Below are 60204 nucleotides of genomic sequence, written 5' to 3' on the forward strand. Positions count from 1 at the left end.
TTCACCAGCCTCTCCTAATCTTTTTCTCTCAGCCGTTCAACCATCAACCACCACCACCAGCCCTTCTTTTTTTTTTTCATCATCGACTGTGTCTTTTTTACCCATCATAGTGAGATCTAGAGTTCAGCTCCACCAGCCACCGTAAGTTCTGTTTATTTTTTTTTCACCTCCTGCAAAAAGCATCATGATCTGGACTGTAGAGTAATTTATTTGTCAAAATTACCCACATGTCACCTGTGTCATGGGTCTCTCACCGAATCCTAGGCAACTATTAATTTCTAGATCAGCTACTTTCTCTAACAGAAGTGAGTTTTTACAAAGACGAAAGCTTGAACAGAGTAGGAATTAAAATTTAGATGAAAGAAACTTTTGGAAGATTAAAGAACAAGACAGGGAAAGGGAAATGAAAGGAGTATTTTTTTTTTTTTTTTTTTGCTTTCTTTATAGTAGAGACTCCCAGAATATTATCAGCTACTTTCAGAAATTTTTCTTGGAAATTTTTGGAAAATCTCTTGCCTTTTTCAAAATGTGACCAGGAATATAAAGAAAAATCCCCTGATTAGTTGGGATTGGATATGAAAAGGAAGGCGGTGCTTGGATTGCGTATATCTCATTTGCCGACATTCTGCAGCCAGGTGTGACTGTACTCAGTCCACGAGAAAATAGTCTTTACAGATGCAATGCATCTCCCTTGTCTGTTTGGAAGTAGATGCATACTGTATCCTCTTAATTTTTTTTAAATAAAATTATTTTTTATAATTTTATATCATGATTTAATATATCAATATCAAAAATTAATTTTTAAAAAATTAAAAAAAAATTATATATTTTTAAATAAAAAAATATTTTAAATCATCGCTGCTAGATATCATTTAAACACCATTGACTCCCAGATTATTTATCATTTTCAAGAACAATCCCACAAGAGGACAAATTATTGCCTTATTTTTTTATTTGATTTTGAATCTCAGGGTTTATATATATATTAAAGGTGTATATGAAAAAAAATATTTTTTAAATTAATTGTTTTAGTATTTTTAAATTATTTTGATTATATATTAATATTAAAAATAATTCTTAAAAAATAATTATTTGTATGAAAAAAAAATGCTTGATGAAGTGACAATTAACTGCCCACTGACATCGAAATCTTTGCTAATTTCTTTCCCCTGTTTATTTAATTTTGCTTTGCTGGAGAGCCTTTCTAAACCAACTCGATTTAACTAGCAGCAATTTTTGAAAGAGACAAAGTTTTGCCTTTGGTAGCTTTGCCTGTGCTGTGTTTGAATTGATTACAATTTGGTTGGATGTTGATTGTTAGACAATAAAATTCTATGAAATGAATAATTGTATTGAATTTTTAAGTTGGTTGAAGTATATATGAATTTTTATTTCAATTGTGTATTTTAAAATACTTAAATTATATAAAAAAAACTTTCTAATAATTTTATGATTTTATTATTTAAATTTATATTATATTTTATGTGCCGTGTTAAAAATATAATTTCAACAATCTTGGCTATGAATACTCAAGATGTTTTTTAAAAGAATGACGGCATGGTTTATTAAATTTTTCAAATGGTTTTTTAAAAATAAATATATTCATAATGCATCCACCAAACAATCACTTTACAGCGAGTCTAACCCATTTCAACACCCTCCAAAGGATACCCCACATGGGCGGCATGCCGGCATGCATTGTAGCTTTAACAGGGACCCACCCCCCAAAAAGGAAAAAAGGCAAACAAAGAGGCAATATTAGTCCCTAAAGTTACTAATTTTTCTTAGATCCCTTTAGAATTACTTTTTTTTTTCTCTAGTTCTATAAACCATCCCAACAGCCATTGGTCTTCTCTTCCTTGCAAGAGGGCTTTATCGCCTAAATGTCACTCCAATAGGGATCGTCCACGGCATAGAATGATACTCTGACAGTGTTTGACTTTGACTTCTCTTCCTTCTTATCAGGTACTCAGTATTCTACAACTAGAAGCCTTTGCCAAACGTTTCCATGCTAGAAGAATGGTGCGATTTGAAATAATTTAGCTCCGTTTGTTTGCAGGAAAGTGAATTCCTTTTGGAAAGTGAATTCCGGGGAAAGTGAATTCCTGGAAAGTGAATTCCGGAAAAGTATTTTTCGATGTTATGTTGTGGAAAATGAACTGGAAAACACTTTCCAGTGTTTGGTTATGTCATGAAAATGAGCTGGAAAATAACTTATTAATATTTTATTTTCTCAAGTTTAAAAATAATGAAACAAATCTTACAAATTAAAAAGTTGAATGAGAATGAAATTGAAAAAATATATAATTTCATAAATTATCTCAAATAAAACAAATAATATCAAAATAATAGGGATCAAAAAAAAATTAAAAAAAATGAAAAATGAAGAAATTAAAATAATAATAACAACATTTCATAAATTATTTCAAATAAAATAAGTAACATCAAAAGTCAAATTCACACAAAACATAGGTAAATTTTCACAAAGAAAGTGTTTTCCCCTCAAATTTTTCAGTAAAACACTGTTTTCCTTTTACTGGAAAGTGTTTTTCCATTGACCAACTTTCCTATGGCAAACAAACACAAGAAAGTTTGGAAAGTGCTTTCCCGAAACCACTAAAACAAACACAGCTAAAAGGAAAACACTTTCCTAAAAACCAAGTCAATTTTTTTTTTTACTAAAATTGACCGGAAAGTGTTTTCCGCTGACCGGAAATTGTTTTTCGTTGACCGGAAATTGTTTTCCGTTGACCAACTTTCCTAATGACAAACAAACACAGGAAAGTTTTACTTTCCGGGAAACAAACAAGGCCTTTGTTTGTTTATGTTCTGTGATAGAAAAAATAAAAATAATGAAAACAAAATAGAGATAAAATTGTGTTTTTTCATGTACAAAAGGTGATTGTATGTATATTTTATTTAGTTATGATAGACAAAATAAAATAAAAATGAAAATTGTGTTTAATTTATATATTTTTAAAAATAATTAGATTTTTTTATTTTAATTTATATTGAGTGTTTAAATTAATAATATTATAATAATTACAATTACAAAACCAGGATTAACCTAACAGATTGATCCCGGAACCAAGTCGACAAGGGTCTTGGATTAGTCCAAGTTTAAGAAAAAAATAGAGAAATGATATTTAACCTGATCTAGTCAAGAATTCATTGAATTTTTTGAAATGTTTCTCTTTTTCGTTTAAAAATGGTTTCTTTGATTATTTTTTTCAAAAAAAATTGGGTTAATTAAGTTGAGCTTTCCACCTCATGACTTAAACCTTGTTTTAGATCAACTCCAGAGTCAAATTTTAAAATATGATAATAATTACTTTTTATTTTATATATTATCTCAGGTCAACCCATATTGACCTCCTAACCCATGACTCAAGCCTTGTCTTGATCGACCCCTAAATCAAGTTTTTTAAATTATGATAATAATAACTTTTTATCTTTATATTGACTTGAATTAATACATGTTGACTCTCCTAATTCATGATACAGATCTTGCCCCTAGTTGACCTTTATATCAAGTTTTAAAATTATGATAATAACTAATTTTATTTTTATTATAACCCGGGTCAACTCTCCCAACACACGACACGGGTCTTGCTTTGGATCAACCCCTGAATCAAGTTTTAAAATTACGATAATAATTATTTTTATTCTTATACGAGTAAACATAATTTATAACCCGAGTCTCGACCAATTACCCTGGTTTTGCCTAAGGTCGACCCTCAAGTTAAATTTTAAAATTTAGCTAATAATTATTTTTATCCTTGCATATTTTAACTAAATAATTTTAAAATTGAAAGTTTTTTATAATAACATTTTAAAAATAATAAAATAATAAATATTATATCTAGATATCTCTATTTTGAAAATACAAAAATTTACTCTAAAATTCTTATAGAAACATTTATTTTTATGCTTGAATATCTTTAACCAAACATATTTCTATCTTTACTATTTTTATATACTTTTATTTTATATTTTTTATATACTTTTATCCTAGAAAAATAACCAAACGTTATTTAAAAATATATAATTTAGAGTGAAAAATAACCTCCTACATGCATTGAAAAAAAAAAAGATAATCTTTTTTAAAAAATAAACATGTTATCTGACTGCAATTTATCTATGCTTTTGGTTTCTCTACTTACTTTTCTAGGTTATTGACAAATGGCAAGTAAAATGTAACGGAGGGGAGCAGGATAAAAAAAAAACACTTACATATTTAGATGAAAAAAATAGTCAGCTGAAACAAGTACTGAGGATGCCTAAGCAAGAACATTGAAAGTATGAGCATGCACAAAAACAAGCACGTGCAGACTAGCATGTACAACACACGTGCATGGAACGTGGTTTTCAAGGACACTTTTCTACTGCCCATGAAATGAAAGAGAAATCAAATAAAACATCTTGAAATGGTAGTTGATAACAGCAACCACCATTACTATTCAGTTTCAAGCGCCAAAACAACGTAAACACAAGCGTTCCTCACATTCTCAAACTCCAGCAGATGATATAAGCGGTCTGTTAAGGCCGTCAATGTCTGCAGAGTACCGAAGCGGCATTAGAGCTGGGTCCCGATAGGCGGTGACCAATTTATCAAAAAACTCAGACATTGCAGCATCATTTTGATCTTCCATGTCCTTCTTTATCAACACCTGAAAACACTTATCCAGGTCAAATCTTGGCTGGAAGCAGCAGAAATCATAAGCACAGTTGGGAAAGGGGGGTAACAAGATAAAAGCATAAGAATTGATATACCCTTGGGCATGGTGTATTGGAATATCAACATACCTCAGCAGGATAAGCGATAAAAATCGGAAGGAAGCGTTTCCGGCAGTACGCATTAAACAGAAGCGTGAGAACTGGAAGAGGAATAATTAAGGTTGATGCAAGAGGGAGCTTCTTCAGAGTAAAAATTCCCACTGCAATTGCATGCATGAGTACCAGAGAAAATACCATCGAATTGTGAGCGATAGGCCAAAATTTCCCCGCAGTTTCATACTTGGGAGCGTATACATTTATGAACTGCATCATATATTTGCAGTGTCAATTTTTTTCCAACTTGTAAGAATCTAGCACTAACATAAAAATCCTTAGAAATGAGCAATGCAGAAATACAAACTGTGAAAAAGTGTGAAAATCAATAGTCCGGGTAAATAACGTGATGCAAGCACAGAAGAATTAGACCTATCTGTTTTATTTAAATTCTATGATGAAAGGGTATTTTAGTATTCTCCAAGTTCACAGAAAGTTTTATCTCTATCTTAGACTTTATTTATATTTAGTATTTTATTTTATTAAAGTTATTAGGTTTTTCTAATCTATATAGGAATAACTATGTTAGAGATTCAGGAATCTAAGTCATTGTTGGATTTGGACTCTTAAAACACTATAAATAATCCAATCTCATCCTGAATTTACAGCACAAGTTAAAAGGACTTGTATAGAGTTTGTTTTTGCTACCGAAGCAAATGTCTTTTAATAATCAATGCCAAAGGTTTAAGCAAAGCTTTTTGTCACTAGTCTTGCTTTGATCCTCTCAAAATCTCCATCATGTTATTGTTTAACAACAAAGACCTGCTTACATCTTACTTTTTTCTTCCTGGAATGAAAAGTGGGAAGCTCTCATGTGTCATTCTTTGCCAGCACATTCATTTCCTTCACCATAGTTGTTTTTTTTTTAATTTGGATCACTTAAACTTCTTTCCAATCATGTGGAACTAATTTAAAAGACAAAGAAGATACAAAAGTTCTATATAAAAAAGAAAAAGAGTCATACAAATAAAATTAGATATAAGATACCTAATACAATTTCAAACTCTTTTCTTAAGAGCTATTTGAAGACTATTAACATCGGAACTAGAAACAAAAGACTTAGGAATTGGGATGGGAGACATAGTAAAAAGAGAAGATTGTGACATTAAATTGAAAGTTGGCTCTTGGCTTGGTAGAGCATGTAAAATGGTTTTATCTATTGGCTTCCTCCAAGAGCAAGTCAAGATCTTATTCTCCTTATCTTTTGAGTTATTTTCTTTTTTTTCTCCATCCTTACTATAAGTCCTCCCTTCTTTCTCCTCATCTATAACACAATCTTTTTCTTTCTCCCCCTCACTTCCATCTTTTGAATCAAGTTTAGAAATTCATAAAAGAAATAAAAACAAAGTCAAATCTTCATTCATACCACTTATATCACTCCCCCTCTAAAGAAATTACTTAGTGAAATAGGCCTCACTATCATAAAATATCACATCCATGCTAACAAATATTTTTTCTTTATGTTAGGAGGATGATAACATCTATAACATTTTTGAGTGATAGAGTACCTAATAAATATACATTTTGGAGTTCTAGGATCTAATTTTTCAATTGATTGTCAATGATCTCAGATAAAACATACACAACCAAACACTTTAAAAGGGACTATAAAATAGTAAACTCCTTGTAGAAGTTCTACACGAGATTTAAAATCCAGAACTCTCAGGGATATTCAATTGATAAGATATGTTACTGTAAAGACTGCATCACCCTAATAGAATTTGGGAACATCCATTATAATTTGTGAGCATAAGAAAACTTGCAGCTTTTAAAAGATTTTGACTCTTTTGTTTAGCTACACCATTCTAATTTGGTATATCTACACAACTTGCTTGGTGAATAATACCATAATCAATAAAATAACCCTAAAAAATTACATCCATATATTTTGTAACATTATAATTTTTTAGGCTTTTCATTTAATATTAAATTGTGTGAACACTATTTTCTAAAATTTCTGGAAATATAAGTGCACTTTACTTTTATTATGCTTCAAATAAACCCAAGTGGTGTGATTGTAACAATTAACAAAGATGACAAACTATCAAAAACTAGACAAGACAAATCAACTAGGACCTTAAACATCATAATAAATAGTTGCAAAAGGAGTAATGCTTCTCTTATTAATAGGTGAAGATATAGCATGTATGTGATTTGTAAATTCAAATACATCCACATAATAGGTTATTCATATTATACTATTTGGACATAGTTGGAAATAATATATTTAAAGCTATAAAAAAGGATGTCCTAAATGATTATGTCAATGATATAATTGTTGTTGATCAGTCATTAAAGAATCAAGTTTTAAAGCTTGTCTAGTTATATTTATCTCAACCAAATTAACAAATTCATTTTTAGTAGATACAAGTCATTGTTCACTCTATCATGATCAATCGCCTTCCTCCTCTTCAAGTCCTTTTAAACACACAATAATTTAAAAAGAATAAGACTTTACAATTTAAATATTTTATTATTTTACCAATAGACAATAAATTATTAAAAAAACAAGGAACATGAACTGAAGACAAGGACAAAGGAGTGTATTGAACTAAAACTTTACCAGAAACAGAGACTTCATCTTTATCCAAGGAAAAAAATAATATAGAAAATGTTTAGAAAATCCAGTCATGTGATCATTTGCTCTTTAATCTATAATCCATGGATCAAAATCAACTATGGTGTAACTATTTAGAGTTATAACATTTATACCTGTAAGAGAAAAGTTGAGTGAGGAATTGGAGAAAGGTTTAAGCTTAGTCATCATATGTCTAAGGGTTCACAATTCCTTAGAAAGAGTGAAAGAACTTAGTTTCCATCAGAAGCTGCAATTTCAGTCATCTCAGATATGTGAGCTTGTGACCAGGTAGGTCCAACCCTTTTTCCTCCACGTCCTCTGTTAGGACGTCAATGAAGTTTCATACATGTTTCACAATAATCACATTTCAATTGCTCTTTGTTCGCTCCTTGATCACTAAATCGAGTTTGTTCTTTGTTAACCCGTTGAAAAGAGTGAACAACCATGGCTAATATTTGTGGAATTACAGGTTGTAACATAATATTCCTCCTACTGTATTTATTTTGAACATGTGAGTATGTTTACCTTAATGAAGGAAAAGGATCCTAAATCCTAATTTGAGCGTACTCCATATTGAGCATATTGAGACAAGCAAGGAAGTCATAAACTTGTTCTTTGTCCACTAACTTTTGAAATTTTGCTACATCATTTGGACAATAAGCTTGAAAATACTGAAAGAAATACAACTCTTGCCATAAACTGTTGAGTTTTGCAAAATATTGAGCTACAATCATAAATCTATGCATCATTACCAAGTTGAGAATATATCTGATTAGCAGCACAACAAATTTTTGACGCAGGATCAAGGAGCAGATACCCACAAGCAATAGAAGGCCCCATGGAGTTAATGTGCCAAGACATAACTAAGGAGTTTTCTGAATTCCATCGATTAAGCAATAGGTCATTTGTTGCTGGCATTACTTGTTTTTGTGATGTATCATACATTCTTCGGGCTTTCATAAATAATAAGCATGAACATGACCAAGCAAGATAATTGGTTTCATCTAGTTTAATAAGACTGGTATGAGGTGAGGGATTATCACTAATAGCTCCAACTCGACTTCCATTACTCTTATTAGTAGCAGTTTTTGAGTTTTCACCTGAGCGTACTTTTTCATGTCTCAACTCTAAATGAGACCACCTGACTTTTGTTAAACATTAAAATCCATGGCAAACTCATCTAATAATATCTTAAAAAAAAAACCCAAATATCTTGATCAAACAGTCCCTAAAAACTAGAGTACTTAGAAAATCAAAGCTGACCTTTTTGTCAAACCATATATCTACAAATTGGCAAAGTAAAAGACATCAATTTTTGTTTAAACCATGGGGCTTTTGTTGATGGGTAAAAGAGCTACCAAAAGCAGGAAAAAGGATGTCATCTGATGCGCTTATGTCATGCTGACATAAGCATGATATCATTACTGATGTCAGCACAATACTGACTTTTGTTAGTGTTTTAGTTCTTCGATACCACGTTGGTTTTCTTAGATTGAAATAAATGAAAATGGAGAAAGAAGAAAAAAGGATGTCGAGAAGAAAAGAGGAAAGAGATAGGAAAGGGAGAGAAAAGGAAGAGAAATTAAAAAAAAAAATTAAAGTGTTTGTCTCACTCTTTTAGACACATATATAGAGAGAATGTGTAAATAATTACATAAATATCTTAACAAAATGACTTTTGCTAGATGAAGGTTAGGTCATGTAATAGTCCACAGAGTTTAGCAGTGACTCGATTGTCAAAATTAAAAGAATCAGACACTTAAATGAACAAAATTAAAAATTAGACAATCAATTGTAAAACCAGATAAGTTCAAGCACTCAAAATCGTGTTTAATCATTTGCTTTTGATTGCGTGATTCAAACCCTTAAATGCTCATCCATATTAAACAACCTCTCACGCGTATACCTAATCAACCCTACAACAATTACCTATTAAAGATTCAACCTAAAATCTCTTAAAACATTGTTCAAGCCACCTTGCATCAGAATGAAAGAGGAAAATTTACAGACTCATGCTTGCAGCTACCCACACTTCCATTATAATGATTACTTTCCCTATATCTGCTACGAATAGGAATGAGCTAAGACCACAGTGATTCTTGCTGGTCAATACGGCTCCATTCCAAGTTGTAACCTTTGCTGATATATGAAGGAAATACCCCTCCTTCAAATTTTCATATTTAACCGAATTGCATTGAGCATGTAAATATGAATATGCATATTGTATTTTTACTAATTCTAAAAACATTTTAGTGTTTCCAAACTGTGACTGTCTTTTACGATGATAAAATTCTGAAGCTACATAACAACAAAACAACCTACCTAATATGATACATTTTGAAGGCAAAATAATTCATATTATAAAAGGTATGATAAAAAAAAAGTAAGAAAAAAAAACCTGGTTACGGAAGATGATGTATGCGAGACAGAGATACACCAGAAGGAAGGGCAGAATGACTGGAGCTAGGAAGAAGTACGTAATGCCAAGAAGTCCAAAGAAAAGAATCCTCGGAATGTCCTTGTGGTAAGGAATAGATGGAACTTCAATTTCTTCATCCGTACTTTTAGCACAACACTTAGTTGTTAGAAGGCAAATTAGAGGGAATATGCGAGCAAGTTCTGATGTAGTGCTCGTCCATCCAGATGTGACAACATAAGCAATGAAAAATGACGCCTACAAAAAATAAAAATTTTCACGTTCTTGTTATGTTATGTCTCGCAGTAATTTGTCAATCAGACAATAGCTATCATGAATCTCTTAATCGGCTATTTCAGTATTCAAAGAGAGAGGCCACTAAATTTTGTTTAGTTATCAGTCGTTGAAGTTGTATTCACCCCTCCAATAGACAAAATGCCCTCAGATTATCTCATTTCACTTCAAAGAAATTCATTTGTTTTTTGTTTTTTGTTTTTTAGTGTCTTTCCAATATTGAGAAGAGGATTGGAGAGCAATGCGAGATATAATTGATAGAAAGAATGAGTATTCAGCAAACATGTTAGGTTTCTCTGCTTCCAAAAACACACACACTTCTCTCTTGTGACAAATTGAAAATTTTGTAATAAGATTTCAGTAACACACACTCACCTGAGCTGGAACAGCAACAGCCAACTTTGAAGGAATATTCTTGGGGTCAAGAAAGATGGAAAACTGATTAAATATGGACCCAGAAAATGCAGTGGCGAAGAAGATGTTCCATATTGTGAACCAGAGTACTTTCTTACATGCACTCTTTTCTATCATGCTATGAGAAATGTATCCTTGAATGGAGGAAAGGAACACCATGATTGGGGCCACGGCCTTTAGGAACAACTGAAGAATCAGACTAGGAAGATATCCTGTAATTACTTGACTGACAAATGATCTGCGAGTAACATCACAAAATTTAGTATCTTGCATCGTTGTGGAAGAATAAATCCAGCTATAATGGAGTAATTGTTATGAATCACCTCAATGATATGTGTAAAAGAAGGAAAACAACTTTTCTAATCCCAACCGAAACAACAGTAGAAATAATTCGGCGTGCTCTTTCTATCTGTTAGCAATTTTCAGATATGTCCTGTGTCAATTTGGGGAGAGCATGCTTTGAAAAGTAAAAGAGATACAATAGAAACATCTTGAAATACGCTTTGAGAAACATGGCACAACATTGGACTCCGAAAACCCACTGGAAAAAGTTGCTGCAGTTTATCAAGGAAATACTTTTCTTCCAAAATCACGAAAAAAGTGAACTTAATGCACTGATTATTGATAATCTAGTGCAGCACATGACACCAAATGCCATATCAATCAATTGAAGCATCCAATAAGAGGGTTCAACAATGGCAATAGAAGATCCCTAGAGAAATTACATATGAAAAACTCTGAATTATTCCATTGATACTGTTCAGCATAAATCCTTACTGTTCATGATCCTGGCCACCCATTGAAATCTTATCATATAGACATTCATGAAATGGATGCTAAAGGCAAGTGCTCCAGGACATTCTCATGAAATGGATACTAGAGGCAAGTGCTCCAGGACATTCTCCAAAATACCAGTGACCATTCTTTGCTGACAGTACCAATGGACGACTTCAATTCATAGTAGGAAAAAAGTAGATGGCAAGAGAGAGTGAGAGGTTTTCAAGTAGATGAGGGGTGAATTGTCAAGGATGATATGATGGCAACACTGATAGTACAAAGACTTGAGATCATTACTTACATGTCTAGAATGCTTTTCAGGAATGGAAACCAAACTTCCAGCTGACTCAGGTTAGTGAGACCTTGTACAACTACAACAGGAATAAGGAACAAAATTGTAAGAAGAATACATGCAACTACAACCACAAGCTTAGAAATCCATCTTCGCATGAATGATGATGAAAGAAAAGGCCAATAGACATCATCAGGTGCAGGAGCTTCTTCTGTGAGCCAATGTGTGGGGTTGATTGATTGTTGCAGATGGAAAACAGTGGAAGCACCATACCGCGACTTGAAGGACACAAAGGCAGCATGAGTATCCTTTAACAAGAGAAAGAACGTAAATTAATAGCATGCACCACCACAACACCAAAAGGGTACAAAAAGAAAATCTAAAGAAACTAGTCAAAAAGAGTGGATATCAATGGCAAGAATACACATTATGGGTCAGCACAACACCAAAAAAGTATAAAAAGAAAATCTAAAGAAACTGAACAGAAGAAGTGGCACTCAATGGCAAGAATACACGTTATGGGCATCAGCTTGATTTTGGAAAACTAGGTTTTCATAGTCATACTCTACCTGAAGATGATGAGTTAATATGAAACATTCCGGTCAGAGTACAATGGCTGCTACCATGAGACTATAAGTACTTCAGAAAAATCAAAGCACTGCAAAGTTTCAGGTTGATTAGTGCTTTAGAGCTGTGATGAAAATGAATTCCAAAATAAACCATCCAAAATTGGTATAAGCAAGCACACAAGCATGTATTTGAGTGCATCTAGACTCTGGACAGAAAAATTGTGCACTGACACAGAATGTTATCTCCTTTGGGGAAGCGGGTTGAAGGAGAGAGGGTAGGGTTGTTATCTTTCTTTGGGGTTGGGTGGGAGAGGAAAGGCCAGGGTTGTCATTTGTATTTCTCCATGAGCTCTAAAACTGACAGAAACATTCAAGGACTGATTAATTCAAATCTGTGCTTCACAATTTTGACTTGGGTTATTCTTTTGCAATATTACAATTTCACAAAACTTGATCTCCAGCAAATTCTTAACAGGAGAACAAAATTCAACCAACTTTCTTACATGTTTTAATCGAGAGAAAATCATGTTGACCATCAATATCATTCAAGCATGGCTACCTTTTATTTTTTGAGAAAAAAAAAATGGTACTGTAATGTTATAAATATTTTGATTCGTGAATAACACTATTTACCAAGATACATGCAAATGCATTTTACAACTTAAACATTGTTCAATGTTACTAAATTTGATACTGGTGATGCATACCACATTTTAAAGGATTTCAACACCTTCATGCATATTTGATGGTTATTTCAACTGTTGAATAAGGTATAAATTTGACAATTAAAGAATGTCAGTGGAAGTAAAATAATAGTGAAAGGAGCACCACATACTTCTGCCAATAATGCCTCTGATTGCTTCAGTCTCACATTCTGCTCTAAGTCATCTAACCTCTTCCCATAATGATCCAAAAGATCAACCTTATTTCCACACAATCCAACTCGCTTATACTTCTGTTCAGATGGTTCTGATTGCAAGTGAAGAAGCCTCTTGTACAATTGGTTTGCATCTTTCTGAACCCCCAAGGAAAAAACGAGAAATAAATGCAAAGTAATTTAAAGGGAGCTTAGATATATAGAAAAAGGGAAAGAGAAAAACATCGGTGACAATGGTGAGGGAAGAAAAAGACATTACTTACAATGAGGCTCTGAACTTTGCTAGATCGACGAAGAACTGTATGTGAAAGATATGTGGTAGGGTGATACTCTGTAAAGAAGCTCTCAACACTATCACTGATACTGCTTCCAACTGAGACGGGGATATTGCGAACTAAAATGGTGAACTGATGTGGCTGAGGTTTGGCTGAATAAAAATATGCAATCCTTTTTGAAGAAATATAGTTATATTCCTACAGAATCAAATACCCGTCAGCAGTTGTTTATGTATCAAGAAATAACTTATTAATACATTTTATCAGTTCATTACGAGAGAATTATAACCAACACCCTGCTAAATAATTAACAGTCTCCTGTCCATACGAACAATGTGTGTAGATCTACACCAAAATATAAATCTGATTTATCCCCTGATCAATGAAAATGGAAAACTTACATTCACAGTCCTAGGCAAAAGGATTTGAAGGTGGTCAAATTCTGCTAAAATAAGGATTGACAATAAGATATAACCGCATAAAATGGAACTTACATAATACAGTAGATAGCATATGAAAATAGTGACAGCATATACAGCAGAGAAGTGAATCCATAACCTGCAAAAATGGCCAAAATGCGTGAGTTTCTCTACACAGTACACACAAACTTGCATAATAAAGTAGATAGAAGATGAAAAAAATGACAACATATACAGCAGAGAAGCGAATCCATAACCTGCTAAAAAATTGCCAAAATGCGTGACTTCCTCTACACTACACTATCCTTACCATAAGAATATTACACTGCCTAATATCTTGGATGAGTTACAAAGTTAATTCATTTCCAGGCCCTCACCAAAGCATAAATATGTGAATGTTTAATGTGAAATCAAGTTGTCATACTCGGATTTGCTTCAAATTAACTGTGTATATGAGTTATGTAACAAGTGGATTCTTAATTCTAGATGAAAACCATTTTCCATAATGAATGGAAGCCCAAATGAGCAAACACCATTCAGACAAATGAGTAGCATTTTCTAGGCAAAGCGGTCATTTGGATGGAAACCCTTATTCTTTTTGGGTTCGGATTGACACCTCTCCTATACAAAACTATTAATAGACCCATTATGTTACCTTCCATCCAATTCTCCGTTAAAAACTCACTTGGTATTCATGGGTGATGTAATCAACAACACCTAAAACAAATATGCTTCTGAGTTTCATCAATAAAGCAGATAAAAAAAAGATCTAGAGCTAAAAGCAATAGAAAGAGTTTCAAATTAGCATTCTAATCATCAAAGCCATTGTCATATTGCTAAAAAAAATCAACCAAGTCATGCAACTGAATATAAATGCAAGCAACCTTATCTGCATGATGAAGGACAATTTCCAGAATATGGATTCAGACAAAGGTTTTTTTTTTTTTTTTTTTTTGATAAGGGTTCAGACAAAGGTTGCTGCTGCATATGTTCAAAATGAGAAATGAAGTTTATAATTGAGTTTTACATCTCAAGGCTAAAATAAAAGTGGATAATCGAGTGAGAACTGCAGGAATCAAAAGAAGTAGCAGTTAAAGCAAATACAACTTCAGAAGCAATTTAAGCCTCAAGAAATTAAGACTATTCACATAGATACTTTTAGCATGTTAGAACTTCTTAAATAAATTGATTGCACATGTTAAAGCCAGATTTGCACATCATACTTACAACTTTGAGCCACTATTTACATTTGAAATGGTAAATGCATCCAGTGAGCTAGTATACAAATCAGCAAAATCAATTTGGTGAAGCTCAGTCCCCGAACAGTTCACTGGGAGAAGAATAAGTATTCCTATTATCCCAGCGAATGAAAACACTTTCAAACTGCAGTATTCAGATAAAGCAAGAAAAATAAGGCTTTGTTTAATGGCAGATTAAAAAGCTTCCTTGAGTATGACTAGAATTACCAGAAAGTTATCATTCGCATATACACCACAGCATCCAAGCCTGAAGAAGATAACATTTCCTCTTCAGATAGCTTCCATGCCTTTGACAACCAACCAGCAGATGGTAATAGCCTTTCAAGATTGAAACGGCTTCCCTGTTTAGAACTCCCTTCCGCGAGCAAGCGCGGTGCATAAACTTCATAATAACTTGGTTGTTTCTTCAATATAGAATACAGTACCAGGAATATAACACATAGAGCAGAGTTTATCCCCACTGATGTTAGAATAGCCGAAACGAGCATTTCAGCAGACCAGTCTCAAAACCTCGAGAAAGACGAACGAACTTCTACACCGCAGCAAGAACAGGGACAAATATTTAACACCCTAAGAAAATTGCACTCTAATTACAATTAAGACATAATAATCACTTTGTTACTTCAAATTAATCATGGATTAGTATGACTTAATTACACTGCTCCTCTCACTCCCGGTTGAAGCTACCATCGATTAAAAATAAAATAAATCTAATGCAAAGCTAGATTAACTTTGACTACTTTCATAAAGTTGATCGATAAGTAAAAAAAATGATGCCACGGGAAAGAAACCTGCATAAGAAAATCGAAAGCAAAAAAAAAATGCCAACGGAGAAAATCCACACCTCGTGCTGTTTGGATTCTGCTGCGGCAGCTGCTGCTTGTAAGAGAAGCAAAATGTTCTTCTGAGTAAAGAATTCAAAAACAAATCTAACGTGAGGTGCAATCGTAAGTTCGTAACGGTAGAGTAGACACTTGCAGCAGTAGAATCTGGTACTGTTCTGGAGATATTGTTGTGAGCAGCTAAACCGTGTATACTGAGATTGCTTATTTGAGTTTGTTGAGCTTGATTGATTGCCAGTAATACCCTTGCTGGTATCATATTCATTGCTTGTCAAGACGGCCAGTAAAACGCAAATGACGGGTGATCGATGCGTTTGTTTGGTGGTGGGAGACAGGGATGATTTGGGGATTTTACTGAGGGAACGGGAGGAATGGCTGGTAGTCAACTTCGAGTGTCGACACAAACTAGTAAGTAGCAACTACTATTCCCAGTCGACACTCCTTTGAGTGTCGTCATCTAGGGACCACGTGTTTCCTTCGTTCTCTCTTTATAAAGCATGGCTTGGGCGGGGCTTCCATGGAGAAACGAAAAAACAATAAACCTCCGCCTTACTCTGTGAAAGGTAAAAACAGAGGTTTTGCCCTCTGAGCGGCTTTTTAAAAAAAAAAAAAAAATATATATGCCCTCATGTCGTTCGAGACTTGATTTAAATAAAGAAAATAAGTATATAGTTAGCTAAGGTTGCATTCAGTATTCCTTGATTTTTTATGAAAATGTGAAATCGAAATAATGATAATTAAAATAAAAAAGGTATTAAATATAGATGGCATATCATAGAGTTTGTAAAAAAAGTATTTTGAATCTTGAATTTTAAAAATCACAAAAATTATAAAATTCCATTATCTCAATTCAATTTTTAGTATAATTTTTTTTTTGTCTCTAGTTGAAAAAAAAAAAAAAAAAAAAAGAGATCGTTGGATTCTAATGATAAAAAAAAAAATATTGTTGATATCAATTTAAACTACCAAAAATAAATTATATTTGTGTCAAATGGTTATATTTAATGAAAGGAATTCATGGTGAGGTTTTTTTTTACCTTTAAAGTTCATAAAATACAAATATGGGCTTGAGTTGATTTTTTTATTTTTATGTGTTTTTTGAGGTTTATTGATATAATATATAGGTTTATCACGATTATTGCTGCGCTTTATAAGTGTTTTGGGTAAAAAAAAAGTTGAAAAAACTGATATCTTAAGTAAAAAAACTTTAAACTCTAGTTTTCAGGCCACCATAATAGTCAAATTTTGAATAAATCAGATGATGCATCATTTTTTTAAAAAAACAAATCAAGACATATGATATGTTATCCATGCCAATTACAAACAGGAAAAAAAATAATCAATGATCCAATCATGCGGCCCTACTCATACCAGGCCCAACAATGCTTGATCATTGTTTTTTTTTTTTCTAGTTCTTTTTTTTAATTAATGATTATTTTTTATAGTTTTTATCTAGATTTTTAAATTTAAATTTATATTTAAATTAACACCCTTTTTCAGAATTTTATTTTATTTAGAGAATCTCTTTTGAATAGAGATTTTTTTTTTTATTATGCAGTTAAATTGAAGAATTTTTCTAATTTATCTATAATTTTTTTTTTTTATCTTATGCATGGATAAAATTTATTTTTTAAATAAAAATATATTTTAAGATAATATTTATAACACATGCAACCTTGTATGATGTTTTTCTTTCCATCTTATTTTATTTGATTAATTTAATTGTGTTTCTATTTTTATTTTCATTTACTTAAATAAAAAACTATTTCAATAAATAAATATAGCAAACATAATATGATAAATGTTTTATTTTTTGAGATTAATTTTTTTTTTATCTATATCCTTTTCTTGATTTTTAAATTTTTTTTTTTAAGTATCATTCATGATTATTTATTTATTTATTTGTATACAAGTCTTAATTTATTTAATTATATACATGCATGATTTTTTTTAACTCAGATTTTAAAACTATAAAAATGTATTTAAAAAACCAATTTCCTTACAAGAAATAAAAATATCTTACCTATGATGGAGCGCAAATCACATCATGACCTAAACGTGTAATATGCCAGTCCCTAGATGAAGAAGTATTGCAGTGAGAAATATCACAAATCTGGGCTTTCTCTGAAAATTTAATTGCAACCGCGACTCTAATTTTTTTAATTTAGTATTACAATAACTGTTTTTTAAAGTATTTTTATTTAAAAATATATAAAAATAAAATTTTAAAAAATTCATTTGTGATCCTAGCACATAGAAACAATATAAAAATATAAAAAAATAATTTAAAATTTTATAAAACATGATTTTCACCGTAAAAACAAATATGTCCTACCTATAAAGAAAATCTCACTATTATTGACATGATAATTAGCAGTATAATAATAATTATTTTTAAAAATAAATTTTATTTAAAAATATATTAAAATAATATATTTTGATTATTTAAAAATTATTTTTAACACAAACATATTAAAATAAACGAAATTCCAAATAGCGCGAGATATAACATCAATGGAAAAGCGCGGGTCGAAGCCAAGGAGTGGCGCCGTCCATCGCATCGAACGAGAGGGCTAATTTCGTCAATTTCCCAAGAGATTGGTGGGATTCCATTCAAATCCCTTGTCTACCGCGCAAAGCCATTTTCACGCATTTTTTGCGCTTAAAGATCCACGAAAATACTCCCTCATTTTCCTAAACAAGACTCTATCTTAAAAACACATTGTCAAACAACGAACCAATATAAAAATTTAATTTCAATTTTTTAATAATAAAACTTCAAATTGTCGTAGTAAAATTATATAATTCTAATTTACAATGATGTTGGTTAATTTTATAATTGTATGTTCCTACAATTGTTTTATATTTTTTATGAATTTTTTATTTTTGAGTTTTTGAAATTCATTAATGGAAATTTACCATGTAAGATTAATATCTTAGATCAAAGTATATGAATAAATATGGAAGTTATAAAATATTTAAAAAAAATGAAAAGAAAAAAAATCATCAAACTTTCTGCTCGGATATATTCACGTGTTCCTAAATTTACCCCAGTTTTGTCTAAAAAATCAAAGAAAGAAAAAGTTTTTTTTTTTTCTTCTCATTTTTCTATCCAAACAAGTTACGGTTCCGAATTTTAGTTCTCTCTTTTGTCGTGAACATGAAAGCAAATACAACCTTCGAGATTGTTGCAAGAACCTGGGACAAAAACGAAATGAGACCAAAATAAGTTCGAAACCTTGCGAAAATATTGTTGAAAAACGAAGTCGTAAAAGAAGAGCGCAATATACAAATAAAAGAAAAAGAAAAACAGCTGATTACCATAACATAAAAGTGAACAAAGCTGGGTCAAGAAATTGCAACCCGATCCAAATTAGGAGTGGAAAATGGGTTACCTTCCATCCATCATGCAGTTACTGTAACTTTCTTTTGTTGAAAAAAATTAAAAATCTGAAGCACTCTTATTTACACCCGGCCTTGAAACTTCATGGGCTCCAGGCCCAAGTAAGCTAAGGAGTTTGCTCACGCCACAAGTCATCCCAAAAATCAGCCCATGAAGGGCTTCCAAATAAAAAAATCAAAGACTGCTTCATCTCCCCTACGCCTCTCCAACACAGCCAGGAAAAGCAGACGGACACGATCTACTCACGAACAAGCTCGAACTTCCCAGTCACAGGTACGCGCCACTTCTTACACTTCTGTTCCTGCATCTTTTCAATCTCCCTTACTATTTTCTATCTGTATTTTTTTTTTACTTATCCTTGCCGTATCCCTAATTTTAGATTTTTCTTAGCTTTCAATTTTGTTTTTTGCTAAAAAAGGCAGGGATTTTTTAGCCTTTTTTAATCTAAATCTCCCAATTCAAAATTGTTATTATTTTCCGTGTAGGTTGTGGGATTAGTTTCGGTAGTAATTGATGGTTTTTTTTAGACACTGGAAATTTAAGTGTATATGGTATTGTGGGGCATAATGCCTTTTGCTTTGAAAATAATCTTTTCCAGAATTTTTTTTGATATTATAATGTTAAAATCATCAAAAATATTAAAAATATATATCAATTTGATATTTTTTAAGACAAATATACTTTTAAAATGCACTTGAAAACACAATATTAAACATTCACGAAGTGTGTGCGCGCGCCTATAGTTAGTTTATCGCTTCCATTTGTAGCTAATTAGTACCTGGCTTGGCCTTGGTACGATTTGAACGCAAGGCTTTAGTCTTGACCTATTAGGGTTGAGTGCTTGGTTGAGTGCTTTGGTTATTATGAATGGAAATCTTAAGTTAGTTGGTTAATTAAGTTGTTACTTTTCACGTAATTGGGGGAAGTTAGGGTTTGATTAAAGTCTGTGTTTGAGTTTCATTCGTAATGGACACAGTGCACAATTTGAGGTTTCGTTTATGATTGATGGATAAACAGAGTGGAGGGACAAAAAAATGTCAGGAAGTGATTAAGCTCCTCTTTTTGCTTGCTCTATCTCGACAGCCACAGTAAATTACATGTTTAGTGGAAACTATTATTATTTAATCTTTGTGATAGTTATATGCTATCACAAAAAAAGTTTTCTTTTATTATTTCTAACGATAAACTAGAGCATATATATATTATGGTAACATAAATTTGAAATTTTCCAATAACAAGTGTCAATAATTTATTTCCAAGAATATTTTACGAATCAATGTTTATTGAAAATATTTTTCAAACCAGCTCAACTAGCAGCCCTTCGTAAAAGAAAGCCTTAATCGTGCTTAAAATATAAAACAAAAGGCATTGTTTTGTTAAGATTTACTAAGAATTAGAGATAGATATAAAGAGAAAGAAGAGAGGAAATAAAAAGAGGTTGCAGGTTAAGCTATCTCAACCTACACCGCAATTTATATATATGTTTATATGTGAGAGAAAAATAGTTTACATAACTACCTTTAATATCAGATTGTAATTACCAATTACTCCTAAAAACACTCCTCAAGATAGAGCTTGAATATCCCTCATGTCTATCTTGCAAGTGAAAGAGTGAAACAACTTACTCCTCAGTCCCTTAGTAAATACATCAACTGCTTGGTTTTCAGATTCTACAAAGAGAATCGGTCTTATTCAATTCTCTTTAATAAAATGCATATCAATCTCAACATGCTTCATTCTATCATTTTAAATTGGATTATGAACAATGTTAATAGCTGCTTTGTTATCACAAGAAAGTGATATAGGACCATCATTTGTTATTCCTAGCTCTTGCATCAGACTTTTAAACCGAGCTCACACACTTTATGTGCCATCATTCAATACTCTGCATCTGCTCTAGACTCTAGACTGAACCACTACAAATTGCTTCTTACTCCTCCATGATATTTCATTACCACCAATAAAGGCCTAATATCCAGACATAGATCTCCTACCATTTGGTGATCCAATGTAATTGGCATCAATAAAGTCCTCTACCTTTAAATGCCTATTATTTGAGAACAACAATCCCTTCCCAGAGCAAATTTTAGGCATTTAAGGATGTGATGGATTGGTTGACTACACTAAACTAACTTAGCTATAATAGGACAAGTATGTGAAAGGTAGATCAATCGACCAACCAACCTTTGATATCTTCCTTTTTCCACCACTTCACCGTTGTTGTTCTTAAGGAGAGGATTCACTTTGTCTTGAGAATCAATATGTCTAAATCCCAACATCCATGTTTTGTGCAAGTAGATCGAGGATGTACTTCCTTTGAGAAACAGACATACCCTTACTTGACCAGGCAACTTCAATTCCTAGGAAGTAATGCAACCTCCCAAGATCTTTGATCTCAAATTCTTTGGCAAGATACTTCTTTAAAATGGAAACCTCATCATTTCCTGTTACCTCAGTATGATCACCATATACAATGAGAATCATGGTCTTACCTTTGTAATGTTTGATGAACACAATGTGGTCTCTTACTTTGTTTGTATCCATATCTAACAATTGTCTTGCTACATCTATCAAACCATGCTCGTAGAGATTGCCTCTCAGCTTGCATGCTTTGCCCTCTATTTTGTCACATGAGAATCCTAGGGGAATCTACACGTGAACTTCTTATTCTATGTCTCCATGAAGAAACATATTTTTGCATCCAATTTTTGCAAGTCCCGCCCTAAATTTGCTCCAAGAGATAACAAAACTCTGTTTGAATTCATTTTTGCAAACATTTATTGATAATCTAATCCATAAGTCTAATTATATCCCTTCACAACCAGCCTTGCTTTGAACCTCTTAATATTTCCATCTTTGCAACCAGCCTTGCTTTGAACCCTTAATACTTCCATCTGGCTTTTGCTCAATGTTAAAGACCCATTTGCAGCTTTGCTTTGTTTTATATAAAGTCTGCCACATTTAGTGGAATAAGGGACACCAATCAAGTTATCTCATATGAGATTTTGTTTGAAGATTTTGTTGCAATTTTCTTTATGAATCAAATCAAATCATGGTTCTATTTGCAATAGCTGAACTGAATGGCTCTCCTAAGAAAATTGAAAGTAATCCCATTATTAAAGTTTTTAAATGGGTTCTTTTTTATATCATAAGATTGGAGTTATAAATTTCTTTTAATCTGTGTAATGAGTTTTTTTCTGCAGCATATTCCATTCACTCAAAAACTCGACAATTTTGGAATGTGGTTTGTATTTTGGATTAGCTAAATTTGGGTATAGAAAATTGAGGTTTGTAATTGGAAGAGAAGAACAGAAGGAATGTAAGCGGGCTTCAAATTCAGGCAGCTTTATCTGTATTATTAATGCATGTGTAACTTGTGTGGGTTGACCAGGCAACCTGGACCCTTCACTGGGTCTGGCCTTGGGCCGGGTCTGATAATTGCAAGGATAACGATTAACCTATCCACATATGCCCCTAGGTATGTGATAGTAACAGCCTCATTGAACATGATTTTTTGTTTCCCTGGCAATACTACCAACCAGCCTGGTTTTTCAGCTAGTGAGTCTATCTGTTTCTCTATGTTATTTTTGTTATAGCCTAATTGAGAAAAATAAAAACATCCAGTTATAATCTGTGCTCGCTTATGTCCAATGAGTGTTGAAATTGGCTGTAATATATCAATTTCGTGATATTGTTAGTTTTTTCTGTTTTGGGATGTGTTGTAAGCTCTGATGTTATTGACAGTATCAGAGGAATTAAGTAGAACCTGGTGCAGCAAAAGGTTTTGACAGTACTATGTTGTCAAGATATGTAGCAGCTGCTCAGGAATCTTTCCTATGTATTCAATATCTGTGCACTGTCTATGCTCTAGATGAATATGTTGCAAACAATTCTTTCTTTGGTCATATTTCATTGCTTGAGGCAAGGCTGCACATGTCAAATGAATTTTCTTTTTGCAGGACTTTGAGCACCATGTCAACATCACATCTCCCTGCAACTACAGATTCAATTGCTCAGGCTTTAGAAGCAAAAAACCCATCTGAAGCCATTTCTATCTACTACATCATACTAGAGAACCCATCTTCTTCTCCTGAATCCCTCAGGATTAAGGAACAGGCTATTACAAATCTCTCAGATCTTCTTAGACAGGAGAATCGGGCAGAGGAGCTTCGAAGCCTTCTGACCCAGTTGAGGCCCTTTTTTGCATTGATTCCCAAGGCAAAAACTGCTAAAATTGTTCGTGGGATAATTGATACAGTAGCTAAAATACCAGGCACTTCTGATCTTCAGATTTCTCTGTGCAAAGAGATGGTGCTGTGGACCCGTGCTGAGAAGCGAACTTTTCTTCGGCAGCGAGTTGAAGCAAGACTCGCAGCCCTTTTGATGGAAAATAAAGAGTATTCAGAAGCATTAAACCTGCTTTCTGGTCTGATCAAGGAGGTGAGAAGATTGGATGACAAGCTTCTTCTTGTGGACATAGACTTGCTGGAGAGTAAGCTCCACTTTTCTCTTAGAAACCTCCCCAAAGCCAAGGCTGCACTCACGGCAGCAAGAACAGCAGCCAACGCAATTTATGTGCCTCCAGCCCAACAGGGTACTATAGATTTGCAGAGTGGGATCCTTCACGCAGAAGAAAAGGATTACAAAACTGCTTACAGCTACTTCTTTGAAGCATTTGAAGCTTTCAATGCACTTGAAGATCCCCGAGCAGTATTTAGCCTCAAGTATATGTTGTTGTGCAAAATAATGGTGAGCCAAGCTGATGATGTTGCAGGAATAATATCAATCCAAAGCAGGACTTCAGTATGTGGGACCTGAGCTGGATGCAATGAAAGCTGTTGCTGATGCTCATGCAAAACGCTCCTTGAAGCTCTTTGAGACTGCACTGCGGGATTTTAAGGCCCAGCTAGAAGAAGACCCAATTGTTCATAGGCATCTGTCATCCCTGTATGATACTTTATTAGAGCAGAACCTCTGCAGGTTGATTGAGCCATTCTCAAGGGTTGAGATTGCTCACATCGCTGACCTGATTGAACTGCCCATAGATCACGTGGAGAAGAAACTATCCCAGATGATTCTGGATAAGAAATTTGCTGGGACTTTGGACCAAGGTGCTGGATGCCTCGTCATTTTTGAGGATCTTAAAACAGATGCAATCTACCCAGCAACGTTGGAGACCATTTCCAATATTGGCAAGGTAGTTGATAGCCTCTACGTGAGGTCTGCCAAGATTATGGCCTGAGGTTGTAGATGTAGGAGGCGGTTCTGCTTGCTCCCCTACTCCTGAAAAGCGTTCTGTGTTTTGTAGCTGCCATGCATTTATCATTTCTTCAATTGATTTAGCCTCTGGTGTTTTGTGTATCGAGTACATCGATATCCACCAAGTTGGAGAACTGATTATTATTATTATTATTATTATGATGATGATGATGATGTTTTTTTTACCGTGCTATGAACTGAGTAATGTTGTTTGAAGTTGAAATGTAGGAAGGGGAAATTTCTTTACCAGCAGAAAGTTAATTACTGGGGAATTGAGGTATGATCACATCAGTAGTTTAGAGATAAAAGGAGCTTAGGCTCGAACAAGCAAAACCACTTCGTAGCTGTTACAAGTATTTGCTAGTCAACATGGACTCCCATTCCCGACAAGGAGGGAATGGACACGTGTCCATCTCTATGACGAAATTGATTGTTTTGAAGTGTCCGTAAGTGAGGTGAAAGTGAAATGGCTCACCTCACTTCTCTTATTGCGTACACCTGTGTGATAATATGAATAAAGAGATAGGACCCTCTGATATTCAAGTGATATAACAAAAATGGAGAGCTTAAATGTAAATTATAATTCATCAAATCATGTGTAATTTTTTTTAATTACCCGGCACTATCCTTGTTTAGGGTGATGGTAAAGTAATCTATCACTTTTGTACCACGAATTAAATATTTCAAAACTCCACCGTTATTCACAAAATAAATATTGTAATCCAAATATTTATATACTAAAATTAATTTAATATCATTTTGTCAGCTTAACATGTTCAATAATAACTTGAATTATTAATAAAAATATAATTTGATTCAAGATAAATATTTTAAGATAAGATAATTTTTAATAAATATTGTGAAATAATAATATATGTTAAATTGTAATAACTTGTCAATCCGTGTACTAAGTCATGAGATCATAATAATCTTATATAAAGTTAATTAAAATAAATTATGAAGCTTAACTTTCAATAAACTAATATTGAATAATGAAATTGAAAAAAAACTAATTTACAAGTTAACCTGAGTCAACCTGGGTTAACTTCTCAAACTTGTGATTTTGATTATGAGATCAGGATAATCCAATAAAAATAATTAAAACAAATTATGAAATCTAATTCTCAATTAATTTAGTGTTGAAATGTAAAATTGAAAAAAATAATTAATTAAAAAAAAGACATAAAAAAATAATTTTAGTAGAACTAAATTCACAATTCGAGTTATAAAATAGAGATAATTTCATAAAAAGTAAACTAAAACAAGTTATAAAGTCTAATTTATAACAAGTTTACTATTAAATTATAAAATTAAATAAATAAATAATAAAATTAACTTAAGTTGTTAAACTCGTACAGTTAATTTTTTTTTTTTATAAAGTTTAATTATTGAAAGATTAAATTAAAAAGAAAAAAAACCCAAAAGAAAGGAAAAAGAACTGGAACAATGTAAGGCGAGGAGGGTTGCTCTTTTTTAGTTTTTCTTTGTTAATAAAACACAAAACCTCCCTCGCAAACGGCGCGTTTTGGTTTTCTATTTCGTTATTTTTATATAAAAAAATTATTAATCAGCAACCAACCATGGGGCATGGCCCAAGCTGATGGTATCTTATTCTTCACATAAGTCAACAGAGAAGCATTAAATTGGACTGCGCGGCGTCTGTCTTCCATTTGTGGTTAATCCGTCTTGCGGGCAGCTACCTCTGCCCCACCAATTCTCAATTCAGATTATCAGCGAGCAATTAATTACCTGTAAGTAACAGTAAACTTTTCATGATCTACACTTCTTACCTTTTTTTGGTTTTTTATTGTCGATAAGGAAATTGAATTTGACATATTAATCCAGTTAGGTCACTTTTGCGATCCAAATCGGAGCAATTCTTCTGCAAAATCATGAGTGAAGTCTTCGAAGGATACGAGCGTCAGTACTGCGAGCTCTCTGCCAATCTCTCTCGAAAGTGCAACTCCACTTCTCTTCTTCCCGATGGAGGTACCCCCCCCCCCCCAATCTTTTAAATAAACCCCCAATCTTTTTAATTAACTATATAATAATTATCAATTAATTGGAGAACTGCAGTGGAAAAGAACGCAAAGGTCAATGAGATTAAATCTGGACTGGATGATTGTGATGTTCTGGTATGTTCTGCTTTGCGTTTTACTTTCAGTGGATTATTATTATGTGAATTTGAAGTTTTTAATTTTGGGGGTTTGGTTTGGTTTGGGTAGATTCGGAAAATGGACCTCGAGGCGAGGAGTTTGCAGCCGAATGTGAAGGCTATGCTTCTGGCCAAGCTGAGGGAATATAAGTCTGATCTGAATAAGTTGAAGAGGGAATTTAAGAGGATAACTTCTGGCGATGTCAATCAGGCTTCCCGTGTAGAGTTGTTGGAAGCTGGGATGGCTGATGTGCATTCGGTATGCATTTTTTCTGTCAACCACAATATTAACAGAGTTTGCCATTAGATTACTTGTTTATTTCTTGGTCTTCGATTGTATGTTGTAACCATAGATTTTTTAGTCTCTTTTATTGGTTTAGTTTTGTTGAACGGATGCATTGCTTTCTGTTCGGCAAGTGTTTTCTCAGACATGGTTCTCTAGGCTGTGTGTAATGGAATAGATTTCAGCTCTTCCTGTGGTTCTAATTTTTATGTTTGCTAAAGTCCAGGATGTATTGGTTATTGTTTACGCTGTGCGCTGCTGCTGTTTAGACTACAGAGCCAGTATTGTTTGATTGGCTGTGCATGGTATCAGGAGTGCCTTTGCTTAGTGGTCTTCTGAAAGTGAAAATTTGTCCTGTCTTCGTTTAGTGAATCGACTCTAAAACATGTTTGGATATAGATTAAAACACAAATGTAATTTGTGTCGGCCAATTCCTTATTTTCAGCCCAGGTATTTTATAGTTTCACCTGATGTATTTTAAATGATTCCTCTCCCTAGACATCTCTTTGATATCACTAGAAGATGATTGCAGGGTTCCTTTGATATCTTACTACTCGAGCGATTACAAAATGCATCTGAGAAAGAATGTTCTATTAATTGGTCAAATACTGGCACAGGTTTCTGCAGATCAAAGAGAAAGAATGACTATGTCCGTAGAGAGACTAAATCAGTCAGGTGATAGGATTAAGGAGAGCAGAAGAACCATGCTAGAGACAGAAGAGCTTGGTGTCTCAATTCTTGAAGATTTGCATCAACAGCGCCAGACTCTGCTACATGCTCATAACAAGGTATTGCATCTAATCTTTTTCTCCTTGAAATGGACAAATTTTTTGTGATACTGGTTAATGACCCATTGATCCAATGTGTTCTCAAGTACAGCAGAAGTAATGAGTTTGTTTAACGAATTCTGTGTTGTTTTTATTCCTTTCCAGCTCCATGGAGTAGATGATGCTATTGACAAGAGTAAGAAAGTCCTAACTTCTATGTTGAGAAGAATGACCAGAAACAAGTGGATCGTTGGCTCAGTAATTGCTGCTCTTGTCGTGGCCATCATCTTTATAATCTTATTCAAGATTTCTCATCATTAATAAACACTTGAAATTGTTTAGGCATAAATTGTTGCAACTGCTGATCGCCGGTGCCAGTTAAACTCTACTCTTATTCGTGCATGTTGTATACAGATTTATCAGTCATGTACTGAGCATTATGCCATCACTATGTATATGAAAATCCTGTGTTGTCAACCCTTTCTTCTTCTTCTTCTACTGCTATTATTTGTGCATGTTATATACAGATTTATCAGTCGTGTACTGAGCATTATGCCATCACTATGTATATGGAAATAATCCTCCTCTGGTGCGAATTCACAGTGCCAATAAATCTAACAGTTGATGTCGCGAGGAGGTAGTTGCTTTAGTTTTTCTTAACTAATTAATGAATTGATGCCAAACTAAGTAATGCTTTCTGCCTGAACATGCCCATGCAGTTAGGGTTATTGTTTCATGAAAAATGGTTTTTTTTTTTTTTTTTTTTTTTTTTTTTAAAAAAAAAATTGTGTTTATTTGTTATTAGAAAAATTGATAAATGAAATTATTTTTCAGTCATGAAAAATTTAGCTAGATTTCTGAAAAAATATTTTTGTAAAAAAATTAGAAATATCATATTATTTGTTGATTATATCAAATTTGATTTTCAAACTTTTGAATGTTAAATATATTTTTTTAATTTTATTCTTTAAAATTTGATTTAATTTATTTTTATATCAACTTTGATCATTGACCTTTATTTTTATGATTGTTATTTATTTTTATCTTATCATTTTTTTAATTAAAATTTTTTATCTATTAGATTTAGTTTTTTCTTTTGATTGTATTTATTTTATTTGAAAAAATTTTTAAAATTATATTTTTAAAAAATTTCATCATCTTTCAATATTTTTTTCTGTTAGATTTAATCTTTATTATTTTAACTGTTATTTATTTTATTTGAGATAATTTATGAAATTATATTTGTTTTTAATTTTATTCTCATTTAACTTTTTAATTCGTAAAATTTGTTTTTTATTATTTTAATAAATTTTTTAAAAAATATTAATAAATTTTTTTCCTGCTCATTTTTTGTGACATAGCCAAATACTGAAAATTATTTTATAACTTATTTTACATAATACTATTAAATATTAAAAATTAATTTATTTTTTAAGAATCTATTTTCCAGAAAAATTATTTTTTGAAAAGAAACTACTTTCCATCCGGCAAACAAATGAGATTTTAATTTTTTTTTGGTTATCTTAATTTTTTGAGAAATTATATTTTATATTATTATGTTGGTGTATAAAAAGATTAATAAAAAATATTGAATTATTATATTTTATTTAATAACTAAAAACTTTTATTATTAATATTATAACTTTGCCATTTATAACTATCTTCCTTTTCCTTTTCAATCCCGGACAAGCCCTTAAAAAAATAATTAAAACCACTGTTTTTTCTTTTACTTTTTATCATTTTCTCTTTCAATCTCTGGCAAGCCTAAAAAAAATATTTGAAACCATCATTTTTTCTTCATTTTCCTTTTCAGTGGGATGGAAATAGCTGCAATATCATCTTATGGAGAACAATTTTAACTTGTTTAGGTTGGGCTACTGTAATAACTTCAACCCAAATATTCTTGTTTTTTTCAAAACCATAAAAAAATCTCAAATTGATTTTCGTGGGTTATTACTAACCCTAACAAATTGATTTCCACAGGTAAATTGAAAGAAGAATACAACAAAGGTTTTATTAAATCGAGTCGAATGGGTTCTCTTTCACGTTTGAAATTCCTTTCCGCTTCTCTCAAAGTCAAATGGGTTTATGTTACTAGCCATGGGCTCTCGTTACTGGATCCACTGATGGCATCGGCGAAGGATTCGCTTACCAATTGGCTTGAAAGGATCTCAATCTATTGCTGGGGTTTACATGGTTTGAACTTAGTTGCATGGACACGAGATGTGTGGCGGTGAGTGGCTGATCTGTGAGGGAAAATAGGCGTGGTCCGGGGAGCAGTGGAGTGGAACAATGGTGGCTGAAAGGCTGTCCTGCAGTGATTTGGGTGTTGTTTTGGTGGTGGGTGATTACCGAAGAAGGGGAAGATTGCATGGGAAAAATGTGGGTTTCAGGTGAAGCTTTGATTTGTCATGGTCGTGATTTGAGATGGAGATGCCTGGCTGACACTGCTTTTCCCTCCTAAAAGCATCTTCAATGGAAAATAGTATATTAAAAAGTTAAATTGATAAAAAATTTTTTAAATATTAAAAGAATCAATTTTATTTTAAATTAAATTAATTTTAATATAATTATATAATATTGGCCAACAGATATAAAACAACTAAAAAATATTGGTCATAAAAAATACATACTTCTATTTATTTTTATTTTTTTATAAAAAATATAAAAAAACACTTTATGAATAAATATTTTAGCTATTCATTTGGCTAACCAGTTAAAATATTTAAAAACAAATATAAAAATTAAAAATATAATTTTTTATTTTACTTATTTTTTTAGCTGTTTCGGTAGAGATGCTCTTGCATGGATTCTAGTGTTTTTTTTTCTTCCCCCTGTACGGAGTGTTGTTTCTGCTATTTCTTTCTGGTAACATGGCAACCTCTAATCTTTTGGAGCCTGAGTTGAAGATGAAATATCTATTTTTTTTTTCCTTGTTTTAATTTATTTTTATTTTTATTAATATATTAATTTTAAAAATATATTTTTAAATAAAAAATATTTTAAAAAATAATTATTACCACAATATTAAATAAACTTGAAATTAGATTTGGAGTTAAAGAACATTGTTGTTTCACCGAGATTGAAGAAATAAATATTAAAATGTTATTTGTTAATGAGTTTTATATATATTCTATATTTTGATTTTTTAAATTTTAATTTAAAAATTGAATTAATTTAGAAGGTATAATTTTTAAAAGAATAAAAAAGAAACAAAAAGCAGCAAACCGATTAAAATATCATTTATCTCTGTAATTCAACTACGTTTTTTTTTATAGAATCTGATTTTTTTTAAAAAATATTTTTTAATGTTATTTAATTATTTTGATGAGTTGATAAACATATTATTTTAATGTTATTTAAAAATAAAATTTAAAAAATTAATAAAATATTATTTTAATATATTTAGAAAAACAATTTAAAAATGAATCACTAAAATCGCTAGCTAAGTGTAATTAGCCAAGAAAAAAAGAAAGAAAGAAAGGAAAGGCACAAATATGCCGCTTATCGTAGAACGTATCGGTTCAACTACATTAGAACAAATGCACAGTGGGCCATCAGAGTTGTCGGCCGTGTCTCCTACTTCAAATCTTCAAAATGCTCGCGAAGGCTTTAACCACAGAAACAAGGCCCATTGGGCTAACAGAGTTTTCGGCGCAGGTTGGAATAGAAATCGAGTCGCGTCTACAACTATCATAAGATTCAACCACGTGGCCACACGAAATCTTCACACAGACGCAAAGCTTCCTGGACCCACCGCACCGAAAAAATATCACTGGAGAAAGAAAAGAGAGGAAAAATCAGATTCACAAAGCGAACTTTCCTTGTTCCTTGCAAGGCTCACCGATTCAGTTACAGAGCCTGTCACGCCGAGAATTTCTGTTTACTTTTCTCTCTCAATTCACCACGTGTTCGACCGTATAACTGGACTCAAGAATAATCATTGGTCTAAACTCATTTCCCTCTCTTTTCGTGTAACAATAACAGAGAGAGAGAGAGAGAGAGTGATCAAAGCTAGTAGCTAATAATCATGGATTCACTTACCTCAGTTTCTCCTTCTATGGTTCTCCCTCTCCCTCTACGGCGTCGTCGAGTCTTAAATTCATCATCTTTCTCCGCTAATAATCGCCGTCTTCCTCCTCCTCGGATTTCTTCCTTTTCCTCTGCATCGCACCCTCTCGATTTTTCTAGAAGAAGTAGTAGATCAAGGAGACGAGTCTCTTGTAGATTAGAGAGCGGTAGTGGAGATGGAGATCGAGATGCAAAAGAAGAAGACAACAGCAACGATGATGGAAGTGAGGAAGTGGAGAGAGCGCTTCATTTAGACGGCACAATTCCAGGGACTTCAAATGAGTTTGTGAAGCAGGTTTCGTCTCGTGCTTATGATATGCGTAGACATCTTCAACAGAGTTTTGATAGTAGCAGTTATGATGGTAGTCACCTTACTAATTACCCCCTTCTTCATACATTTCTTTTTATTTGCTGTGTAATTCTTGCTTTTTCCATATTCTGTCAACAAAATTGATTCTAGGTTGCCGAGACTTTTCCCGTGCCTTTTGCTTTCACTTCTGTTCTGGTGCATGTTAATGGGTCAATTTCGACTGCATGCATGTGTTCTTCATTAGTGTGTTTAAGTGTTTTAGACTCGAATTAAGCATTACATCACAACCTTTTGGATTCTGCTGCTCATATCCATTCCTATGTTTTATTGAATCATAGATATTTTTTTTTCTCGCGAGATATATGGTTTTTTTGTTCTTGTAAAACAACCGTGCCTAAATCCAAAACTAGTTGGGGTTTTGTTCTTGTGAAGTAAATAAATCGATAACTTTGACAAATTTGCAGGTATTTATGTGACCTTTTTCTTATTCATTTACATTGAATGAAGTAATGTATTTTCTACTTACCAAACTTGCGATCTGAGGGAGGTGCTTTGATCTCTCCTTCTTTCTTTTTTATGGGAGAATTGTTTCTGCTTTGCTGGTGAATGACCCAACTCAATCTTGAGTAGTTGCCTACCTGTATACGAAAGAGTAGCAATTGAAAATAAATCCTCTAGGTTGTGGCACTGATTAATGATCATTCTTCTTTGACCTCGAGCCATGGTGTTTACGAGTTAATTGGTTCAGCACCTTTTTGCAGTTATCTTTTTTATCACTTTACAAAAATGAAGAAAATTTGAAAAAATCTTCTGCCCTAACTTCTTAGTGGCTTAATTGATGCCATCAGCTTAGTTGATGATGCTATCTGGTGATCTGCAGATCTAAACTGGAGTGTTAGCTTATATAAATCAGCTTAATCAATAATTCTTCTTTTGAGATAGTATGTCTTTCACGTTCTTGAATTAATAGAATAAGACAAGTGGTTATGTTTTATGGGCATTGACCATGAAATTGATGTTCAAGGTTTTCAATTTAAGAAAACATTTTCAACACATGCTGGTGCTGGACTTCACTACATATTTTTAGCATTATTATTACATTTAAGATACACAGTGAAATTGGCATTCCCTGAAGCATGCTAGATTAATTGCCAATTTGTCTTCCTTTCATTCTTAGCGTTGCCTTGATTTTTAGTCTTTGTTCCTAGTACATAGTTCTTAGTGTTTGTAATTATTTGCTGTTTAAAAGTCCAACCCCTCCTGTTGGACGTGTTTGAAAGTCAAATTATGTAGCATGTACTGGTGACAGATTTTGTACTAGTTAGTTCTGTAGGTATTCAACATCTTTTGTTGGATATGTTTTGCACTTGCAGAAAAGTACTGGTTTCATCAATGTCTGATATTCTTTGCTTTAATTTGGGTGTTTCATGTATTCAGCTATATGGGATGCTCATTAATGTCTGAACTCTGAAGGTTGTTTCGTGGATACATGATTACTTTTATCATATGATTGAATATTTTAGAGGCATAGATTCCTCATTAAGAGTTGAACCCTTGACCTTCTGCTGTACAGAGGAGGTCACTACCAGTTGGACCGAAGGCTAGTTGGTAGTAAATCTGCAGTTCTATTGATGTCTGAAGTCTTTGTTTGCTTTTTCACCAAGTTTCACCAAATCTCTTCCTTTTCATTCTTATTCAGTGCTGGATGCCAATCCATGGAGAGAAACCTCGAAGCCTGTGTATGTACTTACTCAAAGAGAAAACCAGTTGTGCACGATGAAAACTCGAAGAAATATCAGGTTTAAGTTGTTTTGGTGCGTTGTATTCTTTTGAGTAACTATTAGTATTGTCAAAGCCCAAGCTCAGGTTTTGCTTTTGAATCAGTGAAGTTGAGAAGGAGCTTGGGCTACTGTTTTCCAAGGGAGGAAAGTGGAGGTCTGAAATAGGAAGTCAGACTAAACAATCAAGAAGAGGAACAAAGTTCCAGATGCTTGTGGAGGATGTCAGGGAGGGAGTGCTTGTAAGTGTTAGTTTACTTGTTAAATTTTCTGCAAGACTAATAGAATGCTTGAGCAAGGTTAGCACTTGGTATTGCCTGCATGCATTTCTTTTATAACTGCTAGTATCACCGAACATCTTAGGAGTCCAAACTCTATAGGTAACCGCATAAAAATGCCTATTGGTTTCTGTCACGAGGTATGTGATTTCTAATTATTCCTCACATGTCCATTTTTCAAACTTTGAGTGTCCAGTCACAAGTTACGATAAAGAGTATCTAGTCCCACTTCTATCCCCCGAGATGCACTGGAAACTAGGATGCCTTGCATGACACTTTGTGTGAATTGTCAAAGCAGGTCTCCCTTTTTTTATTTTTATTTTATTAAGACCCCATTGAATCTCTGGTTGTTTGTCTAATATGCAAACTCTTCACTCTTGCTGCAGGTTTTTGAAGATGAAAATGAAGCTGTAAGATATTGTGATTTACTTCAGGGAGGAGGTAAAGGTTGTGAAGGTGTTGCAGAAATCGAAGCCTCGTCAGTAAGAGTCTTGAGCAAACTCTTAACCCACCAGTTGTCGTTGCAACTTATTGAATGTAGATCTGTAATGATTTTCCCAACTTTTCCCGCAGGTGTTTGATCTATGTCAGAAAATGAGGGCTCTTGCTGTTCTATTCCGGCGGGGTAGGACACCACCTCTACCTCAAAGCCTTGAGCTTAACTTGAGGGCTCGCAAGCGGTCCCTTGAAGACCAGGAGGACTTGGTGTGAAGCTCAAGTGGTTTGGCGCGTGTGATTGGGATCTTATGTTGGGGAACCTGAAGATTGGAAGTAAATATTGTATTGCACATCAATGCCAGCAATTTATATAACGGAACATGGTCTACATGTTCTCTATTTTTTTTTTTCAATGGTCACGATAATATAGAAATGCCTTTCGACAAGGAAGTTGAAATGGAAAACACGCATCCATTTTTAGTTGATCTCTTTGTGAGTTGTGCTAGTGTGTGTGTGTTCATACACGCGTAAATGGAATATTTAAACGTGGCATGGAAACTTACGAATCGAAGTTGCTAGGCAGTGCTTTCCTTCGTTTTTGGAGGCAAGTTGGTAACAATAGGGACGGGTATCTCAGCCAGAAAAGTGGACTGGTATGGCAATTACATCGCACTTTCTGTAGAGCGTAAATATATCGGTCGTTGTGAAATGCTGCTGCTCTCTTTCCATGCTTGAGAATAATTACAATTTGCTAGAAATTAATAATCTTTTTTGGAACTTTTTATAAAGGAAAGAGAAGAAGACGAGAGAATTGGAGTTTGACGAGTTGCATGAACTATTCAATGCGCAAGTAGAATCCTAATAATTCATCTCGGCTGATTCTTGTTTCTTAACACTCCATTTTCGGCTTCCCAGCTGTTATGATTGCCGCTGCTGTTATCTTGTCTTGTCTTGTCTAGCATTATTGTACCAAAACTTGTTTTAATTTGCTTTTGCTTGCGGTAGTGAGTGTATCCCATCCAAATTTTCTCACGGCTGAGGAAAAATACCGGCTCAACCCCAAAATCTACGATTAATTATTGGTAAAATACCAGTTAAAAATGGTTGCATATCCACACGGCTTAGATATCTAGAAACCGACGTGGCCGCTCAACAGCCATACAACCTGGTTTGGTCTTTGATCTGGTTTAAAGTTTATGTCATGGTTCTGCAGGTTAATTTAAAATGATATTGGTTTTTTTTTTAAAAAAATTAAAACAATACTGTTTTGAAATAACATTTTCATTTTTAAAAAATCAAATCACCATATCAATGAAATTTATCAAGTTAATTACCAATTTATTTTGACATGAGCTTTGACATGTGCTTGGTATTGAGTCGATGGATGTAGTTTATAAATTATCAAAATAAAATAAAATTGTATAGCAAATTATCAACTCCATAACTTGTTGGACCGGGAAGATGTAATGACATTAGCCATATCACCCTAACTATCAAGATTTTGTTTGTTTTTGTGATGTAATGTTTTATCTCAACTATAAATTTAAAAATATTTAGTTAATTAATATATATTTTAATTTTACATAAATTTCCATGAAAATTCTTTCATGAAATTTTTGTTAAAAAAATTATAATATATATATATATATATATATTTTAAAACCATATTAAAAAATTATTGATATTATGACAATGATTATTTTTTAAAATGTTTTTTATTTGAAATATTTTTTTTTATTTTTAAAAATTTATTTTTAACATTAATTATAAAAAAAATAAAAAATAAAAAATAATTAATTTGAAAATAAAAAATAATTTTTTTTAATAATAAAAAAAAACAATCGGGTTATAAAGCTATTAAAATCCACAGCCATACGAGAGTGTAAAAAATGAAGAGATGATTACAGGAAAAGAAAGAAAATAACGGAGAGACAGAGGAAGCAAACAAAAAAACACAATGACTGATTTAATTAATTAACAGAGAGTAACAGAAAAGGAAAGGAAAGAGAATATCCATCTCTCTCAAAAAATTATCGGTTGAAAAAGTAAAAACCGGAATAACGGATACAAACCTCCACTTTTCTTCACCCCTCCCCTCCTCTCCGCTCGCTCCCCTTCTATTTTATCTCTCCATTGCCGACTCCACTCTAAAATCCCAACCATAAAAAACTTCACTCACATTCAAAGCTAAGCCATAAAAACAAGAAGTACTCTTCCGATCCTGATCCCGATCTTCCTTCTCATGAGTTCCGATACTCCCTCCTCCGCCGCCGACACTAACACGGCTGGAGCTTCTTCTCCATCACCGTCGGAGACGATGACGGACAAGCAGAAGGAGAAAGCGAGAGTGAGCAGGACGTCGTTGATACTGTGGCAAGCTCACCAAAACGACGCCGCTGCCGTCCGGAAGCTTTTAGAGGAAGATCCGTCTCTCGTTCGCGCTATGGATTACGATAGCCGGACTCCGCTTCACGTGGCATCTCTCCATGGATGGGTCGATGTCGCTAAGTGCTTGATTGACTTTGGAGCCGATGTCAACGCCCAAGATCGCTGGAAAAATACGGTATGTATCATTTCCTGCTCATTTGGATGCCGTTTCATTTATCTAACCGTGTCGTTTTGATATGCATTGGAAGTTTACTTGTAATGGTTGCAGTTGATAATTTGTCATGTAAAACTGGATTTGTCTGTCATTGCAGCCACTAGCTGATGCAGAAGGCGCAAAAAAGCACAACATGATTGAACTGCTAAAATCATACGGTGGCTTGTCATATGTGAGTATAGATAGTGCTTCTTCTCTTTCTTGGTTTTATTGATGATAAAATTAAGAATTTTTGTTTCTTGAGGATACATTTGGCAACCAGTAAGGAATTGCTCGAAGAATGTAGCCACGTTGTTTCCCCGTTTTCACCATCTTTAGTGTTAGCATCTGTTGCTTTGGAAGTTTGTTTCCGGGCAATTTTTAACGTATTGTTTCAGTTCATAGCGTCCAACATAAATTAGGGTAATTTTTTTTAGGGATTTAGGAGTTTTAGATAGCCACTTCTATTGTGATCTATCGTATTTGGTAACTTATTATTATATAAATCTACTGGTACACTTAAAATTATGTAGCTCTTGCTCGTGGGCATTTATTGGTGGATTAATTGCAAGCAAATTACTTTGCACGATATAATAAAGGGAAAAACCTTGTAGCCTTTGCTCTATCACTCAAGCATTGACCAGCCTAGGAAGTTGCCACAAGACTGGCAGGTATTGAGTGGTACTCTGTGTTGGTATCGAGTATTGATTTTTTTGGTTGTCTGGGTCTTTTCAGTCAGCAGTACATAATGTATAGTGATTCACTGTGGTGATTTGTTGCGAGTATCCAGTCGTCTATGCAAAACCGGCCGCTCATGTTCATTCTCAATGCTCCAATGCCATGTGCTGTGTTTTTTCTGTCATAGTTTATACAATTATAATTTATATCTCTCATTCCGTCTTTTAATTGCTTACAAGAGCTAACTTTGTTAATTCAAATTGCAGGGCCAAAATGGAAGCCATTTTGAACCAAAGCCTGTTCCACCCCCTCTAACAAACAAGTGTGACTGGGAAATTGAACCTTCTGAGCTGGACTTCTCAAACTCAAACATTATTGGAAAGGTTTGATTCTATTTCTCGGTTGATTATACAGGTTATTAGAATGTGTAAAGTTAACAACCTATTGTATTAATAATTTAGAGTATAATTAGGAAATCCTTATTTAATATTTTTGGATTGTCAATCCTGTCAAGTTTTTAGTGGACATTAATAAAACAATTCTGTGTAGAAATTATGCTGCAGTTTGATATGCATGTTAGAGTTAGTGTTTTTTTTAAACAGTGCCTTCTATTATGATAAAATTACTTTTTTGTTATAATCTTGCAAATTATATGTATAACCATCTCTCAACAAGTAATTGTAGTTTAAGCCTGTCCTTGACTTCAATAGAGGGAAAAACTTTTTTGGCTAGACGCTCTTAAAGTAGTTTTGGCTATTAACATGTTCTCCTTTTCAATTTTACGTCGTTGGTATATATTTTTGCGTTCGACTTCTTTGCTTCATGTTAATGTAAAATGCTAGAATTTTGGGGCACAACTTGGAAGTTCTTAGTATCTGAATCTATCTGCAAGAGTCTCTGCTAATTGTAGCTTAGAATGACAGGGATCTTTTGGTGAGATTTTGAAAGCCAGTTGGCGTGGAACACCGGTAGCTGTCAAACGCATTCTTCCATCCCTCTCAGATGATAGATTGGTGATGTAAGTCCTTTCTTTGCAACATTTTCCTATTGTTGAGTTGTGCACCTGTATCACAGCTGCAGATAACCTTTGTGTTTGCTAAACATCCTTTTCCTTGTAAATAAAAATTTCAGGTGATTCATAACATGAATTTTGGCCTCAGAACCAAAATAAAATATGACATCAATAATTGGGCTTATCATGTGGTCTTCTTACTTTGATCAATACTTAATTCCTTTCCAACTTATTTATTCCTGTTTATTTATGCATGCAATGAACCAAATCAGAACCAGATAGAAGATGGGACCAATATTTTTTTTTTTTCACTCAGAATTCTAGATGATATTCTATTTTCTACTGAAATTGACAACCCCCGGCTTTTTATTGATATCAAGAGAGAATTTCACTTGATAGGGGCCATTATTTTCAATATCTTGATCAATCAGGTGCTTTTTGTAGTTGTAATTCACTTTCTTTTACTCTAATTTGTTATATTGTCAATTTGCTTACTTATCTTTCACTTTATTGGTTCAGTCAGGACTTCAGACATGAGGTTAATTTGCTAGTCAAGCTTCGCCATCCTAATATAGTCCAGTTTCTGGGAGCTGTCACTGATAGGAAGCCCCTTATGCTAATTACTGAATATCTACGAGGGGTATAGTCAATAGTCAATATCTGCTTCTTATTTCAAATTTGGATTCCCTCTGAAAAAGCTCAAGTCACTGATTAACTTTTTAAGCCATTCTTAATCCATTCATGTGCTGACACAGGGTGATCTTCATCAGTACCTCAAGGAAAAGGGTGCACTAAGTCCATCAACAGCCATAAACTTTGCGTTGGACATTGCCAGGTATATTGGAAAATATTTCACACGGTTTGGCAACACTCAGAATTTTCAAGAAATTTAATTTTATCCATGATTTTACAAATTTTATCAACATTAAAGAACCTAATAAGTATCATTACAAATTTCTTGAGGATCCTAATTAGTTGCTAACATAGCCAATAAATTATTTTTTTGTGACAAAGGTATCATAACCAAGTTACTGATTTTGCATACTAACCCATATGAGCCCGAGTATTTTTTTCTTTTGTTAGTTTATTTATTGTCGGTGTATTTTTTATTTGTATTATTTAGATTAGCCGAGTTTATTAAACCCAATCGATTCAATGACTCGAACCTCAAATTGTTTTTGCTTTTTTATAAGCTCATGGTATCTTTTTTTTGGCATTTGAAGACATTTGGGTAAGCTCGTGGTGTAGCGCAGGCTCCTATATATATAATGAATACCTAAAAGAGCTTATCTCCAATGGAAGAAAAATAGGTGGTGTTGCTTAATTTCATAAGTGCACGAATCGTAACAAGTAATAAAGTGATGAGTAGAGTATCGTCCCACGAAGATTTGTAAACATTACTACTAATTACCAAAATATTTTAAATTATAATCTATTTAAGGAATCAAATGAGATAGTTTTCAAAACAAAAATTAATAATTAAAAACAAACAAATAACTAATTAAATATTATTGAATTCAATTCTACTGATTCTAGGATTTCCGACTTACCGTAACTATTTCCATGTGAACTTTCTTAATTGAATTAATTACTCCTAACGTTAATAATTGGGTTTTCTAATTTAAACACTAATATCTCTTGAGTATCAATGAATTATTTCGACAAGCAAACTTCATATACTCTACGAAATTTCTAAATTTGTCGAAATTTATTAAATACCGTAAAACCTTTAATGATTACAAAAGTTCCTAGGATATCTTTATCCTATAAATTTCTTAAGGTATTTCAAACAATAGCTAAAACAATTATCACTTCTTAGTCTCAAATTGAATTCCAAATCATGCAGACGTTGGCCTAACATACATAAGCATTAAACATAGAATGAAATACTCAACAACTTAATGTAATAATTCAATCAAAGAAATTGTTCACATATTCATAGCAAGGTTACATAAAAAAAACCCTAGATAAAAGTCTACTCCATAGTTAAATTAAAGAGAAACAAATTTGATACGATGAACATTACTCAAAAGCAGAGAGTGGCAGAAAAGTAGTTAGGTGTCTTCCAATCAGCTCTGATTTTCAACCCTTGTTTTTCTCTGCTTCTCGTCTCCTCCTTTGTGCCGCCTCCTCTCTTCTTTTTGGTGTATTCTAAGGTCTCTCTATGTCTCTTGTCAACCTAGCTGATCCTTGTTTTTCTCTTTTATATTCTGGCCTTTTTACCCCGGATGGAAAGAAGAAAATTTCCTTCTCTGTTTTGTATTCCTTTCCTATCAGGATATTGCGGGCCAGATTTGAGGCAGGAAACGTGCGAATTCAAAGATCTTTATTTCTGAAGAAATTGTAGAAAATCAAATCTTCTTTCCAACGACACCGATCTTGCAATTTTTGGATCTCTAAGACTTGAGATATAGGCCATAACCCGAGACAGCATTTGGAGTGCAGGAAGTTTCTGGTTTTTCAACTTGCTGGGCTTCAAAACAGCAAAACTGAGTTTTATGCCCTTCATATGTTTTATAGATCTTCATCTTAGATATTTGAAAATGGTGATGAACGCCTGGAATTGAGTTGTATAACTTCTTTAGCAGCCCAAAATCAATCAATGCTTGGTTTTACTGCCGGATTCTGCCTACTCGGTAACCTAGTATCTGAAAACAAATTAATTTTCTACGAGGTTAATAGTTCAAAAAGGGATTCAAAATTCTAATTAACTTGTGCAACACATCTAAAATATTTTAAAATCAAGCATGAATAGTGGAAAATATACATGCTTAAAACTCCATTATCAGGTAGTTGTAAGGAAATTATCTTAGTAGAAATTAGCTATTCTGAGAAATGCATTTGTTTAGCCTTTACTTCCATAACGTGGTATTTTTGTTTGGAACCATATTCCTTTGGCATGCTGTAAGCCAGTATCTTTGCTGTTAGGATCTGACTCCTTGGCTTTTCAGAAAATAAGTGAGTTTGTGAGCTGAGACTGGCAGTAGTATGACTTAAGTATAGCAGAACGTCTCCACTTTCGTAGTTGTAAACCAGTAAATTTTCTAGTATTTACTCTTTCACTGATAACATTAGTTTTTCTTTCAACATTCAAACTTGTTGGGTGAGATTCTCTTGCAAACACCTCTAGAAATTCTTAATATAAGATCATTTTGAAGTGAGACTAATTACAATGAATTGATTCAAGCATCTTACGTTTTCTGTTTATTTTTATTGATTAACGAGGCAATGCTTGTCATATAATTCCTATTCAAGGGACGTTTTTCTATTTTATGTCTTGTTGGCTTGGGGCTCTTGTGATCAATTGTACTTCTCATTAGAAGATGCCTCTTGGACCCTGTGAGGGCTATATAGTCCTGTTTACATCACATGTGCCTTTCTTCCTTCCTAGCTTCAGTTACCTAATGACATTTTAATAAGAGTATTTTGTTTGGGTGCAACTGTCTGAATGGTCCTAGTATTTCATTCATACTTTTTGAGAAAGAATGAGAATAGTTGAAGAACCTTACAAGTATCATTGTATTTGAATGTTAAGAACTGTATTCTTTTGTTGAATTCCCTTATTTTCCATGCTTAGCTACTTTGTGAAACATGTACAAGCCATATAGCCTTGTACAAATAATAGTGCTGGATTTGATTTATTTGGAAAACCAGTTACAGACTGTAATAAAAGCTTTTGGGGGGGCCAAGAGAGCCTAAGAGACATAAGCACAAAGATAGTTAAAAAAACAAGGGTGTGTATGAGAATTTTAAAAACTTGGCCGTAGTCTCCCCATGTAGGTCCGCCAGGAGGGAAAACAAAGCATTAGAAAATCTGAAGCTGTCGCAAAAACTTTTATCAAGTAACAGATGCTACCGTAGTGACTTTAACTGCTATGCTAATCTGAGCTCTGTCTATCTTATGTTACCAGAGGCATGGCATATCTTCACAATGAACCAAATGTCATTGTTCACAGAGACCTAAAACCAAGGTGAGTTCATTTTTTTTTTTTAAATCATGCGGACATATAATTATGTCTCTTTGTTCTCTTTTAGCTAGTATTTCCATGCTTTGACTGACACCTTAAATTCATCTTCCTATTTGAAGAAACCTCGGCTAATAAATTTAGCTTTTGCCAGCATGCAAAATGCATTTCTTGGATGTTTAAACCCTTCCAGTATTGAGGATATGTAGCTGATATTTACAGCACCCATTCATTTTTACCTGTTAATATTTGTTCTATAAATCTCAGGAATGTCCTCTTAGTCAACTCCAATGCAGACCATTTGAAAGTTGGAGATTTTGGTCTAAGCAAGCTCGTCAAGGTTCAAAACTCACATGATGTGTACAAAATGACTGGCGAGACAGGAAGTTGTGAGTGTCTCTTGCAAAAAGAAATTGAATAGAAAGTGATCTCTTACTTAACTTTTTTTTCTTCCTTTTTTTTATTTTTTGAAAAAACAAAAGACCGGTATATGGCTCCTGAAGTTTTCAAGCACCGGAAATACGATAAGAAAGTTGATGTTTTCTCTTTTGCGATGATACTGTATGAGGTAATTGTGGTTCTGTTCAGTATAAAAATACAAAAGGTGTATTCAAAGCAGGTTGTAATTCATTATATTCTTCTTTGCAGATGCTTGAAGGGGAGCCGCCCTTCTCAGATTTTGAGCCTTATGAAGCAGCCAAGTATGTGGCAGAAGGACACAGGCCAACATTTCGTTCTAAAGGATTTAATATCTCTGACCTCAGAGAGTAAGTCAAATTTGAGATGTTCTAATTTCATTTATTTATTTTACTTTCCTGTCTGGGTAGGTCTACCAGAAATTCCACATCTTATACCATTCTGTAACATACGCTGTTTCTGAAATGAATCCAATCACAATGCACACCTCTTGCATGGTGTGTATACCTACTATAATCCAAAGAGGCATTACATTCATAAGGGAAGTTAATAAATTTGCACTTGGCAAAAATTATTTTTTATAACCACTGATGGTAAATGTATGTGAAGGAAAGCAAAGTTGAAATCAGTTGGCATCTTCCAAAGCCAGTAAACCAAACTTCACCTCTTGATGGAAACCTTAAAATAACCGATAAGCCAAATCTAATTTGTCAAATGAAAAACGGAACGAGCTTTATGGTTTAAGTAATAATTCTGATAGTTACCTGTGATGTTAAGTTTTCATGGTTTAGCTACTAATATAGGAAAGGAAGTTATAGATATAGTTATGAAGTTTGGTCTCGTGGCTAATAATTATCAAATCTTTACTGTTTCCTCTGCCCTTTGTTCATTTAAAATCAAGTCTTGCATCTTCTTCTAGTTGAAAAGAATATTTTTGTCTTAAAATAACGTATACCTTTCAGCATCTTTCTTTAAGAACTGGCTTTCAGTTGTTCAACACTGAAATCTCTGCTCATGTCAATGCCCAATGAAAAGTGTGCTATGATAATAAAAAATGCTTCATGTATGTACTGACATATCATTTGAGGTGTCAGAAACATGAAATGTTTGGCTGCTAATTTCCTCACTGCTCAATGTTTTTAGGTTGACGGATCAGTGTTGGGCTGCTGACATGAATAGAAGACCTGCTTTCTTAGAAATTCTTAAGAGACTTGAAAAGATCAAGGAAAACTTACCGACAGATCATCACTGGCATTTATTCAATCCATAGCGTGGAGCACAATGGCATGGTCAAGTATCCTGGCCATTTACTATTCCTGCCAGTCAGATCCTGCACTCAAGATTGTGCAGGTGTTGTGGATAGATTTTACTGAAGATGATTGTGAGTGTTATTGCTGTTACTGGTTTTCCATAAAATGCCCTCTATTTATTATCTTCGTTAGAATAGGCAAGGTATTTCATTCAGTTAACAAACATATAAAATGTATCATCATCTGACCCGTCATTTTTTAGTCCTTTGTTTTCTTATTGCAAGACATGAGAATCAGCAATATTCCATGTCCGGATATTTTTTAAAGCATCAAGGTTGTGTTCTGTAGATGCTAGACCTGTTGACCCCATTGAATTTCATATTTTCCTTGTGGATTATTTACGGTATAGTAATCTAACTCGACTACGAACAAACTAAAGCTTCCCTTCAACTCCCCTACAAGGTGACCGACTTTCTTTAACGAAAATAAACAAATAGGGACAGAGAGGCTGTGGGTCAGTGGGTTTAATAATATACACAAAATTTTGGTTGTTTTTTTATCTCGCATTTCGTTACGCATGATCTCATGGGAATAAACTAGGGGAATCAACAGAGGTCAGGCCGCCTTCTTTAGGGCGGGGGCGGGGCGGGGTGAAGGGCGATGAAGCCTCTAGTTGTTTGTCTTAAGCTATCCTTTCTTGACCGATGGAATCCCGACTAAGCTCGTACACGCGAGTCAGTAGTCACCACTCCAGCGATAACTAGGTCGGAGTGAGTTGAAAGCTTGTGAATACTTGCAGTATCTGCATCGCAGAGCCAATCGCCACTGTGTTCTAGAACTACATCGCCAGGCGCAACTTTCGCATGTGCACGGCCATTGGCAAAGGGCTCACGCATGATTAAAAATAAGCTGGGGAAAACACATCTTTGTATTATCAGCCCATCGGGGTCTTGCACCAAGTGCAATCCTGCAAATACAGTAGATTTTGACCAAGAATCTATAAGAATTACATAGAGATGCTTCCCTGGTATCCGGAACACTAATTGTACACTAGATAGCTCAAAACTCAAAATTCATGAACAGCTGGCCAAAGTCGCATTTAACCTGTAATTGTTCTTTCTCAAAATATTATAATGTGTAAAACATTTTACAGGGGGGGGGGGGACGAAGAGGTGGCTGTTAAGCAAATATAAACTAAATGAGCTTCTTTTTTTGGAAAAAAGTCTTCAAGTGCCACACTTGCAAGCCTGCCACGGATAAACACACGACGATCGAAAGAAAACTCAACCAGGCCATTTTTACATTAGTAGAGGTGTTCAGATCTTGCATTTCTTCTTCTCTGCAACAAACATTAAGCACGTTACAAAAGAGTTTTTTGTCCAATTAAACTACAATCCTGCAAGAAAATGGAATATTTAAGCTTGTTGGCTCTCGTAATTGTTGGGAAAAACAGATAAATCTTCACCTTTCACGAAGATAATTCATTTCCTCTTGAACGGAAATAACTGTGTCGTACATTTTCTTCAGCTCCAATTCCATAACCTGGCGTTAATGATAAATGTAAATGGGTAAGAATCTTTGTGTGTTTCGAGTCTGACATTTTCAAATATAAAACTAAAGTAGAATTGGTGAAACAACATCACACAGTATCACAAGACGTCACTGAGGAGAGTAGTGTTATGAAACAATAGATGACAAGTACTGGAGTTGGTGTCTGCCTCAGTCTGCAAAGCAGCCGCAAGCAGCAAATCACAGGTAGTGTTTGATAGTTCAACTTAAAGCTAAGTGCTAGATCCTGGAGAGTTTCACGGTTTGATAAAAATAAAGAAGAAGCATGGCTCTTGCCTTTGGGTTAAGATCATCTTCCATCACCAGTTTTTTTTTCCTTGCAGAACCCCTTCAATGGGATTTAGTTGCAATGAAATTAGATAACCACTTTAAGATGTTGATAAAAAAAGGGAAAGAGTCTTCAGCTTCAAACCTCAGCAAAGAGATGAAAGGCTGCTTGAAAGTCAGCTGTTAGGAAGGAAGGATTGCTACAATATGCGAGAGCTTGGGTTATAGAAGAAGGAGAAGGAACTGAGAACAAGGTATCAGCAACAGCAGGTTTTATTACAGGGTAATATTGGATTTTTTTTAGTTAAATCACAAGGCTTGTGGCTTTCAACTTGCTGAACTAAAAGACTATTTTTAGGCTGCAACCTTTTAGACAACCACTCTAATAACTTTTTCTAAAACTGTAGTTCCTTCTCATGTGTTACTACAAAATTATAATGGCTGCGATTAAAACCATCCTTGTTGTTCCTCTCTTATCTGACACATGAGTTCCCAGTTAATCATGCCATTCTTGCGTATGACATAGTTCTTCGATAAGCCATTCTAAATACATCATTTGAAGCTAGCATTGCAGTTAGTAGACTGGTTGTTCACCATGAAAGTCCAATTAAATTACCCTATAACACCCAGTAATGCCGTCAGGTGGCCATGTCAGGGCTATGCAAATCAAACACCCACGATAGTTTAGTTCTATAGAGAATCCCCATCTTTTCTGCTACCTTATTCCTTCTTACCTCCACCTGGTTGGAGCTACAGCTTCATAGCTATACATTAGGCTCCTTGGGTGCCAAAAATAACATCTCTTTATTCCTATACATCACCTAATCTTATAGTGTGAGATCACCATCCATTTGAGAACCTTCCATAAGAACCGCAACAGGAGTATTTCCTCTGATCTATCAACTAAACCCAAACCCAAACCCAAACTAGCCTTGAACTCGACAGCTTCGTTCCCTTCGTAATAGAATACCTAATACTTACTCATAGTATATGAAAATTATGACTATTACACAAAAACCAAATAAAAACAGCCTCAAATTCAGAAATTAAAACAGGGCAAAAAAAGAATCAATGAAGCAAGTTGACTTACATCAACAGAGCCTTTCTTGGCAACATTAGTCCAATCCTTAGCAGCCACACCAGTCTTCCAATCAAAATCAATATTCAAAGTCACTGCTGGCTTATGATCCGCCGCCCAAAAACACGCCATGTAATCCCCTGCCTCCGACGCCGTGAAAGCAAACTGCCCTGATTCCACAAGCTCTGAATGATGATAATTATTCCCGTAACTCGATGTCACCTACACCAGTAAAAAAAACAAAATCACAAGTAGCCAGAAAAAAATTGAAAAGGAAATCAGGGGTCTTTTTAAATAATCTTACCCTGACAGTGAGTTTATACGAGTCGGGCAAGGGCTGGCCATCATGGGGGTTAACAATACTGTACTTCCCAACAGTCATAGAATTGCTTTTGATGTCTTCTGCTATGCATTTCGTGTTTCCTGATTCTAGCTCGAAACGAATTGATTTTGACGTAGAGGATAAAATCGCAATCACAGTTGTTATTAGAAGGAGATAAAGGTTGAATCTTGACATAATGGTGGTGGTAGATTGCGAGCTGAGATTGTTTTGTAAACTCTTGGATGGACACTTTTTTTTTTTTTTTTTCCTCTCGTTCTCTTCTTTAGGTTTGCTTTGAGGCGAAGCGGTATCAGATTTGCTAGCAAGAGGAGGAGGTCAGAACAACGATTGAATTATTGACAGCTGGTAGTATTTGATTGGTTGAGACACGTAACTGTACAGAATAAATAAATAAAACTGTCTAGTTTGCTTCGTGGAGTACATTTGTGTTTCATAGCTGTAAAGCCCTGCGCTGTGAACTTGTTGGGCTTCTCCCTCTGTACCAAACCAAATTGGACTGGATTTACAAAACGGACCTCATGGTTTTTTTTTTTTTTTTTTGAAGAATATAATAAAATCAAGATGTTAATTTGCGGTGATGAGGGTAAAGGAAGGAAAAAGGATGCAACGGTTTCTTCCATACAGAAGGAAAAAGGTATTTAAAAAGCTGAACAGTACTCGGATTCGAGGATGGAGAAATTAAAAAATTATTATACAAATACTACAAAAAATGATGTGTTTTATTATAATAATGACAATATTATTGTATTTTTTATTATGTTAAAAAATTAATTTAAGATCTTAGAAATTTTTATGAACATATATAATCTTAAATATATTTTATTATATATAATCATACTTATTTGCAGAATAACATTTGAATCTGTTAGTATAAAATTATCCGACCGGTCGAATGTCATTAAACAATTCGTTTCGATATAAAACATTTATAGTCATTGAATTCACTTATTTAATAACCATATTGTTTTTCCCCCCCTCTTATTTATCTGAATCAAGGCTTATGAAATACACGTGGCGTGGGGTGATAATTAAGAGAGAAGAAAAGAAAAATTAACTGTCAATTTCTTAGACAAGGAGTCCTTGGTGGTCTGCTCAGTTAGCTGATGGAGACATTGATGTTCAATGTAAGGATACGGAGGTTGATCAGTTTGTAAACATTCGTCAACAACAACACGATGAAAAAACTCTTTTATTTATTTATTTACTACGGTATAAAGTTCAATATGAATCATAGGGATATTCAGTACCAGTTAAAAGTAGCCAGAATAATCATCACATCATCTTAACTGGTTAAACCAACAAATTTATCTACTAATCCCTGCATTATCTATCCTAAAAAGAATATTTATTTATTTATTGAAGATCAAGGTATTAATTTATGTATGGTTTGAATTTGTACCTGACAAACAGAAACCGAATTTTGAAAAGAAAAATTAAAGCAAAGACAAAAAAAAAAAAAAAAAAAACTTTTCTTTGGAGCCTGTTTGTTGAGATATAATTTTAATTTATCCGCTCCTTGTAATTTTTCTCGTGAATCCCCTCTCTTCACACTATTTTCCCTCCATCTTTCCTATCGTGTGAACTATTTGAGAGATTTGATCGACCCGTGATCCTCTTATACCTTTTTTTATTATTATTAAATAACAACATTCTTATCCTTTCCCTCATTTATATTTATCCTTTTTTTTTGAAGGACAAGTTAGCACTGTAATTCCATCCCACAATGTGGATTTTCTTTTTGTTTCTAAAAATAATTAAAATTCAAGAGCGATCAGATTTTTGTTTATTTATTTTTTGTAGTTTATTGTAAATGAAGAGAAGGCGATGAGGAGAGAAAGAGAGAAATGGAGGCTGTTAGATCTGAGAGCGGAGTAAGGAGCGAGAAAATAGCAGCGCCGGTGGCTACAGTCATTGCTAGAACTAAGCGATTTCAAGTTTGGTTCATTAGGGTTTGTTCCAGTATTCTTTTATGGACCTGTTTGGTTCAGCTTCTTACGGTTGGAGAGTTATGGCATCCCAGTTTTATGGCCAACACCACCGTCTCCATCGTTAAACCCCCTCATCATCCCCCTCCCCTCCTTCCTCTTAGTAAGTCTTATTCTCTATCCTCTTTTTTTTTTTTTTTTTTAAAAAAAAAAAAAAAAAAATTATTGATTTGTTGACTTTGAATTTATAAAGGGATATATTTTTTACTATTGAATTTTTGAATTTTTTTTGGAATAACTGGGGTTTTTCATGTTGAAATTCTGAATTCTTATTGTGGGCAATCTGACATTGCAGTTTGTGATCTTGGTTTATAAGAAATGGGGGGTAGTTGAGATCACGGATGTGTGTGTGTGTGTGTATATATGTATAATACAACAAGTAGTAAGGTTTGGTATTTTGTTTATACCCAACTTGTTTTTAAAGAAGTTGTTAATTATTTTATTTAGTTAAGTGAAGTATTCAGTAGCAGAAAAACCATGTGATTTTTGTGGGTTTTGGAGGTTCCTTTCTGCTTCTGACTGGCTGGATAATAGATTTTTGGTTATATTTTGAATTAACCCCAATCCCCGTGGCATTCAATGAATGGATTGCTGGTGTATGGTGATCTTACATTATCTAGTTAATGTAGAGTTTTGGAATTTTTAAGAATCTACGAGTACAGTTCAAGTTTAAGTATTTGCTTTGTGTGGTTTGGACATTTTAGGTCTGCAAAATGATTAGACATGATTTGGAATCAATAAAGTTTCCTTTTTTTGGCCTTTCAATTTAAGAATTCTCTAAAATTTAAGTGCTAATAGCTGAGTCATAATTCTTGCTTCTCTGGGCTCTCTCATGAGACCTTGGTTTGATCCAAAAGTTCCATCTTAGCTGTTCCTTTTTAACTCTGAGCTTTCTGCCGTGACTGATTCTGGCGTCTGAATTAAAGTTCATGATTTGGTGGTCCAATTTGTGTCTCAAAGAGGTTCACCATTTGTATAAACACCTTCTTATGTTTGAGTTTTACATGCATCTGCAATTAAAGCTTTAGTATATTGAACCTCTCAAAAGTCTAAGTCTTCTTTTATAGATAACATTAGGTTCTTTATATCTACCAAGACATGAAGAGCTGCAATTTTTTGCAGGAAACTATACAAGTAATGGCTATCTTAAAGTCTCCTGCAATGGTGGCTTGAATCAAATGCGATCTGCGGTTTGTACTTATTCTTTTGCTAGTTTTTTAATTGTTCTTCAGGTTTTTTAAAATTGGCTAGTTTGGGATTTCAGATCTGTGACATGGTGGCTGTTGCCAGGCTTTTGAATCTCACTTTGGTTGTCCCGGAACTTGATAAAACATCATTCTGGGCTGACAACAGGTATTTTTTCTGTTCTTGGCATGCTATCATATTTTCTTCTTTTGCAGTTCTGTAATATTAACTGTACATATTCTTTCTGCAGTACTTTTGAGGAAATATTTGACGTGGAGCATTTCATTGACTCACTAAGAGATGAAGTTCGGATTGTCAGAAGGCTTCCCAAGAGATTTAATAGAAAATATGGATACCGAGTATTCGAGATGCCTCCAGTTAGTTGGTCACAGGAAAAATACTACCTGCAACAGGTTTAGATACTTTTTACTAGCTTGTATCCATGGAAAGTGTGTTTATACCAATCATCATTAACAGTCTGTGTAAAAATGAGTAGATGAGTGTGCATGTTACTTTACTTTAAAGCTGGGTTCTTAGATGCTGAATTGTAGCTTCAATTCTGCTAGTCAGATTAGCTGGTTGATCTGAGAACATCACATAACTTCTTTAGATTGAAGGCTCTGATTCTTTCTGAAGCTCTTGGATGATCCTTCAGAGATCTGCTAGATGGTCGTGAAAGTCAACTTTATGCAACTTAGTGGATTTTCAAGAATTTCACAGTTAGTTAAGAACTATAGGTGGCTGGAGATCATCTCCTTCTCTCCCAGTTGCATACAGGGATTCCCCTGACACGGGATTTGCATGTCCTAAACCATGATGCAGAAGTGGATGATGAATTGAAACAGCTGTCACTTCCCATCTGGGAAAAAGGAAAGAATGGAATCATTTCTCTTCATTCTTTGGACTTCATATTATAATTCTCCACATTCTTATTGTTTATATATATATATATATATATATAATTATATATATATGCAGGTGAAGTTACAGCATAAAGTGTGGAATTATTAATCTAACCAACTGGGGTAAAGAGCACAGAGGTTGAAATTAAGATGAAAATATTTGAGTACACTGAATATGGTAATTAGAAGATTTGGTTGATTCTCAGTACTGTAAATTACTATGTACAACGCCACCGCTAAACCCTTGTGTAAGAATGGATTAGGGATGTGGCTCTGATTTATAAACTTTGAAAGTATTGGTTTATTTATTTGTTTCAAGGTTCAAGGTTTTCAAAGTAAAGTAAAGCTATGGAAGCTGAATGTACGATTTATGATGATGTTTCCACTTTCCCTTAATAATACTTCTTATTTAATGACTTTGACCTGGTAATGCAGATATTGCCACTTTTCAGTAAGCTAAAGGTGTTGCACTTCAATAAAACAGATGCGCGTTTGGCAAACAATGGGATTTCAATTGATCTTCAGAAAGTCAGGTGTCGTGTTAATTTTCAGGCACTGAAATTCACTCCTGAAATTGAATCTTTGGGGTACAAATTGGTTCGCATTCTACAGGAAAGGGGGCCTTTTGTGGCTTTGCATCTGCGATATGAGATGGACATGCTGGCTTTCTTAGGTTGTACTCATGGCTGCACCAAGGAAGAAGCCAAGGAGCTCAAGCGCTTAAGGTTTGTTGTATTGAAAAATTTTGCTCTTTTTTTTTTTTTTTTCAGTATCTAGTTTACAATCCCACTAACAGTCTTGTTGTGAAAAAAACTGTCTGTCCTCAATGTTCATCACTAGTACTCTGCTTAACTGCCACGGGCCTGTATTAGAGGTCTGCCTTCATTTACTAGTTGCTAGGAGATACTTAACTTGATAATGAAAATAAGTAAATTGTTTTCATTGCTAAATATTCGACAGAATAACTAGTCTATAATCACCTTAAGAAAGGATGCCAACTTTGAAGCAATCAATTATTTTCATCTGTATTTTTTCACTTACAGTCAGATTGGCTTTATTTTGGTGTGGCATTCCTTAGTGTGATAATTTTTTTATTGCACTTGCATATTCCATTTAGGTATGCATACCCTTGGTGGAGAGAGAAAGAAATAGTGTCCAAGGAGAGAAGATCACAAGGTTTATGCCCATTGACACCTGAGGAGACAGCATTGATTTTGCTGGCATTGGGTTTTGACAAGGACACACAAATATACATTGCAGCTGGTGAGATATACGGCAGTGAACGGAGACTTGCGGTACTAAGAGCTGCATATCCGAGGATTGTGAGTTATTAACCATTCTTTCTGTTGTGTTATTCAAATATCAGCAAATCTGGCCAAGTGCTTTGCAACACTCAGAAATGTCTAGAACAATACAGTACATGTCGAATCCCATCTGATTGATTGTTGCTTGTAGCCCACTATGCCAACTGATGGGTTTGAATCTGGAGTTACAAAGCAGTTGTATGTTTTGGATTATTATTAAAGCAATGAATTAGAGGGCCTCATTAAGGGGCCCCATCAAATGGTCTACGCTGACTTTTGGAATATGCTTGTCAATAACTAATTCCATATAATTGAATCTAGTTTGTTATCATTTTGATTGCATGTTTGCATATTTCTTCTTTATCTCAATGTCAAAGTTTATTTCAGGTGAGAAAGGAAATGCTATTAGATCCAGGGGAGCTGCAGCAATTCCAGAACCATTCATCTCAAATGGCTGCTCTCGATTTCATGGTCTCAATAGCCAGTGACACTTTCATTCCCACCTATGATGGAAACATGGCAAAAGTTGTGGAAGGTCACCGCAGGTACAAACACCCATTCTCGCAAGCGGTGTTTATCCTATATCATTTTACCAAGGAAATAAATCATATCAGTTGAAGCATCTTGCAGAAGTCCTGATTAGTGTTTGTGCAGGTATCGTGGGTTTAAAAAGACAATCCTTCTAGACCGTAAAAGACTTGTAGAGTTGCTGGATTTGCATCAGAATGGGACACTCTCATGGAATGAGTTTGCAGTTGCTGTTGGATCGGCACATGAGAAGAGGATGGGACAGCCAACTCGACGTAAGGTTATCGCAGATAAACCAAAAGAGGAAGATTATTTTTATGCAAACCCTCAAGAGTGCCTTTGTGAGGGAGCAGATTGTGATGATTTATTAGGACCTGGTAACTGAAGTTCAATTCGGTGATTGCAACAAAACCAAGCAGATTGAGACGGTGTTCCACTTAATTTTTCTTAAGCAGTGTGGTGCACATATCACATGGCTTTCATGGCTGGACTCCCTAATCGACCCAACGTATACACACCTACCTTAAAGATTTGTAAGGAACGACCGAACAGAACCTTTGAGCGCCCATTCTGGCTATCAAAGTCACTCGCTCTTCAATTTTTTTCCCCTGTTGATATATTTATTCATTTCTTTTCCAGCTAAAAGTTTGTTCAGGAATATGCCATATAATCCCACAGTTAAAATTTTACAACGGTAACCTTTTCTCTGATGTAATGCTTTATTAGTTGCCGAACTCTGTTTGTGAGCTAACAGAAACAATGTCAAGGATAGGCCCAGGAAGACGGTAAAGAAAGATTCTAAATGAAAGAAATGGATCTATTTCTTTCCTAATGCAAAGTGAAATAATACAGAAAAGCTGATCTCAAACACTGCACGAAGTGGCCACCTCAAATTTCAAAACTTTCTTGGCATGCAAAATGCCATCATGTTTCCTTTAAAAACAAAAATAGGTTATAATAACTATTTCTAAGAACACGTATCCTTTTCTGGTTGCATTTACTTGGATAAGAACTTGTAACTGATATGCATGCGAACTGCCAAGGGTGTTCTTTCCTCGCTATAGAGAACCCCATGAAGGGCATCCAGAAAGTAATGGCCTCAGTATCTTGACATTGTACTCCCAAAATATAATTTCACCTTGCTCCCCAACGAGACCAGGACCCTTGAGCCGCCTCCTCTCTTTGTAGTATTCCAACTCATCCAATTCTGATTCCCTCTGCTTTAGAACCTCATGGATCCGCAGCACCTTCTTTTCCCCTGTTCTTATTCCAACTGCAATCTCAGGCCTTTGGGTTGAGTTCAGCTTCTCATCCTACAGTCCACTCTTGTATTCAGTTACTTCAAGCTTGTCTCCACTAATTGAACATGAAACAATCGACATTAGAATTTGGAAAGCAAGTATAACTGCTACGGAACAGGGGACAGCCGCTGTGTGCCCAGAGAAGTTGATAGCTCCGAATCGTCGTTTTGGATTGAGCTACACAATTGCAATAGATTCTGGATTATTGTTTTTGGATGACACGTGTGTGTGATCTAGTAATAGAAATGGATGATTGTTTTTTATATCATTGATTTTTTTTTTTGTTATGATAGAATTATGTTAAAGGGAGGTTTAGAATAGGTGAGCCGGTCCCAGAAATACCTTAAACCTTAACTTATGTACCGATTGTGTGCTCGAATTTGGATCATGACAGTAACCAAGAAAAACTATGAATAAAGCTCAAGTTGCTCCACAACGATATTCTTGAGCATAATGAAACAGACATAAAGAGGTGTCAGCAAACATTAGTCCTCAACCATTACAAGCTCCGTTGCCTTTAGTGACGCAGAAAACTGGTGGATGATTTATTCAAACATAACTTGGTGACCTTGTTGAATGCCAATATAAAACGGGAATGTAAATACACTGCTTTTCTATACTAATTAAGCCAGTCACATAACATGGATCGCATAATAACGAACATACAATGTGCTTATATAACCAGTTACCTCTTCAATGGAGGTATGATATCCAGAAAATAGCAGATTTCAAAGCATCTATTTTAACGATAGTGATTTTAAAAGGTGAGATGTGGAACTACTATAGCTAAATAAAGATTATATGAATGATTTAACCAATATATTTATAAATCAATGAAATATATTTAGATTTAAGAGAAAGTTTGGTTACGCCAAACTATAATAATAATTCAAGAATTATAATTTTTTATTTGACCGTTGAATCGCATTTAAATTTTTTCAGGAGTTTCTGAAAATTAGTTTTCTAATACTATCAAAGAAATAACTACTTTGACAATCAGATTTTTAGATTTTAAAAATCTCACTTTAAGACTTCAGTTTTGACAGTTTTTTTTTTAATTATTTTTTTGTTTTATTTTTATTTTCTAGTTTGAGGTAGGTTTCTGGCCTATATAAAATTTTATAAAGCTTCTAAGAAGATAGACTGTATTATTATTTTTCTATAAAAAATAAAACCTGAAAAGTTAAGTTCCATATAGAAAAGTTGTGGTCATATTTCAATCATATGATTAGAAGGTCTCTTTCCTAGTGAATCCTAGGAGTTGTGGGTCCCTGGTGTTTACGAGGAGACATGTTTAGCTAATTCCACAGTTCTAAAAAACAGGCTTCAACCTCAAGAATCACATGCCAGAAATCCAATTATTTTCCATTTATTGATCTCTTTGCTATTTAAAGCAAAATCGTAACTAGCACTCAACATTACTACCCATAAGTATTATGTACCCTGTTTGCTTTAAGTTGACGTGGAAAATTGACTTGAAGAAAGAAGAGAGAGAGCCTACCAGGCTTGCCAGGGGGGTCAAAACAAGGTTTTGACCACGGAGACGTGAAAACGACCGTGATCTGAGAATCCCAAACGCCCTAAAGAAATCATCCGATGTTACAGGGGAAGGAAGGAGTTGCTTACGAGGGACTAGGATTTCTTCTTCTACTTCCAGAAATTCACGCTGCAAATAGCTTTTTCACACCTAATGTTTTGCTTAACAGTTGGGTTTTATTTTTTATGGTGATGAGAGAGTAATTAGTGATATATTGTTGGTTATTTTTTTAGTTTTATATTGAAAAAAAGACAGACAAGAGAGAAAAAAAAGATAAAATACATGATTCATACAAAATAATAAAAATATTTTTACATAAAATGTTTTCTTTATTAATTATAAGTGAACTTATGAGTAATTAATAGGACTAGTAGCAAAATTTCTTGACCCTATTATATCCTTTGTCTTTTTTAGTGGATATATTTTTAAGAAATTTGATAAATTCTCTTAATTCCTGACTTTTAATTTAATAAATAGAACATATTTCCTTAGATCATCAAGCTAATTCTTTAAAATCACTTGTTATTAGATAAAGTCAATTTCAGGGTGCATTTCGAAGTCCAGTTGAGGTTCTACCTGAAGTTAGAAGACTACACACGGCAGAAAGCTTCACCAGAGGACTGCTGCATGCATATATATATATATATGCATGCAGCAGTCCAGTCCAGTTGAGGTTCTACCCGAAATTAGAAGACTGCACACGGCAGAAAGCTTCACCAGAAGACTGCACCCGGCAGAAAGCTTCACCAGAGGACTGCTCACCAGTACTGGACTGCTGCACACACACACACACACACACACACACACACACACACACATATATCATGGATTCTATCAGAAGATGTATACCAAGTCTTAGTATAGCTGCCTCCTTTCGCAAGGTTAAAGAATGAGCGAGAGACTTTGGTCAGCCAATGTCTCTTAAATTCCCGATAGCTGAACAAGTGCTTTCTTACATTTTACCAGAAATGTCATGATAGCAAGATCAACTTAGCATTTTTTCTAAAAAAGAAATATCCACATCACAAAACATATATAGTAATATATATCACGACGACATGGGAGTATTCTAAATTAGGTTTGATGTGCTCCTCCACTATCCCTAGGCAGGGCCATTCTTGACCGGAGAAAGAGCAGTATTCAAGGAACTATTACTTGTTCGTTCACAAGTCCGTCCATAGGCAATTTTTAAATTTGCCCTACCCAACCCATAATCTTTTTAACACTAAATTAAGCAACTCAAATTTTCTATTTTTAGTCTCGCCGAGGCAACATCTTTTCATGACTTTTCCTTGTTGTTGTACCCCAGCTAGCTAACCAGGAAACTGCCGGAGACTATCTACTACCAACTCCTCTTTTTCCAGTGAATTAGATAATATAATCTTCCTTTATTGATAAAAAGGTTTTTATCTGATACATATCAACAAGTTCTCCTCTTTGTTTCAGTGCCTCCGGCGCTTGTTTGAAGAGAAAGATCCGATGCAAGGATACAACGGATTGAAGTATTTTTTGACAATAGTAGCTGTTTGTTTGAGGACAGCTTACAGCATTAACAAGGGGAATGGTTGGAGAGCAATAGCATGGGTTTTCTCATCCATTGCAGCAATCATTGGCACATATTGGGATCTTGTTTTTGACTGGGAGCTTCTTCAGCGCCATTCTAAGAATAGATGGCTGAGAGACAAACTCCTTCTCCCTCACAAATCAATATATTTTGGAGCCATGGTTAGTAGCAAAAGGAGGAACCAGAAAAAAAAAATACCTACAGTTGATAAATCCTAACTTCCCATAAAACTATATCAATCCTAAAAGGAACATTCATTTGATTTACAGGTCTTGAATATATTGCTGAGATTTGCTTGGCTGCAAACAGTATTGAACTTCAGGGTTACTTCCTTGAACAAAGAAACAATGATTACCCTTGTGGCCAGCCTCGAGATCATTCGCCGTGGCATGTGGAATTTCTTTAGGTAACATAAATTTTAGTTTTGAGAAGTTCAAGATCCTTAATTATCAAGAAACTCTTCAATTTTTTGTTGAACTGTCAGGTTGGAAAATGAACATTTGAACAACGTTGGAAAATATCGAGCATTCAAGTTTGTGCCTTTACCTTTCAACAATGTGGAAGATGATGACCACGATGACTAAGCTTTGGCACAACATTTGACAAAGCTGGAGGCAATAAAGAAATGAGAGCCATTGCACATGTTTTTGACAATGGAAACGGCAAGATTTTTGACAAAAAAAAAAAAAAAAACTAGTGGCAACAGAGGAATCTAGATTGTAAATTTTTGCATCGCACTATTATCTTTCTATTTTACTTCTAAGCAAGTCCAAAATTATAAAGCAACGCCGTCCATGTTTCTCCAAATGATATTTTCAGTCCTTTTTATCATTCTTGTCAGATAAAAGGATTTTATTTTTTTAAGTCATCGCACTATTATGTTTTTTTATTCTGATCCAAGTTAGAAGTTTGGACTTTGGAAAGTTTGTCTAGGTTGATATAAGTATTTATTTATTTTTTTTAAATTGATTTTTTTTTAATTTAATTTTTTAATATTAAACTTAAGAATTACTTACACAACCGTCATATAACCTTTCCATAGACATAGGTGATTTTCATATGGAATTTTCTTACGGGTCAGTTCAGTGTATATGTCTTATAACAATCATTTACATATTAATTTTAGATGTTTTTTATACCTCATCTTATAAAAACAACTACTTCCTTTCATAAATAAATAAAATATAATATATATCAGTCTTTATAACTAATAAATATTCAATATTTAAAAAGAACATCAACCATGAATATTTTAAGAACAATGCTTTAATGTAATGAAAATATTATAATTATAACAACTTTATAATTTTTTCTTCCAAAGTATATTTATCACATGAACTTTATCTTTACTCTAGATTTATAAATCAAATATTAAATTTATTAATCTAATATTATATAAATATTAAAAATAAATTAAAATTTTATTAAAAATAAATATATATTTACATGAATATAATAATAACATATATAATTAACTGATTAGTATTAGACTAACATGAGCTCTCCTTTATGAGATCTGCGGATAAAACAAGATCTCTCCCAATATTCTTTTTAAGACCATTATAATCCATGGAAGCACCAGTCCACCTTTCCGAACTTCATCTTTCCCTCATCTCTTCCAGATTCACCTTCACTATATATGCCTTTGTTAATTATTATTACTATCTGTATCCAAGAGATTAATACTGCATGTTTACTTTCGGCAAAACAAAAGAATAGACTGGGATTATCTTTTAGCATTAATTAGGAAGGCTAAAAATAAAGCAAACACTTACATTAATTACTCAAAGGTTGCCAAAATGACTTCATGAAGACTATTTTAGTATAATTGATTATAATTACCTTCTTTTTTCTTTGAATAAACAAGACGACAAAGCCAGAAGGAATTTTCAGAGACTCGGCAACCCACATTTCCATTGAAGATTTGTTACTTGTGTCCGTCTCTCTCCCCTTCTTGCAGAGGTGGTGTCATCTCATAATGTGCCCTCTGAGATATGCACTCTGCTTCCAGTTAGTTACGCTAAAACTAAAATAAAGAAGCCGATGCTCCTAATACCAATGCACTCGTCTAGTTTCGAGCAATCAGACCCTTGATTTTGACGTTTGATTTGACGCCTCTCAATTGATTGGCTGTAACGGAATTACGATGTAAAT

The 60204-nt window shown here is 33.9% G+C and overlaps 7 protein-coding genes and 1 pseudogene across 10 annotated transcripts; 6 read left to right on the plus strand and 2 right to left on the minus strand.

Annotated features, from left to right (window-relative positions):
- Positions 1 to 4215: 4215 nt before the first annotated feature.
- On the minus strand, positions 4216 to 16342 carry LOC118043005 (CSC1-like protein At1g69450). 3 transcript variants are annotated; one of them, XM_035050789.2, is made up of 11 exons: positions 15845 to 16342; positions 15208 to 15529; positions 14969 to 15124; positions 13817 to 13880; positions 13311 to 13520; positions 13006 to 13185; positions 11611 to 11909; positions 10494 to 10770; positions 9807 to 10082; positions 4807 to 5040; positions 4216 to 4670 (listed from the first exon to the last, which is right to left on the minus strand). In XM_035050789.2, exons 2-11 carry the CDS (start codon positions 15486 to 15488, stop codon positions 4509 to 4511), a joined length of 2139 nt encoding a protein of 712 aa, XP_034906680.1. In that variant the 5' UTR covers positions 15489 to 15529; positions 15845 to 16342; the 3' UTR covers positions 4216 to 4508. The 3 variants fall into 3 exon arrangements, with proteins under 3 accessions (XP_034906680.1, XP_034906679.1, XP_034906678.1); XM_035050788.2 differs by having other exon boundaries at positions 15208 to 15570; XM_035050787.2 differs by having other exon boundaries at positions 15208 to 15532; positions 15845 to 16341.
- Positions 16343 to 19380: 3038 nt separating this feature from the next.
- LOC118043008 (26S proteasome non-ATPase regulatory subunit 11 homolog) lies at positions 19381 to 24687 on the plus strand (annotated as a pseudogene).
- Positions 24688 to 26099: 1412 nt separating this feature from the next.
- On the plus strand, positions 26100 to 28186 carry LOC118043009 (vesicle transport v-SNARE 12). 2 transcript variants are annotated; one of them, XM_035050790.2, is made up of 6 exons: positions 26100 to 26255; positions 26350 to 26493; positions 26581 to 26639; positions 26730 to 26918; positions 27560 to 27730; positions 27875 to 28186. In XM_035050790.2, exons 2-6 carry the CDS (start codon positions 26397 to 26399, stop codon positions 28028 to 28030), a joined length of 672 nt encoding a protein of 223 aa, XP_034906681.1. In that variant the 5' UTR covers positions 26100 to 26255; positions 26350 to 26396; the 3' UTR covers positions 28031 to 28186. The 2 variants fall into 2 exon arrangements, with proteins under 2 accessions (XP_034906681.1, XP_034906682.1); XM_035050791.2 differs by having other exon boundaries at positions 26108 to 26255; positions 26354 to 26493.
- Positions 28187 to 31511: 3325 nt separating this feature from the next.
- LOC118043010 (uncharacterized) lies at positions 31512 to 35069 on the plus strand. The gene is made up of 5 exons (XM_035050793.2): positions 31512 to 32142; positions 33790 to 33889; positions 33975 to 34110; positions 34533 to 34628; positions 34720 to 35069. Exons 1-5 carry the CDS (start codon positions 31740 to 31742, stop codon positions 34855 to 34857), a joined length of 873 nt encoding a protein of 290 aa, XP_034906684.1. The 5' UTR covers positions 31512 to 31739; the 3' UTR covers positions 34858 to 35069.
- Positions 35070 to 36574: 1505 nt separating this feature from the next.
- Positions 36575 to 44884, plus strand: LOC118043011 (serine/threonine-protein kinase VIK). Its single transcript, XM_035050794.2, has 11 exons — positions 36575 to 37147; positions 37284 to 37358; positions 38110 to 38226; positions 38767 to 38861; positions 39375 to 39495; positions 39611 to 39690; positions 42767 to 42826; positions 43088 to 43209; positions 43303 to 43388; positions 43469 to 43587; positions 44381 to 44884. Exons 1-11 carry the CDS (start codon positions 36827 to 36829, stop codon positions 44505 to 44507), a joined length of 1323 nt encoding a protein of 440 aa, XP_034906685.1. The 5' UTR covers positions 36575 to 36826; the 3' UTR covers positions 44508 to 44884.
- Positions 44885 to 45517: 633 nt separating this feature from the next.
- On the minus strand, positions 45518 to 48034 carry LOC118043012 (transmembrane emp24 domain-containing protein p24delta9). Its single transcript, XM_035050795.2, has 4 exons — positions 47706 to 48034; positions 47414 to 47623; positions 45953 to 46029; positions 45518 to 45826 (listed from the first exon to the last, which is right to left on the minus strand). Exons 1-4 carry the CDS (start codon positions 47916 to 47918, stop codon positions 45682 to 45684), a joined length of 645 nt encoding a protein of 214 aa, XP_034906686.1. The 5' UTR covers positions 47919 to 48034; the 3' UTR covers positions 45518 to 45681.
- A 1125-nt stretch (positions 48035 to 49159) lies between these two features.
- On the plus strand, positions 49160 to 54340 carry LOC118043013 (rhamnogalacturonan I rhamnosyltransferase 1). The gene is made up of 8 exons (XM_035050796.2): positions 49160 to 49832; positions 50852 to 50919; positions 50994 to 51082; positions 51165 to 51327; positions 52252 to 52541; positions 52934 to 53138; positions 53508 to 53665; positions 53775 to 54340. Exons 1-8 carry the CDS (start codon positions 49589 to 49591, stop codon positions 54031 to 54033), a joined length of 1476 nt encoding a protein of 491 aa, XP_034906687.1. The 5' UTR covers positions 49160 to 49588; the 3' UTR covers positions 54034 to 54340.
- Positions 54341 to 57441: 3101 nt separating this feature from the next.
- Positions 57442 to 58857, plus strand: LOC118043014 (phosphate transporter PHO1 homolog 3). Its single transcript, XM_035050797.2, has 3 exons — positions 57442 to 58211; positions 58320 to 58456; positions 58535 to 58857. Exons 1-3 carry the CDS (start codon positions 57966 to 57968, stop codon positions 58632 to 58634), a joined length of 483 nt encoding a protein of 160 aa, XP_034906688.1. The 5' UTR covers positions 57442 to 57965; the 3' UTR covers positions 58635 to 58857.
- Positions 58858 to 60204: the final 1347 nt, after the last annotated feature.

This window comes from Populus alba, chromosome 10, assembly GCF_005239225.2.
Source record: "Populus alba chromosome 10, ASM523922v2, whole genome shotgun sequence".
Lineage (NCBI taxonomy): Eukaryota > Viridiplantae > Streptophyta > Magnoliopsida > Malpighiales > Salicaceae > Populus > Populus alba.

Excerpts from the sequence above, each read along its gene's own strand:
- LOC118043005 (XM_035050789.2), bottom strand. The coding sequence starts at position 15,488 with ATGCTCGTTTCGGCTATTCTAACATCAGTGGGGATAAACTCTGCTCTA. Across the intron at positions 15,125-15,207 it reads ATGCGAATGATAACTTTCTG|TTTGAAAGTGTTTTCATTCG; the intron begins GTAATTCTAGTC and ends TGAATACTGCAG. Across the intron at positions 10,771-11,610 it reads CTGAAAAGCATTCTAGACAT|ATCATTTGTCAGTCAAGTAA; the intron begins GTAAGTAATGAT and ends TGTTACTCGCAG.
- LOC118043009 (XM_035050790.2), top strand. The coding sequence starts at position 26,397 with ATGAGTGAAGTCTTCGAAGGATACGAGCGTCAGTACTGCGAGCTCTCT. Across the intron at positions 26,494-26,580 it reads TTCTCTTCTTCCCGATGGAG|TGGAAAAGAACGCAAAGGTC; the intron begins GTACCCCCCCCC and ends GGAGAACTGCAG. Across the intron at positions 26,640-26,729 it reads TGGATGATTGTGATGTTCTG|ATTCGGAAAATGGACCTCGA; the intron begins GTATGTTCTGCT and ends TGGTTTGGGTAG.
- LOC118043010 (XM_035050793.2), top strand. The coding sequence starts at position 31,740 with ATGGATTCACTTACCTCAGTTTCTCCTTCTATGGTTCTCCCTCTCCCT. Across the intron at positions 34,111-34,532 it reads ATGTCAGGGAGGGAGTGCTT|GTTTTTGAAGATGAAAATGA; the intron begins GTAAGTGTTAGT and ends CTCTTGCTGCAG. Across the intron at positions 34,629-34,719 it reads CAGAAATCGAAGCCTCGTCA|GTGTTTGATCTATGTCAGAA; the intron begins GTAAGAGTCTTG and ends CTTTTCCCGCAG.
- LOC118043011 (XM_035050794.2), top strand. The coding sequence starts at position 36,827 with ATGAGTTCCGATACTCCCTCCTCCGCCGCCGACACTAACACGGCTGGA. Across the intron at positions 37,359-38,109 it reads CATACGGTGGCTTGTCATAT|GGCCAAAATGGAAGCCATTT; the intron begins GTGAGTATAGAT and ends TTCAAATTGCAG. Across the intron at positions 42,827-43,087 it reads CACAGAGACCTAAAACCAAG|GAATGTCCTCTTAGTCAACT; the intron begins GTGAGTTCATTT and ends TATAAATCTCAG.
- LOC118043012 (XM_035050795.2), bottom strand. The coding sequence starts at position 47,918 with ATGTCAAGATTCAACCTTTATCTCCTTCTAATAACAACTGTGATTGCG. Across the intron at positions 47,624-47,705 it reads CGTATAAACTCACTGTCAGG|GTGACATCGAGTTACGGGAA; the intron begins GTAAGATTATTT and ends TTACTGGTGTAG. Across the intron at positions 46,030-47,413 it reads CCAAGAAAGGCTCTGTTGAT|GTTATGGAATTGGAGCTGAA; the intron begins GTAAGTCAACTT and ends CATTAACGCCAG.
- LOC118043013 (XM_035050796.2), top strand. The coding sequence starts at position 49,589 with ATGGAGGCTGTTAGATCTGAGAGCGGAGTAAGGAGCGAGAAAATAGCA. Across the intron at positions 51,328-52,251 it reads AAAAATACTACCTGCAACAG|ATATTGCCACTTTTCAGTAA; the intron begins GTTTAGATACTT and ends CTGGTAATGCAG. Across the intron at positions 53,666-53,774 it reads GTTGTGGAAGGTCACCGCAG|GTATCGTGGGTTTAAAAAGA; the intron begins GTACAAACACCC and ends GTGTTTGTGCAG.
- LOC118043014 (XM_035050797.2), top strand. The coding sequence starts at position 57,966 with ATGCAAGGATACAACGGATTGAAGTATTTTTTGACAATAGTAGCTGTT. Across the intron at positions 58,212-58,319 it reads CAATATATTTTGGAGCCATG|GTCTTGAATATATTGCTGAG; the intron begins GTTAGTAGCAAA and ends TTTGATTTACAG. Across the intron at positions 58,457-58,534 it reads GGCATGTGGAATTTCTTTAG|GTTGGAAAATGAACATTTGA; the intron begins GTAACATAAATT and ends TTGAACTGTCAG.